At 34.5% G+C, this 68,749-nt stretch overlaps 5 protein-coding genes across 6 annotated transcripts; 2 read left to right on the forward strand and 3 right to left on the reverse strand.

The window, feature by feature from the left end:
- Nucleotides 1-2,211: 2,211 nt before the first annotated feature.
- Nucleotides 2,212-4,166, reverse strand: LOC132554757 (uncharacterized). The gene is made up of 2 exons (XM_060219066.1): nucleotides 4,133-4,166; nucleotides 2,212-2,684 (listed from the first exon to the last, which is right to left on the reverse strand). The coding sequence occupies exons 1-2, from the start codon at nucleotides 4,164-4,166 to the stop codon at nucleotides 2,212-2,214; spliced, it is 507 nt and encodes a 168-aa protein (XP_060075049.1).
- A 335-nt stretch (nucleotides 4,167-4,501) lies between these two features.
- LOC132554758 (mucin-5AC-like) lies at nucleotides 4,502-25,208 on the reverse strand. Its single transcript, XM_060219067.1, has 14 exons — nucleotides 25,203-25,208; nucleotides 23,783-23,862; nucleotides 22,549-22,610; nucleotides 22,311-22,334; nucleotides 15,101-15,121; nucleotides 14,423-14,878; nucleotides 14,222-14,272; nucleotides 13,310-13,360; nucleotides 12,068-12,172; nucleotides 11,036-11,104; nucleotides 9,143-10,758; nucleotides 7,357-9,112; nucleotides 6,645-7,019; nucleotides 4,502-6,258 (listed from the first exon to the last, which is right to left on the reverse strand). The coding sequence occupies exons 1-14, from the start codon at nucleotides 25,206-25,208 to the stop codon at nucleotides 4,502-4,504; spliced, it is 6,429 nt and encodes a 2,142-aa protein (XP_060075050.1).
- Nucleotides 25,209-29,485: 4,277 nt separating this feature from the next.
- Nucleotides 29,486-39,590, forward strand: LOC132554753 (inactive hydroxysteroid dehydrogenase-like protein 1). Its single transcript, XM_060219062.1, has 9 exons — nucleotides 29,486-29,696; nucleotides 30,981-31,103; nucleotides 31,406-31,516; nucleotides 33,352-33,410; nucleotides 33,738-33,782; nucleotides 34,442-34,476; nucleotides 35,804-35,885; nucleotides 36,302-36,529; nucleotides 37,318-39,590. The coding sequence occupies exons 1-9, from the start codon at nucleotides 29,486-29,488 to the stop codon at nucleotides 37,465-37,467; spliced, it is 1,044 nt and encodes a 347-aa protein (XP_060075045.1). The 3' UTR covers nucleotides 37,468-39,590.
- A 1,160-nt stretch (nucleotides 39,591-40,750) lies between these two features.
- Nucleotides 40,751-51,078, reverse strand: LOC132554761 (very-long-chain 3-oxoacyl-CoA reductase-like). Its single transcript, XM_060219070.1, has 10 exons — nucleotides 50,803-51,078; nucleotides 49,432-49,478; nucleotides 48,425-48,500; nucleotides 47,873-47,983; nucleotides 47,288-47,352; nucleotides 47,017-47,061; nucleotides 46,076-46,192; nucleotides 45,293-45,358; nucleotides 44,060-44,209; nucleotides 40,751-43,684 (listed from the first exon to the last, which is right to left on the reverse strand). Exons 1-10 carry the CDS (start codon nucleotides 50,987-50,989, stop codon nucleotides 43,571-43,573), a joined length of 978 nt encoding a protein of 325 aa, XP_060075053.1. The 5' UTR covers nucleotides 50,990-51,078; the 3' UTR covers nucleotides 40,751-43,570.
- A 396-nt stretch (nucleotides 51,079-51,474) lies between these two features.
- On the forward strand, nucleotides 51,475-59,593 carry LOC132554765 (succinate dehydrogenase assembly factor 2, mitochondrial-like). Of its 2 annotated transcripts, none has more exons than XM_060219073.1 (6): nucleotides 51,475-51,523; nucleotides 52,118-52,252; nucleotides 55,076-55,221; nucleotides 57,511-57,692; nucleotides 58,011-58,120; nucleotides 59,393-59,593. In XM_060219073.1, the coding sequence occupies exons 3-6, from the start codon at nucleotides 55,156-55,158 to the stop codon at nucleotides 59,509-59,511; spliced, it is 477 nt and encodes a 158-aa protein (XP_060075056.1). In that variant the 5' UTR covers nucleotides 51,475-51,523; nucleotides 52,118-52,252; nucleotides 55,076-55,155; the 3' UTR covers nucleotides 59,512-59,593. The 2 variants fall into 2 exon arrangements, with proteins under 2 accessions (XP_060075056.1, XP_060075057.1); XM_060219074.1 differs by lacking the exon at nucleotides 51,475-51,523 and adding an exon at nucleotides 51,586-51,600.
- Nucleotides 59,594-68,749: the final 9,156 nt, after the last annotated feature.

The raw sequence follows: 68,749 nt of genomic DNA on the forward strand, positions 1-68,749 counted from the left end.
GAACACATGGTTAATAACTTAAAATACAAGCTGTAATAGTTTGGCTCGGGACAGAAAGACAAAATTGGCCCGCCACTTTTGTCTTTCTTCATCCTCGCCAAAAAAGCTTTTGAATTTTAGACACAGGCCATGTATTCGCTATTTACGTCTGTCAGTTATATCTTACAGATTTATATAAAGCTTTATTATACCATGAAAACATCCTATTTCCTTTAATAGTAAGAAAATGCAGTCTTATTCATGTAATAAACTATAGACTAATTTTGGAAATAGCCCTATTGTTTTTATGTTTAACCTGTTTTCAAGTTTTTTTTTACCAAGTGGTATGTTGATATGTCTCAATTATTATCATCAATTTATTACTGTAAATACATATCATCTCTTTATGAATTTAAGTAGCTTTGAGTATACTATCTCACAGCGATGTATTTTACCATTTCATACAATATATCGCTGTTATATACAAATGTACATTCACATTCGATATCTCTCAGCTATATATATAAATCTTCACAATTAATACATCTAAGTTATATATGAATTTAATAACTTTCAGCTTTATATGAATTTGCCTTCATGTACATATATATATATCTTAACCACTATCAAATAAACATGGTATGAATATATTTCCATTTTTTATAAAACTTACAAATATGCACGCAAAGCTGAAGCATTTATAAACACACCAGTCTCAATACATATATTTCAACTATGTCGATACATTATTGTGTGAAAATTCCCCCAAACACAAATCAATGCTACTTCATACGTTTATTTGTAAAACTTGGGAGATTATGAGTTTATGAGGCCACTAAGTGCATGTGATACGAATAACTGTATAACAATTAACGTTTCAGAATTAAAATTATCGAGTTATGATATGCGTTAAGTATAACGTATCTTATGAGATGATTATAACTCGATTGATGAATTGTGGTATAAGATAAATACCAAAAATTAAACTATCTACTCGAACTCATCCTAGTACTCGCGCTTTTATATATCTTGGATATGTACCCGAACTATGTAGAGTACTCGTAATGATATAAATATATACTGGGATTTATACATGATCTATGTCGAGTACTCTTCCTGATATCTATGGTGGGATATTTACCCGAACTATGTATAGTACTCGTAATGATATATATACATATATACTTGAACCGATTTATGACGAGTACTCATAATGATATAAATATACTTGGATATTTACCCGACTTTTGTCGGGTACTCGTTATGATATGTATATTGGGATGTTTACCCGAATTATGTCTAGTACTTGTACTGATATCTATCTTGAGGTTTTCAACCTGAACTATGTCTTATACTCGTAACTATACTAAGTCTCATGTTCAGAATGTTACTCATACTCAGACTGATACACAACCCCAAATAGGTATTTACACTTAAACAGGTGTATTCACATGAATATTAACACTAAAGGTTCTGTTGAAACTTAAACCTTTCCTCGGAGAGATAACTGTACTCAAACATTATTTCGAGCTATGATCAGTATCCATACTCGAACTGATACAGATACGGAAACCAATACTTCGATTATGTCCATGACCAGAGTGGTATTTGTCTGATAGTTTACCCGTACTTAAGCTTTTTTCTGTGTATTCTATGTGTCTCTCGATTTTTAGAACATAGTATACACGGTACATAAGATAATGATCTATTTACACATTTGAGTTACAAAGAAAATATTACGTAGACTATAATCGTATTACTAAGACTGTCAGTTATCAAATGAAATAAAAGTAGCATTTTTTTTCAAATTTTCTGATATAACTGCTTATTAGATACATAGATTTAATTTCATTCTATGATTTCTAGGATATTTCTTTGATCTCGATTTTGAAAACTGAGATAAGAAATCGAGTGAATAAAATGTTATTTCTCTGTTGATCTCAGTTTCTTTCATTTACGTCAAGAGCACACATCGTATGTTCTGCCTGGTATCAAGTCGACAAGTGTACCGTGAATACGATTAACATAGAAGTTTTGTCTCTCTGAAGCACTAGGCAAATAATGTTGTTACACACATGGAATGGAATTCCTCCTTTATCTCAAGCCCATCAGGGTATCTTCACTAAGTAGTAGGATACACCCTCGTCAATAAGAAGTATTCCTGGCACTGATGGCGTTCTTGAAATAGCCAATATTTTTTCAGGTATTTTAAAACGATTGTTTAAATCGTTATTATAGTGGTGTTTGTGAGTCAGGAACTGTAGGTAAAAACACTGGAACACCACCAGCAGGATTACGGAAAACGCCCAAACTATTTCGAGGACTATTCAATGAACTGCTAAAAAATGGCGAAGGAATTTGCTGATCACGAATAGGAGGACTAACAGTTGTTGCTGACTCAGCGAATGGATTTATAGCGTCAATGTCAACCGTGAATGGACTGAGTCCATTAGGGTCGACGACATCCCTCTGTCTGTCGACGGTAGAATCGGCCGCATTATTAGCTTGTGCATTATTGCTTAGCTTTGAAGGATTAGTCTGTGTTTCGTTTCGTATTCTGGCGCTGATCGCTTTGATTAGATTTGCGTTAAACCGTCTTCGCGATTCTCGCACCATTTTCTTTAGGTCGTTTTGCAACTTCCGTCGTCTCTGCGAATCAGCAATGATGCCATCTATAGAGCCAACATTATTAAAGGGTGCTCTGCCTTCAATAAGAAATAAAACAAAAATAGTTAACAACTACTGATTGTATTAAGCATGACTTGTTGATCATTGATAATGAAATAAAATTACTTTTTATAAATCAGGCTTTTCGGAATTCGAATCGTATACGTAGATAATTATACTAGTTTGATTAAAGTTAAGAAAAAAAAGTAGCAAGATATAAACATCGATTATAGTGTAGAGAGAGGATACATCTATTTCTAATTGTAAATATGTATTAAAGGTACTTGTGTGTACAATCATTGAAAAACGAGTGAAGAGAAAATATATAAATAAATCTACATCAGGACGCAATCAGTTTGTAATTTCTTCAGAACAAAAAAGTATGATTCCTTTATGTAATATCTAATACTAGTTAAAGATTAACAAGTGATTAATAAAATTTTTCACTACGTTAATGATAGTAATAACAGTTAAAATATTATATTTGTGCGTTACATGCGACTAGTTCTATAACGTACAGATTGTACATAATTTTTTAATTCAGGTAAGGATGTGAATGTTGAGTAATACTGAAAATATAAACATGAAAATATTAAAGATTATATCTACAAAATCAGCTAGAAGCAAGTTCATTAACCGTAATGACCATCATTTCGAATCGCATTTAAAGTGAAAATGATGATAACTACAGAAGCCACATTACAATTAACTGATATTAAGCTTTGTAAAGCTTCTAATGTTAGTACCGCCTAACATGAAGCATTCATAAGTGCTATCTTTCGAAAATTTCCTTGGATGATTCTATTGTTATGTTTGTGGTAATTAAAAAAGCAAAAACAAAAGGAGGGGGGGAAGCCAAAAAGGAGGGATGGAAAGCCAAGTTCTAATCCTAGTTTTTGTGGTGCCATAGCCCAATGCCAAAACTACGAATGGCTTATTTGCATAACGAATGCTTATTGTTAAGCGGTATATATTTTTGAAGTCTCACCTTGTTATAGCAGCTCGTGTTAAGTTCCGGGTCGTCAATTTCTGATTACCTCATGCATAACATGGCTGAACAGTGATTACATAGATAGCGGCTCTGAGTACTAATGTTGAATACACATCTGTTATGATTATCTAACATTAATCATACGCATGCGTTGTCTACAGCAGGGACCATGGATACAACTTGGATGATATTCTGATGGCGCCATCCAAATGTTCTCCACTTTTTGATTTTATCAGTTTTACTACTTTTTTGAATTCCACCTCCTTTTCTTTGTGTACAGGAAATAATGTATTTGCTGTTGAATGCAATACTGACTGGTGATAAACAACAAATATGAAGCAGTAACTTTACTTTGGTAACTTTTATCTATAACTTTTATTTATAACAGATATAAAACACGATCATTTATATTCAGATTTATCAACTGAATGTCTTCGCTAACTCGTTACAGTTGAACAGTTACACTGGCATCTTGATCAGTTTTATCTATTGTACAAGCAATGGTACATTTCCTTTCTGCATCTGTCATCGATTAATTGTGGAATTTAACATCAACATCTTTGTTATTTGCATTATAAGAAATAAGCAAAGCAGAGACAGTAAATTATCATTCGGATTAAGTAGGCAGAATGATTTGCAAGCAGCGATGAATAATTTACAGCAAAAACTTGAGACATGAAATTATTTACAAAGTAATTTAATATTATTTACACACCAAGTAGCACGGACAAGACTTTTACACATGAACAATTCCTGCATCAAGATAATATACATATACACACTCACATACATACACACAATAGGCAGCTTATGAATACATGTAAATCACATTTCCATTATAACAGAAAATTACGATACTGCATGTTACACCAGTGGCGTGTTTAAGTTGACCGAGGACGTTACGGCCGGAGACGAGTGGTGGATGGTACTAGAACGAACCAGCGGGTCTACAGTTACACTCGGTGGAACTGTTGATAGCAGAGGACGATTTGTACGGATACTAGTTGAGGAACCTAAACTCATGAGAGATAACTGTGAACTAGATATGGCAGTGTCAGCTATTAAAGCTGACGTAGCGTTCATTTCCATCAGGTTTGATGGTGGTGGAGGCGGCAGACCAAGTAACCCAAAACTTTTGGAAGGATCAAAACCAAATGAGGGCGCACTTTGTGTGGATGTGCTACGTTGTGTTACCGTGTTGGTCGACAGAGGTTTGGATGAAACACTAGCTGTTCGAACATTCCTTGTAACCCCAGTCATGCTGTCTAGCATTCTCGGAGTTGTACCTGAACTCAGCAGTTGTGATCTTGTTCTCGTAGTCGAAAATAATGGTTTTCGTGTAAAAGTGGTACCAGAAAACGTGGATCGGAACAAAGGCATATTCTGAGTGGAAGGAGCTACGCTGACACCTCCCGCCTCAATAAGTGGGGATGTAGATGTTCTCTGTCCTCTAAAAGCGCCAGGTTTCTCAGCAGGAAGGTCATTGGATGTTGTCATTAACGGTCTGCGTGTACTACTACCGCTAAATGGTGTTGTCATTTTAGATCCTTCGAACAGGTTTGTAGTTCCCTGGAAATCTGACTGTGTTGATAAACTCCTCACTTTCGAGGTCACAGACTGAGTGTTAATACCGGAATCACGACCATTGAACGGTATCGTCGGTGTTGATTTAGTAACACCTAGTAACGGCGACAGGCTTGTGAAGTCATTATTGAACGTAGACAGGAGACTGTCTGGTATATTTGCAAGGAAATTTGAATCACTTGGCAAAACTTTAGCTGCTGCATTTATTTCACTTCTGACAAACTCATTTCGCATTGCATCGAATTCAGCACTTCTCAAAGATGGCGTTGTTACTTGGAAGTCTGCAGAGGAGGTTAGTCCACCAATGTCTATTTGCGGATTATTCTGATTCGGCGTTCCATCTGATGCGGTTAAAAGATTCTTCTGGTTGTTTAAGGTTGTTAAACTCGGTATTGGTTCCTCCCTATTAATCGTGACACCGGAACGTCTCATGTTGATATCTGAGAGCCCACCACCACCAGCCACAGTATTAACACCAATGCTTCTTACAGGTGGTTGGCGTATTATACCACTTTGTTGGAATCCCTGACTAGGGTTCTGGTTAAAAGCAACATTGCTCTCTGTTATTACTCGTAGAGAATCTATATTCGGTGTTTTGATGATTGTTGAACTAAAAATATTTTGGTCGTTGACAATACCATTAGATTTTTCACTTAATTTATTTGAACCTGGACCGCTTTTTATTTTTTCGATATTCGAAGTCCGTGTATTAATAGGAAGTATAGGGGATGCCGCGTTTTGTGAAATTTTCATACTTGAAACATTTTTAATGTTAGAATCCCTGGATGAGTTTGAGCTCTTTAAATTTGGTTCTCCTATCAAAATTGGATTTATTGGGCCAGTATTTGCAGATCGTGACAAAAATGCGTTTTCCATAGCATTACTTGGCCGTATATCTACAACTTCAGTTTTAGGAATGTTTATGCTCTCTGTCATACCAGCAAACGGCGGGGGAGGGGGAAAGTCGATTTTAGAATCTTTCGGATAAGCTGGGACTTGCGGTGACGTGGTGAAAATTGCTTGTACTGGCTCCTGACCTGAAATAATGTGTATGATAAATGAACAATAGCCATAACGAAAGCTTGTTACAAAACAAAAAGATTTTACTTACAACGGTACAATAATATGACAGAATATGATCAACATTGCAATAAGAAGTATTGAAAGCAAACAGAGATAAGCATATATATGATTGGTAATGAATAGAATATTCATACTAGATATAATGAATGCAGGATACAAATTTGCTAGCTGAGCATACTATATGTATTATGATTTGTGATATAGTTCATACAAATAAAGCAAAATATACCAATCACGTTGCAAACATTTAACCTCTTATCAAGAAAAAAGCATGACTCTGCACCTTTAAGGCATGATTTAGTGGTGCGATCAGCGATAAGTGCATGCGTATTGTACCTACCTGCACCTGAAGCTGAATTTGAAGCTGTAGGCGAAGCATACTTTTGTGCATCAACAACTGCTTGTGCTACTGTGTTTATGACTGCTGTGGGAGTTAAAGCTGTTTTAGCAGGGTTAAATTGGTGCGAAAAAAATTCACTCAAAACCTCAGATATAAGTGTCTTCAGTGTAGAAATATCCATCACAACATTCTGTGGCCTATTTGGTGCTGTGTTCGTCTTACCTAGAGTCGCATCAGAGCGAGATAGAGCACCTTCGACTAGTCCACTTGCAGCCGACAAAACTTCCGTGTTAGAAGAACTATTATCAATTTGGTTCAGGTTTCGGATGATTCCTGAAGTGTTAAGGCTTGTTTGTATTAAAGCCTTGATAGTTGCTGAAAATATATATATATATTCTTTATCCCAATAAACATTTGAAACATATATTCACAAAATAATCACAACTAAAGCAAGGTATCTATAAATTTATATCAATAGATGCCTTGAACATGATTTCTAACATTTCAAAACCACTCGTATGGAATTAAAGAAGTTTAAATGGAACACAATTGATTGATGTAATAACACTGAAATTCAGGAAGGTATGCCCCACATGAAATTGAAGTTTCCATTCAGGAAGGTAGTATTTCAGTAATATATCAAAAAGAAGTGCAAAATTCCTCTATAATTTTATCTTTGTTAAAGAATTTCTGTATATATATATATACATACCTGTAGGCATTGCGACATCTGTAATGTTTGAAGCTGTTTTGAATGCCGTCGCTGCTTGTTCTATACCTAGTTTTGCAGTTTCTGTGTTGGTAGCTTTTTGGCGGACTTGAATATCTGAAGCTTTCCCGGATGCAACCATGATATCTGGTAATGAAGATGTCACAGGCAGACCAGTAACTTGTTCAGGTGATTTCACGCCATTAGCTTGAGACTGAGAGGGTTTTACTGGAGGTTCAGCATTAATAGTGTTAGTAAACAACGATCCCTTACCAGAAGTAGTGGAATTAACTACAGATACTGCGTTTAGGTTAAGAACGTCTGATGTTGTTTTAAGATTTGGTAAGTCCATAGGGATATTAGGCGCCTGTGGTACAGCGGGAACGTTATTCTGTATAGAGGAGGCATTGTTTGCTGATGTATCTAATTTATTTTGTGTCTCTACAGTGACTACATTTGGTGTTTGTACTTGCGAAGGAATGTTGTTAGTTCTGTTGGCCAAATTGATTTCTCCTGCTATATTAGAATTTTTGATTATGTTTATAGATTGCGTGCCTGTATTCTGCGGCACAATTAGAGGAGGAGGAGGGTTAATCGAGGACGGATTGATAAGCTCTATCCGTTTGGGGTCGTTGGCGGCAATGTTAACACCGCCTTCAGCAAAAAGTGAATTAGAAGAAGTATTAGCTGTTACTAGATTCATGCCTACATTGACGTTTCGAGTATATGTTGGTGAGGAAGTGCCATTAATTTGTGAATTTAAATCTTGCAAGTTATTTTGTGTTGTTGAAGCACTTGCTAAAAGTGCTTGATTAAGGCTGGAAGTAAGATCCTCTATTGCCTTTTGAGTACTTTTGTCAGTCGTTAATTGTTCGGAAAGAATATTTGAAGTGATACTGTCCTGAACGGTATTTGCTGTCATTACGTCACCTGCGAAATTGTTGCTGCTATTCAGTACTGTGTTTGTTTGTCTTCCCATGCCAACAGCTGATAAAGAATTATCTATATTCGAACTTACACCGCTTACGACATTGCTTTGAATTATTGGTTTAACCTGAATTTGGTTCGAAGCACTATTTGATTGTATATTTCTGCTTTCGCCTGATGCTGACATAAACGTTTGAGACACTTGTGTGCCAGTTTGCAAATTATTGTTTTGAAGCGTGTTATATTCAATATTTTGCGTATTTGCTAGGTTTGGACTTTGCTGACCAGTTATTCCGGTTACGTCTCCTTGTTGTTTACTTTGTCCTGTGATTTCAATTGTAATTAAGTTTGGATTTCTCACATTAGACTGACCTTGTATTATACTCTGTTGCTTTATTTGCCCTATTTCATTTTGGACTACTCCTGTATCTAAAAGGTTACGTTGATCGATGTTTTGATTGATATTAGACGTGACAGGCGCACCTTGAGTGTTCATTAACATTGTGTTTGTACCTTCAATGGCATTCTGATTTACTGTTCCGAACTGTATATCATTTGTTAAAGGTACCATACTCGGTCCTTGTATAAGATTCTGATCCAAACCTGGATTTTGTATGTTAACTTGTTTAATGTTTCCATTCTGACCAACAGCTGTGTCTACAGGAGTATCAGCCGGAATGTTAACAAACTGTCGTCTTTGCATTCTATCCATGGCCATATTCTTCACTGCAGATGTGAACTGACCTAGGTTTGCATTGTTTTGAATCAGAGTCAGTGTATCTGTTTGCGTTTGAGCACCACCCCTATTCACTGTTGATGTTAACGGATTTAACTGTGTTTTTGATTCTGCAAATGTATTCACTGGACCAGCATTGGAAGGTTGACTTTGAATATCAGCTTGTCTGTCAAGTGCTAGCTGACTATTCCTGGCGTTGGCAAACTGGTTCTGATTAAACTGGCTGCTAGCTATATTATTAGTTTGTTGTACTGTTGATAAATTTAACGTGTTATTGTTCGTAATGCTGGCATCACTGACCTTTGAAAGCGAGTTGAACATCGTCGACTGATCAACCTGTCCTGTCGTGCTTAGTCCGACCTGTGAATTAAGATTGGTTGATACTGAAGACACAGGTAGTATAGGGGGTGGAAGAGACATTGTACTATCTACCATGTTACCAGTATCCTGTGTGAGCATTACGTTGTTTTGTAGTTGCACGGGCTGTGGACTAGCATCTATGGTAGTGCCTTGAGCTTGATTTGGAAATAAGCCTGTACTTGTCTCGCCACTTAATTGGCTTGGTTGAGTTTGGGACATGCCTATCTGGGTGCTGGTGGTTGAATCAACGATTGGTCTCATTGCATTATCTGTCGGCAAGATATTATTGGTTTGCAAGCCTACTGAGTTATCAACTGCTATTTGTCCTGGAGAAGGTGTTTGGGCTAGTGTCGTTGCAGTCTGCATACTAGATGGTAAGTCAAAAACGGACGTTGAAGTCCTTGTCATTCCCGATTGCATCATATTATCATTATTGCTAATTGTTGAAGGATCGAACATTGATTCTTGGACAGATGATGTCTGCGACTGGGTTTGTGTAATGTCTGTCTGCGTTCTAGTAGGTGTATTGAAAATAGGTTCTGGAGTAAAAGCGGGTTCCATAATTGTTTGCCTATTTGCTTGTATATCAAATCCTGTTTGAACAGAAGTCGATGACTGTGGTTGGATCGGTGGCATGTCAGTTTGTAAATTCGTTTGCATGTTTGTTGATGTACCCGTAACAGAAGGTTCGAATCGAGCGTTTGCATTCTGTGAATCTGTTAGAATACTATCTACAGTCTGAATATTAGCATTACTGTCGAGGGTTTGCGGTAGTGGTTGGGTACCAGAGGCAGCTTGAAAGACAGTGCTTGTAATCCCCGCCGTATTTTGTGTGGGGGACTGCGGTGCTTGTATCTCTCCATTTATTGATGGCGGGAAGACTTTTTCAAAAGGGTCAGTGTTAATAGTTAGAGGTGGTTGTGTTACTGGTTGATCCAATCCATTATTGTTATTTACGCTACTTGGGAGGAAGAGAGTTCTATCCTGGAGTGGTGGAGTGGCTGTTTCTGCAAAAGCATTGTTAGGTATAGGTTCTGGAGAGTTGTTAGGCAAAAACTGGTTAGGGTCAGGACCAGGGTTAGTAAATCGATCAACACCTGAAGATAACGGAGCTCTTTCACGCGCCACTGCAATGGTCCTCCTGCTAGGTCGCGATTGGTCAACACCTATCCTTCTATTCGTTTGATCTCTTGTTGATTGGCTTCCAATATTCTGACGAGATCTTGTCCCAGTTGTACGGTCCAGTGGACGGGTGGTTGTAAATCTGTCTACTCTGTCTACAAGGTTTCGGTTATCGACTCTAAACGCGTTTCGCCTTTCCTCAAGAATCTGGTTTCTGACACTATTGCTCCTGAGGTTATCCGGTGCTTGTAATAAACCGCCTATCAACAGATACCAGCTAATATTTCAACAAGGAACCAACCGGCATATACAATCATTGTTTTTCAACTAGTGGGTTTAAAAGCAGTTCAGGAATGAAATTTTATCTGTGCAATATATCTAATAGATAGGTCCAAAGCATTTGCTCCTCTAGATAGAAATAATACAAGTCAGTAACACTGAGTATACTATAACATAACATTGTAGCATTTCATTAAGTATCAGTTGACGTGCTATCGAATATTCATTATAGCTAGTTTAAATCCGTGTGCATCTTACCTGCTTCACCATCACGGGGGCGTAACACTACAATAGATTGTTCTCTTCCAACGGCCGGGTTCCTTGGACCTGAAAAATGAAACCAGTCAAAATAAAGCAATGTAATACGTTTACCTGATACATGTATGGGTGTAAATGTAGAAAAAAAATTTCCAAATGTTTCAAAAACATTGGTTAAAAGCCGAGTATTTCACAAGTGCAACATGGGAACGCCGATATAAAATGTAAAATGCTTTTTACTGCTTATTTGTAATGACGTCAAGAGGATTTGATGTACAAAATTAGAAATATTTTATGGGTATAAATCTATGTTAAAAACCATCGATGAACATGTCGACATATATATAAAAAAAGTCTTACAAAAAGTTACACAATTGGATAGTACCTTTTATTAGTTAGAGAAGAGGCAAATAATGGATTGAAACAAATCACAAAGTTGATTCGTCTTTCAAACACTCGTCAGTGATTCTAAGGTTCTAAATTTTGAAAAAGTGAACATTCAAAGTAACCGAAAGAAATGTCTAGATGGAGAAGTGCTCTGATCCTTATTTTCAGTAAATTTTGTTATTCTTGTGTGTCTGATAATGTTGCCAAAACGTCTGAGTGGGATTATGGAAAATCGGATTGTAAATACTGAAATCATAGTTCCGTACATATATTCTGCAATTAATTATGGAACACCTGATTGTACTGTCACACATATATTTGTACTGGTGACACAGAGGAAGACAGTATATTAGCGACTGTACACTCATAATGCACCATCGCAAATTTCATAATTGCAGAAGGTGATCTTTCGTGGTCACGCTTTTGTTCTTAGCGTCGCTTTTTTGACGTGTCGGGGTCATTTATTTAATCAATAATCATTGTTCGGGCTAAATATGTCAATTACAAATCTATGTACAGTACATCGCGCTTACATTGTCGCAAATTATGTCATTGACCAAACAAATGTCGAGTTACTTCTCGAATGAAGGAAAATATGTTGATTTATTTTCTTCTTAATGTGATATCGTATAACTTAGTACATACCTCTAGTAGTCTGTGATCCAGGAAGAAGATTAGCCCGCCGGGCCGCGTTGATGATTGTCCTCAAATTCAGGGGCAACGTGCTATTTCTTTGCATCTGGGCTCTCACTGTGGCAAAGTAAGTACGTAGGATTTGCCTTTACAAGGATATTCATTGAGACTTTTACTTATTTCCCTGATATTTTGTGTGCATTTCAGCATGAACGATTAAAAAATTAATCATATTCTAGAACTTAAGGAGTTTCAAAACATGAAAATAATTTGAACAGAAGATGATCTTGAAACACAAGTATTATTCAAATAAGCAATAAAATAGATGTTATGCAACAGTGTTAATATTCGTTAAGATTATTTTTCCGATTTTTCTCCAACCTCTCTGCTCAGGAAGGTAGCCTTCTACCAGATGTGTTGCTGCTTGAAGAAGAAAATACGAACCTGGACGCGTGCTTATCTTAAGACGTAGCTAGGGAAAGCATTCCACATTTGCATAAATTATGAACTCTAATGTCGAAACATCCTACGATATGTGCAGGTGACCTACGAAAGTATACGGACATTGTCTTTCGACAAGTATAAGAAATATGCGATGACGTGTATTTCTGTATGTGAGGGAAATTCAAATAAATAATATATAGGATATTAAGTAGAAATCCAATAACGATATATATGGTAGCCGTTTGACTTTAACTACGACACGGTGCTTCTGTTGTGGTATATATGGGACACTAAACGAAAATCATAAGTACATTTGATGGCAGGGACTACTTAAGCACGGTTTCTGTTACATTTATATCATCGTAATGTTACATACATGGGATCTAGCATTAACGTACTGTTAGATGACAGTTAACATTCGATACAATAAACCCCATGCAATGCACCACATCTTATTGACAACTAAGTGCTACACAGCAATATTTTGTGACATGAATTGTTATAATATTATAATGCGAACGTTTATGCACACGCAAGCGCATTGTTAATAATATATATATATATGTGAAAGTGATACCATTAAAGAAAATGCCGATTTGTCAACAGAATCATACAAGCTCAAATACGATGAAACTATGACAATATATGAACAAAGGAAAAAAAATTGGAGGCCCCTGAAAAATAACAGCAAGACCAGGCGTTCCGTCAGAGTTAGCGTCTCCTGACATCTGCCAGTTTAATTCAATTCAATAAGGTATGCAATCAAAATTCAAACTCAAAATATAATGGAAAGTATTATGGCTATTTTACCTCTTCCGTTGAATCGCCTGCTGCCGCTCCCGCCGAGAAAGCGCCGTGCGTCTGCAAAATTGTTTAACGCCAGATAGTCAAGCAAGCGGCTTGATTGTGCAACAAGACAATCATATAGAAAGCAGAGAACAATGAGAGCCGAAAGCTTGTTACATGTAATGCTTTGAGCGCAATGTATTATGACTATTAGTATATGATTAACATTAGTAGAATATATATCTTATGTAGATTAGATACAGTGTAAAAGGAATCTGCATAAATTCAGGTGAAATTGGAGGAAAATTACTTTAAAATAGAGTTGTTAACAGCCTGTGATTAGGAATTACAAAGACGGAGGCACTTGTCGACGCATAATTCATCTAATTTACATGATGATATCGAGATAATTGCATATTTATAATGTAATAAAACTGAAGATAACGAGAAAGACAGTGACGCAAGATGCATTACAACAAAAGTGGAGACAACAACAGCTACTTTGGATAGTGAACAAATAGAAGTAATATACCTACAGATATCTGATATCTTAACCAAAAACAAGCATAACAAATAAAAGGAAATCCATCATATTTTAAGACAACGTCAAACACGCAGTAGGACAAATACCAAATGGAACTCTAGACGCATTACATAATGACAATGCTTATAAAAACATTGAATATTTCAATTAAAAGTTAAAAACACGCAAACAACCTCGGATCCATCACGATTTATGTAAATCAAAGCAGGAGCATATAGTATTAAGGACGTCTGGTACATTAAAAATTAAGAATACACATCCTTATATTTGTTAAGAACGTGTTGAAAATAATCAAAACACTAAACCTTTAAGAGGAATTAGAGCTACTTTATTAGTATTTGTTTAGCTAAGCTATTGCGGAGTTAGTACACAAATAAATATAGAAGTCTTACCTGGCATTAGCTGTAGCTGTGTTCTTCCGTCAGGTCGAGGAATCAGAAACCCTGATATTGGAAATTATTTTTATATCAATAAAAGACCAATGAATTAAAATATAAAAAATTATCATGTCATTTTTTATCAAAGTTCCTGATCACGTAGAAGTATTTGAAAATCTAATTTTTAACATATTTTAATATATCCTCCCCACGTACCAATGAGTCTAGGATTAGCACCTCGTCCAGTCGTTGACCTGCCGTTCTGAAGTAAGTTTCGCATGGACCTTACCGCTCCTTGTTGTACAGGAGTAAGAATGACCCTGGCATTGTCCATACCATTTGCGGACGTACCAGACCTCCCTCGCCCACGAGCATTAGCAATTCCAACACGTGTGTTAGCTTGTCCAGCACGTGTGTTAGCAGTTCCAACTCGTGTGTTGGCTATTCCGATACGCGTGTTGGCTCCGCCACGTGCGCTAGTAATGCCAAAACGTGTGTTGGCAGGGCCCACGCGTGTATTGGTAGATCCAACAGTTCTTCGAGAGGCTGGCACCCGACCGGAGGCAGTTCTCCTCAATGATTCGACGCCGACTGTTCTCCGGGACGTGCCTAGCCTGTCCCTTCTTCTCGCTGTCCCTAATCGTCCACCTGTTCCTGATCTTGATAATGTGCCTACCTCCCACAAAGCAGATATGACATGAACAATAATGAGTTAACGACAAAACGCTTTATAGAAGAATTAAATATAAAATATATGATTTAAGCGCACATTGTTATAGAAAGCACATATTTGTAATGAGTGCCGTATTTATTTTTAAAGTGATCTAGTATTCTTAAACCTCTGTCACCACTTTATATATATGGTGTAAACATGTGATTAAAACATATACTTACGGTTACTGTTTCCACTTAAATCTACAAGAAAACAAAGGCATTTAAACTATGAATATATAGCATACATTTTGTATAATACAAACGTAATTTCTGATTTAATTATAAATAAATGTTTAAGTAGATATCTGATCTAATGATAATGTACTTCTAAAATATCTTATATGATATACAGTGGCATCGCCAACGTCCCAACAACATATTTATCAACAAAGACGAAATTACTTCAATAAACATTTACTTTTAGGACACGTGGACAAACGGTAAATCACTGGGTAAGAAGATTGTTGAGCATGCATACGCATAGGTTGATGATGAAATAGTGATAGAGACATCGTTTGAAATGTAAACACCCACTCCAACATGATGTGTGATGCTACATCGTTTCAATGTTTCACGTTGGTAAAGGTTAATTATTTGCCCTATTTATTGTTAACCGTTACAAATTCGTTATGTTGGATTGAGATATCAAACTTTCTGTTCACACAGTTAACCGATAAAGGTTCATACTTATGATAAGTCAACATATAACACATAACTGGTTCATACATATGCTTAGAATGATTCATACTGATGATAGTGCAACCTACAGCATATAACAGGGTCACTGATAATGATTAATACTCATTGTAGTGTATACTACAAAATATAACTGGTTCATGATTAATACTCATTGTATTGTATACTACAAAGTATAACTGGTTCACAGAGTCACTAATAATGGTTCATACTGACAGTTTATCTCATTACAACATAGTAATAGTTCAAAGGTCACCTTATAAGATATTTCTGTTTCAAACAATCACTGTAAGACTATCATTTTGATGACAGTTCACCCTAAGAAATATCACTGGCTCACGCCATTACTGATAATGTTCCATATAGTTCGACAATACGTATAACACAATACTGGTTTATATTGATAATAGGTCACACATTAAACTATTACTACTTTCCACTGTAATTTTATGATAGTCCTGAATACTCTAATATAGACAAAATTTTAGTTCAAGAAAGGTAGAGTAGGTAAGCAAATAATTGTATATCCAGTATTTAACTAGCGATTGTTAAAGGGACTAAATGGTTAGATATTCATTTCATAACCGATAAAAACATTATCACACTTAAATATCTGTTAAACGGAGAGTATTTTCTGTTACTTCAGTGTTTGAAAGTTTGTCAAAAATGAAATAGGAGCGACCCGACACTAATTCATATCATTATCGTTCGGAGAGTATAAACAATGTCTTTTTGTGCATGCTATTTTAGATTCATGTCAATTCAACTTCGTTTAATTCGCTTTGTCATGCGTATAGCGTGAAACAAGATGTCATTTGACAAAGTGAGAATTAAAACATGGCTGGGAAATTAAGTTTTGTCTAATTACATAAGTATACATAATAAGAAACCATATCAAAACGGCGGATAAAAACGAGGCTCCGAGTCATGTGATGAACTCGGCTCTAATTAGTTAGAAGCTGGTGATCTTTTATCAATTTCTCTCAGAGAGTGTTATGATTTTGTGAAGAGTCTAATTTTAAATATTACAATGCCTGCCCGAAAGCGAACACTTTGGAAATCTAACCATTTATTCCCTTTAAAAATCATAGCGAGACGTGTTACATTAAATAAAAACGCCAGACCGTTCACCAATAGGTTATTAAATATCTGTTCCTGCTTACATTAATCAGATGTTGCCCAGCAAATAAAATAAGAGTTCACATAATATGAATTAATTAGATCAATATTATAGTATCTTAATTATGTTTACATGTACAATCATAACAGCCTATTGTCATTCAATATTCATTGACCACATACATCACAATAAAATGACAAAAAATGGACTATTATGTGGCATGTCCTGGGTTTTTTTAAATACGTTAGAGTAAGTAGTGTATCAGTAATATTGTTATTTATTATCTGGGTTGTATAAACAGATATATTAGGCTCGTCAAATATCATAATACAATGGCAAAGTTTAGTCATATGTTGTTACTACTACTTTAAACAGGGGATAATTAAAGGGGAAATCCAATGTTATGAAGAATTCATGATCTGAAGTAATGTAACAAACTTGGGATGAGATATTTCATATAAATATTAACATTGACATTAAAATGTTACCAAACCAAAAAAAGGTCGGTACAGAGTAGTTATCTGTACAATGACCTATCTTACCAGGTAACAACTAGTTGGACATCATTCCTGGATAATAACCAGTGGTACAGATAGCAGCAGGATCTCATATAACGCGGGTAACATTCAGAAGGATTTCAATCCATGACCATAAAAAGCTTGATAAATCGCCATATTTACCAGTGGTAGAATATCTTTATTCTGGATAATCTTAAGCATCAATTAAAGTCATTATCAGGAGGAACAATCATCTTCATTGCCGTTGGCATTTAACAAAGAGAGCATGTTGTATGGCATAATTGCATGGCAGTATCCAATAGGACATACAACCATAGCACAACTTGAAGTAAGATATATTTAACCCTGGTAGAATAGAATATAAATGAAATCTAGCCCGACATATAGATGAGCACTATCATTCATTAAAACATATAACCATGGTAACTCTAATCTCACATGTTATTGTGACAGTCTTTTATAACGAAACCATTGACACATTTTATCGGACATACCATCGGTAACACCATGCTAATGATTAATAACATATATAGCATTGTTATACGAAAGACAAGTCTGAACTTAGCAATATACAAGTACCATATATTCGACAATGCGATGTTATTGAGAAGCGTTTATTCCCTATCTGAATTTTGCTTTTTGTTAGCTAAAAATATACATGTATGGACACATTACCCATAAGAATTTGAAGCCTTAAACGTTGTACAATGATTAAAACCAATCAAATGTCGACCTGTTAACAACATCTAAATTCAAACTTAATATCAATTAAACGAAGATGAGCAAAACCTTTAAACGGCGACCTTTAAACGAATGACAATGAGAATAATACCAGAGTTCTGGAAGGGTAACAAGATCTGCTACATCGATACATGCGCCATGTAAATCTTGGTAAATCAAAATAAGTAATGTCACGTTCTAAAATCAGAACTAGTTTTATATAAAGGGACCCAACAAGTATACTCACGACAAAATAACAAATCAAACTTCCGAGGTGAAGCTAAATCATACAGAAGTGATGTTATATTTAGAAAGGCTATTGATACCACAAGCCAAATATGGCAATTCATTAGAAAATAAGGAAAATACATATTGGCCTTAGTATTGGCAAATACTAGTGTAAAGTATGGCAGGTGCATCACAGCATGCCGACAAATCACCGGCTACTGTTTGTGAGACGACCCAAAGAGCAATAGTAGATTTTAAAAAACATCTAACCAATTACCCAAACATTCCTGAATTTATTCAGCAGCGTTATTTTTATAAGGTTTAATATAGATTTATTCATTATCAAACATTGAAATTGTTTGTAACGATGAGAACGTTACAAATACGAAGTGGAGAATTCATGGAGTTTAACAATGTCCTTTGGCTAAGCTTACCTGCAAACTATGTGTAAATATCATTACACACACATCTGTGAATAGGAATGCTAAATTACATAATATGTCATAAAATTAACAACATTACATTGCACACACGTCCGGGTTTTAATATTTAATGGGGAAACTCTGAGTTCATAATGGATAACGGTATCTATCTATGTTATATCGGAAATGGGCTTGATAGGAGAGACGTTTTGTCCATGTCCAAATCACTAACTAGAACAACGATCGCCTATCAAATAGTTATAAACGTCACTATAGTGAAAGGTATGTGTAGGTCACTTACGGAATGCTCGCACAAACAGCTATTTCACTCAAGTACATGTACACATAGCGTTGGGTTTTTTCGTGTTAAGGTTTTAGCTAGTTATAGCTAAATGTTTGAGATACCTTTTTTTAATTGGTCACACTTTAGCCAAAAAAATCAGTCTCGTGTCGTTATATATGTTTAAGTAAGAAAATGTGTCATACTTGTTGGAGACTCAAATCTATATCTTTTGTCATTTATGATGTATCATAATGAATTACATTTTCATTTTTCTAATTTTCAAACTTTATAAAATCTATTTTTTCATTTCGATTATCATCTCACTAAGTCAAACAACGCGATTTTTAAAAACAATCGTCACTTTACCAACACTTGTAAAAAATGATACCGTCACAAACAACATGTGGAAGAACCGGGAAAACATACAGTCTTGTCGAGTGTTCCCCAATGTGAACCCAAACCTCGATAATTTACCAGCTTTATTAACTGAGCTAAATAACAGATGTGAGACAGAGACTATAATTAACCCTGTATAAGCCAAACCCACCCGTTAATTTTACAGGAAGCAAAAGATATACAAAATGACTCTTTAGTTTTAGATTCCACTGGGAGTATCAACATAACGTGTATATTTTATAAATTAGCGTGTTTCATATTGCAATAACTAATTTAATAAATACAGAGAAAACCTACATTGCTTCAAAATTATACACAACATTCACCTACCTTATTTATCAAGATTTAGTTTGCTTTTCTTTCAAAAAACTGTAAGATAATCTGTTGAATGATTTTTGCAACTGAGTATTCTGTTATTCTTTATTACAAAAAAGGGTAGGATATGTCTTTTGTTTAATGGCCTGTGAAACATAATAAAAACAGAAAATCAATAAATTCTGCCATTAACACGACAGGAAGTATTGTAATACGGCCATATTAATATCAGTCGGTGATTGGTTGGAGCCATGGTTATTGTCATTAAGTATATTTCTGCATTATACCTATCGGTTTGGTATACCAAGCGACGCCCACAATAATACTAATGTATGCGGCCGAATAAAAGAGCGGTGTGTGAAAGAAAACATTTATCAAAACATCTTACATTATCGTTTTATATGTCATTATTATTGATCTATGTATTCTCCTTATGCAATTGTCAACAAGATGTGTGTGATGCCGTTGTTATAATGCGATGTCAGTATTTAAGATAACACGTTGGCCTCACAGTAACTACGTTCTTTAGTATTGAGCAGGAAACGTGGTTAGATGTTAATAGGCGGCTGTCAATCACCTAATCACCATTATCGAGACATACATCTATAACATGAATGTTGAACCGATCACAACAACAAGGCTTACCGCGTGTGTAGCGCGACATGAAAGTGACGTGTAGTTGACATGTGATTGACAAGTAGAGTCATTATGCGTGTATGCTGTACATGGATATACGCACCACATAAATTAATTATGTCAATTTATACTGGAAACGATATAAAGATTGTAACTCGTATGAAGTTGCATGTGTTTTAACACAAGACGTGAGAAACCGCTTCCTTTGGTATGATTTTATAGCTGGTAGGCATATAGAGACACTTCTATATTCAGCTTGATAGCATTGATTTTGACGCGCCGTTCAGAATTGAAACGTTTCGTTTTATAATTATGAAAGAAATCACGATCTGTTACCTTTAATTTACATTAAATTTAAGAAATAAAGTCATGAAAAATATGCTTTAGTTTTTACATTTGCAGAACACTGTTTACAAAACGAAGACAATATAAAATACAATATGATTAAAATTAGATTCCTCATATTACTCGTTGTCGTACCTCGCCTCATGGAGCATTTTGTAATTTCCAATTGTTTTTGCATAAATGTGAAAAAATAGTAAAGTATAATTATATAAACCAAAGAAAGGCCGGCGTGTATCAGATTAAAAAAGAAAATATTTACTTTGACGGATATTCAAAATGGCAAAAAATGCATCTAAGAAAATAGAAAGTCTGTTATCAAATTCAACAAAAGATTTCGAAAATAAATACTGGTCCTTCACTCTAATTTCATTTTATGGTTGTCATCGAAGAAGAAACGACAATCACGATGTAAGGTAGTATGTAGATATCTGGTCACCTTTACTTATCTTAATTTCCTGTGTTTATGTTGCATACAGAATGCATTTAATAATATTAACTCGGGAATTCTTCCAAACAACTTCCTGCTGTTTAACGTTACAGGTAAAGCAACACTTAAAAAACAGTTCAACTCGAATTATCAGCTTTAATTTTGCATAAGTATGAATATGATTAGTCTTGCTTGGAGATTAACGTGACAGTAACATGTTGAATAGCGTAATTACAAAAAGCCACAATAACAAATTGGACCTATTTGCGTATATTTCGAATGTAGGCTGTCCTTGACAATTTGAAAAGTATGAGAAAACTTAACTTTGTTATTGTAACTTCCAGACTATGAACAGCAGAGTATAGATGTTTCAATGAATTAGACAAAAAGACACAAAAGTGAATAGCACCTTTCAATACAAATTAAGAGTTAAAAGCAGAAGAACCAAGTAACGAATAAATAGATAGTTCTTCCTTCTAGGACGCATGGTACAAATGGCCTAGACTAGAGAAAATCAAAACTGGTCAAATACTTATCGATATAAGTCTACTACTGTAGAATCCTATATTTGCGTTGGATTCAATTTTCGTGGTTTAACAAAATAACTATTTCGTGGACACTATTTTACGGATATGTATAGCTCAATAAAACTGATGATACCACGTTTTACCAGTTCGTGAATCCTGGATTCAGAGTATCCACGAAATCTACAAAAATAAATCCCCCACGAAAATTAATGACTTTACAGTAGTCTACATACGCTACAAAGGCTAATATGTTATAAGTGTATGCTGCTATCGTTCAATCGCTGTGTCTCAAACAGCTTCGGGTAAAAGTATTTCTGTGGAGGTGTTACGAGATCTACGCTTGTCACCAATCCCAGACACATTTATCATGAAGAATCGTGTTGATGTTGTGTAGCTTATAAGTGTGATATTTCATAATAACTCTGTGACAGCATCAGAAAGGTTGTCAGGTTATCGCACATGTGCCGTTTCGAAGGGAGGAGAAGGATGAACAAGAAGTATATTTATATAATGGAAGTATGGGTAGAGATGAGAGGATTGTTAAAATGGGGAGGTGAGACCCGATATCAAAAGACAATATTTAAGCTCTAAGTATATGACTTGACATCAATATTTTTCTCAGAACATCCTGAAACTGATTCCTTTATTGCAAGCTCAATAAACAGGTACTTCTATGTTAGGCATAAAATTCGACAAATGATTGGTTATTAAACATACATATGTAATGATAAATTCATAATAAATTGAGTTTACTCACGATTAGCATTCACTCCGCATAAATCTGGAACAAAAAAATTACTTTAATGAAATTCTACAAATCCATCTGGAAGCAATATTAACATCACATATCAATCTTATTGCAATTCTAATTGTATCATTAAGTTACTTTGATTGGCAGATTTGTCAAAGTAATTACAGGTTAATAGATACATATAGATATATGTCTACATCTCATGAAAGCGGTATTGAACGGTACGCCTCGGCAGTTTCATTGCCTTCTGCCGAGGCACGACAACCAGTACTTGATCCTCCCATCAGCTCCTGGGACGATACAGTACTGTCGCACGAAGGAAGACAAAACTTATACAGTGCAGTACATCTCGTGCAAGTTGATACGGATTTTAATTCACAAGCTTGGTGTCTTTGTAACAATCAGAGTGCGCCTAACCTATGCACAGTAATTTGTGTTGAACATAGCCCCTGTAAAGCCAACAACAGGTGGAGCTCTGAATAATTAGAGATTAGATGTATTATAATATGTCTGATGTTTTATTAAAAATGCTTCATAAATATGCATGTAAAACAATACTTCTTCTGAGCGAATAAATAGTCTCTATGAACCTTATAAGGGGTTGCTGTGTCCACTATAGGCTGGTACATGTACGTATGAAACTGTTTCCGCCTCCATCAGGTATTGCAAACATCGCTCAGTGGCATTTTCGGATGAAGTATGGTAATTTCATATAGCATACATGCCACAGATAAGCGACTTTTATATGATATGAAAGAGTAAACTTGATAATGTAAGAGGAAAGCCGTCAAGATATACCAGCTAATTCGTCAACTCACAATAATTAAAGCACCAACAAACACGAGCAGATTTGTCAACATAATCGCAAACGTTTGTTTCACACCCCGTACATCAAGAGTAACAAGTAAAAACAGAGAGCATGACGGCAGATTTTTTTTAATGTTTCCAACCAAACAAACAATGGAGACACGTTTGCTGGATACAGCAGAAAGTTTGTTTGAACAATGCACAGAATCTTTCACTTTCTTTTCTAATTCAATCGGTACTCAGATGGGTTGTGACTGTTGGGTTTATTCATTGTAAAGCCTAGATGTCCGCGTAAAATGTTTGGGCGACACGACACAACTATCTGGATAATAATGACACTAAATGTGCTTGTAGTTTGACATATACTCAACAAATCTGACTTAAGATATTAGTTATATTCTATATAAATTTCAAGTAGCGGCTACAAATGCCAAAAACAACAATGAAAATAACGACATGTCAAGAGATTCCTAATTCAAACTCAAATTCGATGAAACCAGCGCAAGAACAAAAAAAGAGTTGAGATTCCAGCAAAAAAAGAAGAAGCGTGAGTCCAGATTTTCCGAAAGGATAAGCGTCTTCTGCTTTATCCAAATGTGTATTGTATTTGGTTTTCGGTCACATAGAAACAACTTAGATATGCTGTACTAAAGTTTTTTAATCGATCTTACGATTTTGCCAGGTGCTGACCAAAGATCGGTGCTTTTCCTCCTCCACCAACCAAACCTGACATGGCCTTAAATGGCCCTGGCTGTTAACAGGACGTAAAACAACTACAACATTTAACATATTAAACGGCTGACCACTTTGAGTGAATATCCAGTGCCTGTAAATGTTGAAAATTAATGAGTAGCTAATTATGTTGAAAATTGTGCAAAAATACACGAGTGAATGCAAACTTTTATTACAAATTTAGAGGTAGATAAAGTAGAATCAAACAATGAGTAAAACTGCATCATATAGATCTCTCGTCCTTTTAGGAATCGTCAGTGACGCTAGGGGCATAAAATTAGACAAATGTTGCTTATGATTAAGGGAAAATGATCTGGAGAGAAAGATATCAAAAATCATTCGCATGCCTGCATTAGTCGTCCAAGACAGACGCCGGAGCACATCAAAGGATTCCACGATAAGAGAATCACTGGGATTAATGGGGATGTTAAGGGGATGGGGGTTTGTTCGGGTACAGACTTAGTATGGATCTATAATGAGGAATAAAATATTATAACGTACAATCAACGTCCCGGATGAAAACAGGAAAATCATCCTTTTCATATGCAAGTGTTGAATTAACTGGTGATAGTGAAAAAAATGTCGGATTAATATAACTGTATCTAACTCAGATATACATTATACAGGCTGGACTAGAACAACCACGAACTTCAATGTCCATAACATAAAAAGCAATGGGTAGAAAATAAGACAGATCAAGAGTGCCTAATATGTAATCAATGTGTTCCAGAACTGCATCTTAAAGAGCCAATATCCGCAAACAGAAAGGAACTTTGTTCTACATAATCACAAAAGACAACAGTCATATCTGCAAGACATGCAATAGTATACAATAAGAAACTATTTTTTATAAAGTCAGATAGATGAACTATGGACACGGGACAGTTCAAGACGCAGAAAGTGAAAAGGCAGACCGAAAAAGAGTTGATATTGACGACATCTGAAAGAAAAATCACTATCATGTCCGGGTTTAGAAACGTTAAAGAGGTCAGTTTTGACCATTATTTGATGTTAATTTGGGATAAAACATTTTCGCAAAACAGCTTTATATTGCTTCACAAGACCGCAAAATATTACTGCCCACAAATCAGCGTACATGTCTTGGATTCTTACAATGCATCCGTGATGATATAAGATTAACGTCACTAAAACATGGAGAGCATCTGTAGTTAGCATTACCAACACCAGTAAACAATAGCATTGCGTTCCGTTTATAAAATAAAATTACTTATACTCGTGTATATACTTACATTTGCATATGCAGGTTAATGCAATTATGTAAATTATGACAGCTATCTATATTTTTTATAAACATGAGGTATTATTCAAAATTACAGAATGTAATAAAACAATTCTTACCTTCATACGTTAAAAATATCATTAAAAATCCAAGAAAAAGGTTGTAAAGGTTCATAGTGACAAAGAGGATTTCAAATTACGAAACGAAAATTTTCACCACAATTAAAACTCCATCAAGGTAAATGGTCCAGATGACATGCAGTCCTACTCGGAGAGACGTTACAAATATTCCAAATGATGCTAAACATAGAATCACACCTAAGCGATGTCCAGGATAGGTATTCTGTCTTGTGACGTCAGCTTTGACAGACAGACCGGTGCCCGTAGCTATACAAGACAAGCTACACGTGTTTGGTCATGTATTATCCTGGCGGAGAATAGCATTTTATCGACACACGGCGAAGTTTAGTCCCCTGGGCTGACAGCCTCTGACAGCCTTCATAACATATACCTTTCTCTTCACCTGGAAGATTATTCATAAATATGGACATTTATTCGAGGAGTGATTTACATAATTTACCAGAATAATCTCTTCATTGTGTTCGATATAATGAAACCATAAAATAGATTAATTTATCCAGAAAAAGTAATTTCAACAATCATGTGATCAAATGATGAAGCAATATTTTACCTTACTTGATGTATTGTTTTCTTGATTTCTTAAAGCAAGTTCTATCAGGTAAGTAAAGACATTAAGAAAAAAGGGGATATCATAGAATTGAAAGCGATAAAAGAGCTGTAAACACATGGTGATTGAAGACAGTAAAACGAGATGTGATTATAAGGATGAGGAAGCAGAAAATATAACATGATCACCACAGAAAATTGCAGCATGTATTGGAATGTGCATGGTAACGATTAATGGCTTCTGACCAAATCTTGACCTAGTTTTATGACTGTTTTGGAGATAAACCATCTATATGACAGGAAGCTTTCATTTTGGGTTCAGCTAACCGATGTTTAGCCTCGTATACACAAGTAGCTGGCATTAGGGAACCGCTTTACTGCACTATGGTGTTCCGAACATAACTCTGATAATGATTGAGTGGTCAGATACTGACAGGATTCGAAACACCAATCAATAAGTCTTAGTTGTTATTTCTTCAAAAAAATTATACACAAGGGGTTTAAATAGAAATAAACAGACATACATGATAACTGACAAGTACAGGAATAATTGTCAAACTCACCAGCATCAGACATTACAAACTGTTTAGTCATTGCACCAAATAGGAGGGCTTTGGGATATGTACAAATGGATTAAGAAGACTTTATATAGAACTTACCATAAAAACCTTTATGGGTGCAGTTTTTAGCAGGAAGATACTTATAGGTCAGCTACATATAGTATACTCGTAGGACATATGTATTTCAAATTAGGGAGGTGGGAAAATGGCTATTGACTCATTTAACGGTAGTTTGACTATTAAGATTAAAGAAACTGTGAAAAATACACCAAAGAAAAAACCTTACCTAACCATTTAAGGACTTCTGCATCATTCATACAACGAGGCAGGCAACGTATGGAATATTGATTTTATTCTCGCCTGTATGTATGTATGTATGTATGTATGTATGTATGTATGTATGTATGTATGTAATATATATGTACATAATTCCCGTTTACCATTCATCCGTTTCATCCTTTAAATCGAAAGGGTGTGTAAAAGTTTGAAGTTGAAACTGAAAAAAATTATGCGAGAGTGAATTCAAGATTTCAATATCTTAAGTTACACTTACGCCACATCGTGTCTGTAACAAACTGTGAATTGACAGTGTAACCAAAACGTAATACAGCATATATTTGTATAGTACAACACATTTCAATAGTTCTGATGGTTACCGGTTGATGGCCCTAATGACCTTTTGAGTGTTTGCGGGCCGTTAAGAATGTCATAATAATAATAATAATCTTCAATACTGGATAGCTCTATCTATGTATCAGTCGATCAAATTTACGTAACAAGACAGCATTATTTATGGTGAATAATCCTTTCATTTTTATATAACTTAGATTAACAGGATAATCATTTGGTAAGTAGAATTTTCACAAAGTTAACACGTTATAATACACAGAATATATAATATTTCCTCGCATGGGAATTTATTCCTGAAAAAATAGGCTTACCACTGAGTGCTCACAGAATCAACACACAGAATGGCCCAAATTGATACGTTATATGATACCATGTGTCGAAATTCAAAGTGGTTCAAACATAACACAATAAATTGTATACATGTATGTGATCAGCCTTAGACAGCAGGGTAGGGTTGAAAAATAACATCACCTACAAAACACACTTTTCAAATAATGACGTGGAAAAAAAATTAACACATAACAAGTAAATATGATTTGAAATGTATGCAATACAGTTCCCAAAAAAAAAAAAATATTACTGTGATCAAAATTCTAGCCAATCTTATTGGCCTATGAATATACCTCGTGATAACAAGGAGACTTGCTTAGAATTAACACATCGTCTCTTAATGATATTTCTGTTACATATTGTTACATCGACGTATGTAACCTTAGGTGCTGCACGGATAGGACGAAGAAAGTCAGCTCAGTATACTGTACACCACCTGTTGCTTTTAACAACAACTTATATATTGGATAATCACATGTATTAAGTTGTACATCTACAAAGGTGTATTGCCCTTCGTTGCTATGATTGATAAAACAGCAAATTCTGAATCATTTCTCAAGAAGTGCACGTACAAATATAGCTTCTCTAGTAAGTCATTTCTGTCGGGACCCTTTGCCGACCAAAAAGTGATGATGATGATGATGATGATGATGATGATGATGATGATGATGATGATGATGATGATGATGATGATGACGGCGACGACGACGACGACGACGATGATGACGCCGACGATGATGATGATGATGATGATGATGATGATGATGATGATGATGATGATGATGATGATGACGACGACGATGATGATGACGACGACGACGACGATGATGATGATGATGATGATGATGATGATGATGATGATGATGAATCTCCGATGTCAGATATACACGTATACATAGATATGGGGAGAGGCTATTATATATGTCATCAACACATCAGTTAATTAGGATTTATTAGAATATATTAGGAAGATTACTGGACACAGACTGAAAGCCTCTATCTCCATAGATTACTGGACACAGACTGAAAGCCTCTATCTCCATAGATTACTGGACACAGACTGAAAGCCTCTATCTCCATAGATTACTGGACACAGACTGAAAGCCTCTATCTCCATAGATTACTGGACACAGACTGAAAGCCTCTATCTCCATAGATTACTGGACACAGACAGAAAGCCTCTATCTCCATAGATTACTGGACACAGACTGAAAGCCTCTATCTCCATAGATTATTGGACACAGACTGAAAGCCTCTATATCCATATCAATATATATATATATATATATATATATATATATATATATATATATATATATACAATGAGTAAATTTACATCCTCAGGTACAATAGCTATATAGAGTCCAAAAATAAGAATCGTGCAAACATTGAAATTAAATATTTAAAAAAAATTACAGTGTTCATCAAGCAATATTTCGAAGTGGTAAACATTATCTGCATCGATGATATGTTGCGGTAAATGATTCCATGTATCTTCTATTCTATGACCAGGGACATATTATACGTCCCTGCTATGACTAACGAAATTCTTTTTATATATCCTTGTTACAGCGGGTTTTTTAAAAATATTTTCTGAATGACCCCTTGATTTGACGTGTCCATCTCAAAAAAAAAAAGTTTTCTGTCACTTTATAATCATAAACATGTTTAACTATTTTAAAAACATTTATGGTATCTCCTCTGATTCTGCGATGTTGAAGTGTTTGGAGCTTTAATCCTCAAGCGTTCTTCGTATGATAAGTTCTTTAAATGAGAGTCTAACTCTATATTGTAATCTTCCGAGTTAAGTATCAGTTGAAACTGTAAGCCTATAGCTTCAGTGGACGTAAAACCCGTTAAATAAAATAAATATACATGTAGCTATTGTACATTGTTGTATAGAATTTGATCGAACTTTCTGAACACTTGCATCGCTTCATCCTGTTTCTGTGCATTCTTATGAGTCCTGTCAAATCTAAATACCACTTGACTTAGATGTAGATGATTTATGTTCATTTAAATAGGAGACCTGCAAATAATCGATTTTATTTTCCAGCGTACCGTATCAATGTACATGCATCTTTAAGAGATTTTTATTCATTTCGGAGCATTTTGACTTTTATATAACATTCCATATCAACCGCTCTCCTGCTATTTCTTACCTATGCATCCGAGAACCTCGAAGGCAAAAGGAAAATGGCGGCAGTTGACAGTTTCGAATATCTCTTTCGAGAAATATCCTCGGTTTGTCGGTCAACTAGGGATGCTCTTGCTTTAATCGGTGCCTTGTACGCCTCACGGAAAACATTACAGTTAATGTCATGTGTATTAAAGGCGGGACACGACCACTTCCTTAGTAAATTGTCGAGATGGAGTGATCTGAAGAAGCGTTTTGGTCAATGGGCAGGTATGGTGTGTTTAACGGTACGATATTACGTTAGCATCGATTTTATGTTGAATACGAAACATAAAGTGCTGTTCGCTGCATAAATACTTTTCAGTCATGTAATTGATCAAACAATTCAACCGATACTCTGATAGGTCATGCTCAGGATTGGGCTCTGGTGTAGGACATGAAACTGCCTAACAAGAAAGACGGAAGAAAATGCTTGCATTGAATGTTCAATGTAAAATATTTGAGGAAGAATTGACATTTCTCGTCACACTATTGCCAGAGAAGACTTTAAGGGTATATTTAAGGTGTTTTCCTCTCAGTAATCCCTCACTTGTTCATTGGCAGTGTTCAGCACCAAGAAGAGATGAAGGACCTACAATGTACAATATATGTATGTTCTGAGCACCATCATATTGGGAGATCGATCCTAATGATTGTTGCAACAGGAGTTCATATAGTTTCGACATCACTCACTGTTTATCTTGTAACAGTTTTTATTTCTTGGCAAAGTCTAAAGAAGGGATAAGAATTTTTGTTGCAGTGTTCAGTGTCATGCCAAAGGTATGATTGCTTGTTTGGATTTGTTCGAGATATTTTGCATCGTATGAAGGTATATAGTTGAAGCGACTGATCATGAGGGTTGTACCTGTAGGCCTTTCAAATAGATGACATGGCCAGCATAGAACTGCCTTCATTGTAAGAAAAAAGAAGGCATTCTACTAGTGCTAATTGCATTCTTAGTAAAATGGTATGTGTCAAGTTGGTAAGTCATTGTGCAACAGGGCATAACACAACTATACATTATATAGTAGTAGACTATACTTGATCCAACTCATATCCAGATGTGTTTGACACTATCATAGTTATATTGTAGATTACACTTGCTATTGATGGCAAACAAATGTGTGTTATCCTGGCAGTAAGGCCATGACTTGTTTTAGTTATACATTTACATACCATTCCAGTATATAATGATAACTTGGATTTCTTCAATACAACTTGATCAAAGCAACATCACTGTCTTAATCCAGCTCATATGTTGTTATCTATGGTTATCGCTACAGGCCATTTGGATATTTCTGAACTCCCAGGGGAGCATATAAGGCCTAGTACACAACATGTCCAGCCTTAAAGTTTATTCATCTTGAATGAAACAGACTAAAGTAACTTGTTCAAGGATACAACATGGCTCTCATGCTTTAAGTCAAACTAAAGTGTCTTTCCATTCATCAACTCAGCATCTTACTACTGGACCTCTTATACCATCATGAGTAATCTCCCTTTCTGTTGTGGTAGTGGTGACAGGAAGCAGTGAGGGAATAGGACGAGCATATGCAAGAGAATTAGCCAGCCGTGGCCTTAACATTGTCCTGATCAGCAAAAAAGAAAATCGTCTTTACAGGACAGCCAAGGATATAGGTATTGTCAAGATTGTAACATATATATATACCTGTGGATGTAATAGATGTATGTTGCTGATTTGTTTTGGCAGTAAAGTGAAGTTCTATAAATTTCTATTGATGTCACTATTGACCATTTAATGCAAAATGTAGTAATAAAAAACATATGTACATCAGGGAGACAATTCAGTATAATTTTAATTGTGTTGTCCCTTTCAACTTACTTGTATAGTTGTGTGTTGTACTTTTACAAATTCCTGTATCAGACAGATTCGACCAGACAGTACTGTTCATGTTGCATTCTACTTTTCTTTTTTACAGAGGAAAAATATGGTGTAAAAACCTGTAGTATAGGCATCAACTTTAATGAAGGACGAGAAATTTACCACGAAATCTGGGAAGAAATCAAAGATAAAGAAATAGGAATTCTAGGTTTGTTACACTTGTACAGCTTGTTGTTGTCATTTATCATGTGATGTTGAATTAACATCATGTATATCTGAAATATTCAAATGAACTTCATTTCAAGTTAATATGAAAATAAATCTCCCAAGATAACTTCTTCTCATTAACATATAACCAATACGTTGAATGTTCATGATGTAAATTGTTACATGTATAAGTGAAAAGCATTGAACACCAGGTAAGCAATGTAGGCCCATGGGGCCTCTTGTAGTTATTACTAAGTTTTGATTAGCCAATGGTTCCCATTGTTTCATTGTGAGATAGTAATCTCAGGTCTTCACAATGAAAAAATATGTCATCACCAAAGAAAGAGATATAGAATGAAAATATCACCAAATAAAATTTAAATACGCTATCTTGTAATCAGATAAAATCAGAGTTTGTATCAGTCTTAAACAATGCTATTTCTCAAGAATATTTGCAAAAGTTTCTATGTGACATGATAAACAGAATTTCACATTCATTTCCATTTTATGTGAAATCTATAAAGCTCCTCATGAATTCTTCACTTTACCTTGCCAAAACCTTAGTAATCTCGTACGAATGGAAACTAAAGAAACCTTGTTTATCACATGGTTAAGGTTTCTGGTTTTTTCCCCAATCTCTCTTACACCAGTCCATTACTTTATTTTCAGTAAATATGTTAGATTTCAGATACATGTAATGAATCCTTGATACAGGTAAAAAAAATGTTAGATATCATAAACATAGTTATGTAATTATGAGAATAACAAATTGATATGATTATTCTGTGACAGTCCACACATGGAATTTATCATACTGCTAAACAACATGTCTTTGATCATTGTTACTTATATACGAGAACAACTTCCAATAAGTATTTCATTTGTTATTTTATTCTCAACATAACATAAATCCGCAACATGAAAATATCAATATTCCCTAAGAACAAAAGTGTCCATGCAATCCAATTGAGGGACACTTTAAAGTTTCATTTTATATAAACAATATCACATAAATTTGTGATCAATCATTTCATAAGATTTTTCTTCATAATGAAACAAGGAATTACTGATATAACTCTATATATTTCAATTACTACTAAAGTTGGACTTAATGAAACTTCCAAGTTTAGCCTGTTTTATTTGTCCATATATTTGACCAGATTGACATTGATCTGGATGTATGAATACATCCTTTACAGTTTCTGTTAGGGGAGAGAACCCTTACAAATATTTGATACTAAACTTTAAATCAAAGTATTAAAATCTGCTCCAGATTTGCAGAATATAACAAAAAGAAATGATATATATAATTATTAAAAATGTAAAAATTCAAGATGAATTGCAAAGAATTTGTCTCAAGGGCAAGTCAAATCATCACCCCATGAAGTCGATAAAAGCAAGATACAATGCTTAAATGTACTTAATTTGGTGCAAACATTATTAGTTTTGTCAAAAAGACACGATGATAGCTTAGTACATCTATGATGATTGATACAGAAACAGCATGCAGGAACTTTGATTTAGTGCAATAAGTTTATCGCTAAAATGTTTACCTTTTCAGTACATTATTCTGGCTTTCCTGAGATTTAAAAATTTGTTGACCTCAATATTTGGTTAATTTATATATAAAATGTAAATATAAGCATTGGATTGTGAGAGGGATATGATTATATATCTGTCTACCAAATTGTAATCTTATTGTCTGTATGGTACCATTTTGAAACAGTATTTTGCTCAAATATCTTCTTATGTATGTTAACATATTGACAGTTATATATAGATAATTGCACCTCATGCTGTACTTAAATGAAAATGTGATTTTACTTTTGTTTACAGTCAATAATGTTGGAGTGACGTATGATTACCCACAGCCATTTCTGGAGGTTCCAACAGAGGTATTGAAAAACTTTATTATTACATCAACATTCAAATACGGCATAAAAATTAATATGATATAATACTTAGTGTAATAGAATGATAAGAATAATTATGATATTATTAGTTTCAAAATGGCTGATTTTCTGTAGATAGTACAGTACAAAGGTGTAAATCCTGGTCAGTTCATGGCATATGATAACATACTGGTCAAGTCTGAGAATTCCCAAACTCTGTCAACAGTGAAAACAGCTGCTGAAACCAAATCCAATGTTGTGAAGTTAGACACAAAACCAGATTTGATTGACAAATTCTCATATTTTAAAATGACATTTTTGATATTTTAGATGTTGTGGCAGTTAATCAATGTGAATGTAGCAACAGCAACTATGGTAAGTATTGTATTAGTTTTTGGCCCACTTTAATTTATAAATCTATATATTTGATAACTTTTATTGGTGCATTCATTACTGTGTTTAAACACTGAAAGTTAAAAAGACACATGGTAGTTTGTTAGATTGGAAAAATCCTGAGGTACTGAATGTCAAGCAGCCACTTAGTAGAGAATGGTAAATAGTGGGTGTACTGGGGCAGTGAAGGTCACACAAAATCACTCATTAGAGAAGGGGTAGACAAAAGGTGTACTTGGCACTGAAGATCACAAAAGGTCATTCAATATAGAATGGGTAGGTGGAGGGTGTGCTGAGGTATAAGAAATACATTTGTAGGAATTTAGCTAAGGTAGAGACTACATATAACTGTGACCTTGCAATGTGTAAGTAAACATTTGTAGATAAAATGTACAAAACAAAGTTAGAATCTGAGCATTACATGTAGATAATTTTGTTTCTGATTCAAAATTTATGTCCTCTTTTAATGCTGGTGCTACCAAAACTGTATCCTCAGTCATAAAACATGCAAGTCTACTTGAAAGCATAATATGATTGAGAATTAATTCTCAGACAGATTTAATAGTCCGTTGTTTCCAGCTGGTATACAAGGATCATAAAGCTTTTTTACTTCTGACAGTTATCTTTGTATTTTATTACAGATGACCCATATGATTTTGCCACAGATGGTTCAAAGGTAAATTTCTAAAGTGGAATTAAAAAACGCAGTCAAAAGGATTAAGAGAGCTACATCCTGCTATATGCAGTATGAATACATACACCAATGACCGATGTTCAGTAGAAGTGACAATGTAGCTAGTATATGTTTTATTTTTAACTGTTTCTGTGGTTAAAATTAAACCACAAAAAACAAGATACACTATTTCTTGAAAGTAAGATTAATGAATGAAATGAATGAATGAAAGTCAATTTCATAACTGATTTTGTAATATTTTCTTCAGGTTGGTAACGTAAACAGAATAGAAATTCTTATAACAGAACCAGTAGAAGATTGGTCATTTGTCTGATGTTAAGGTGACTGTTTAGTCACGGAAACATCACACTCTAATATTCTGCTGGTTGTGTTAAAAGAACTTCTGTTCTGTTCATGACTTATGTGAAATAGAAATTCTCCTTACTTCAAGTTTTTTTTATAAAACCTCAAAAATTTAAATAGTTACTTAATTATTATAAAAACACAGCTTTTTAACCAACAAACCATAGTTACATAATGATAAATGTAGCAATTTTTTCTGGTGATTTTTTCTGTGAGTAGGACTTTGTCTGTTGAAAAGACCTGGTGATTTTGTCTGTCAGCGGAACCTGGTGATATTGTCTAATTGTAGGTAGAACCTTTGTTCAAATGTTACTTTTGTATACCTGTAAGACCTTGGGATTTTGTCTTACTGTCAGTAAGACCTTAGGATTTTGTCTTACTCTCAGTAAGACCTTCGGATTTTGTCTAACTGTCAGTAAGACCTTGTAATTTTGTCTTACTCTCAGTAAGACCTTGGGATTTTGTTTTAATGTCAGTAAGACCTTGGGTTTATGTCATACTCTCAGTAAGACCTTTGGATTTTGTCTTACTGTCAGTAAGACCTTGTGATTTTGTCTTACTCTCAGTAAGACCTTGGGATTTTGTTTTACTGTCAGTAAGACCTTGGGATTATGTCGTACTCTCAGTAAGACCTTGGAATTCCGTCTTACTCTCAGTAAGACCTTGTAATTTTGTCTTACTCTCAGTAAGACCTTGGAATTCTGTCTTACTCTCAGTACGACCTTTGGATTTTGTCTTGCTCTCAGTAAGACCTTGGGATTTTGTCTGTCCTTTGACCTGGTGATCATATGATATTGTCTAACTGTAGGTAGGACCTATCCATAAAACTTTTGTCTATCAGTAAAACCTGGTTTGATTCCTATACCACTATCTAAAATTCTTGAGTAATTAGTTTTTAAAAAAAAAATGCTAAGGTAATGATTTTTCATACTTGTGTATGTCATATTTATATGAAATCTTGTTTCAGATGTAAAGGTGCTGTGGTGATGGTATCAGCTGGCTCCTGTGATAAAATTACTCCATTGACAACTGTATATTCTGCTACCAAGGTACTTAGGCTGTAATAAATAATTCCATAGACAAAAGTCAAATCCAGCTGCTGCTGAGGTAATCAGGCTCTGATCAAAGTTTCTTCAATGACAAACAATTCATTTGCTGCCAAGGTAACTTGGCAAGACACACCTTCAATAGGTGAATTTACACAATAATTAACTGATTTTGCCACGATTTCTTAGGAAATAATTAGGTGAGAAACGAAGTCTGAAGGAGCAAATTTTTATATAGTATCATTCACAGTGCTATGAACCTTTGTAAATAACAACCTGAAAGATTAGAATTGATGACTAGAAATCCTTTACTACAGAGTTGTGAAGGTTTGATAAAGCTAATAATAGTGACTATTATGATATTAGTTGAAGGCTACACAGAATCAGGATTCTATCATTGTGATTTTTCTGTGCCACAGAGTTTCCTGGACTACTTTGCCCGGGCTATACACTATGAGTATAAGGACCATGGGATCATCGTCCAGTCATTGATGCCTTTCTACGTCGCCACCAGGATGACACGGTTTAGTGAAACCCTGTCTCGACCCAGCGTCATGATCCCATCAGCTACTGATTATGCTCGTCATGCTATTGCCACGCTAGGATACACAAGTCGCACAACTGGATACTTACCTCATACAATACAGGTAATATAGTGACACAAGTCGCACAACTGGATACTTACCTCATACAATACAGGTAATAGAGTGACACAAGTCACATGACTATATACTGGCCCCATACATTACAGGTAATAGAGTGACCTCAGTCACATGACTGGATATTGACCCCATACATTACAGGTAATATAGTGACACAAGTCACATGATTGGTAATGACCCCATACATTACAGGTAATAGAGTGAACCCAGTCACATGACTGGATACTGGCCCCATACATTACAGGTGATATAGTAACACAAGTCACATGACTGGATACTGACCCCATACATTACAGGTGAGATAGTGACCCCAGTCACATGACTGGATACTGTCCCCATATATTACAGGTAAGATAGTGACACCAATCACACTGGCTATCAATGACATTTGTTTTTTTCCATTTGTGTAATGTATTTCAAAGCTAGTATCAGTATGCTGGTCTGTAATATCTCAGTCAGTAGAACATCGGCCTGTGTAACCTTAGCTGAAGGTCAGAGGTGACAATTTGTGTATCTCATGAAAACAGAATAAATCTGTGATGTCATCATTTTTTCCTTTGGAAAGACACTCCATCCTTAATGCTCTGGATGGCATGCAATGGGTCTCCTGTATGTTGTTCACTGAGATAAGGAACCGCTTCTTCAAGGAGTCTCCACCTCAAAATGGCCTTGGTTGTTCAGAACAAACAATAACAGTACTATTCAGCATGTATGTAGTGTGTTTCTGGACTGGTATCAGTACATGTATGTGTAATTAATGTGATGTGTTTCAGAGCTGGATCATCCACTGTATTCCAGACAGTCTGTGGATGTGGGGTGCCACCAGACTTAACTATGCTTTCAAACGACAAACTGATGAACGCATCAAACGTCGTTCTCTACGACTAATGCACAGTGACCAGTCTCAGGAATCTGACTCCTGACAAAGCATCAATGTTATTTAGGACAAGCATTTTTTTCTAAAGATTTAAGATGAAAGTACAAACATGTTGTGTAAGATCTGTAGTACTTGGACAATCTTAAAGTGCTGATGATTTAGATATGAGATAGTTGCTTTTGCAGCACTGATTTTTCAAATTATTCATCATATTAAAGGTTTATTTAGGTCTAGTAACAAAACTTTCCTTGATGAAACCAATCTGTAGGCTTCAAAACACAATAAAATATCTTATATATTTAACTTTTCTTACAAACTTAACTGTATAAAGAAATCTTTGTACTGCACACAAAAACAACTTCAATTAGTGATGCCGTGTTAGTTTTGAGTGATGATTTAATGTAATTGGGACTTCAGCAAATTTTCTGTTGTCTTTTATACATAATATTTATGTGTGCTTCCCTTGTATTCTTGCTATTTTCCATTACTGCCAAACAATGTAAACTTCTACTAACTATCATCCATCAGTTATATAATGCTTTTAGACATATCCATTTAATCTAATGTGGTAACATCTCATCCATTGTACAATCAAACTAAATTATGCATATATTTTACATTTTATCAGAATCTCCAAAGTGATAATTTTGCATGAAACATCCATGGCCATTATTATACCGAGATGGCTAATTCTGTGGTCAGTCCGAGGTCAAACTGGCTTAAAATTGAGCCAAGTTTTCAGACACAGACCAATAAAATCACTTTCTTATTAGAAGGAAAGGTCCTAAAGTGATCACATTTATCAAACTGAATTTAGTTACTCAAGACCTGATTTCTCACTTATATAAATATAAATTCAGAATATAATTATTTTGTTACTTAGTCAGTTCTAAGTTGGAGATAATTCAAGTTACAAAAATAAATCACCATTATCTCATAGTTGCATGGTTCAAGTAATCACATTGACTAATTTCAATCAACTGTAATTACTTATTTTCCTTGTGATAGGGTTTGAATGGTACGATAAATGCTGACGTGTTTTATATATATATATATATAGATCATGTCAACCAACTTATCTTCATTATCAAAATATGATAATTCAATATAAAGTAATACTTTTGTAAATAATGTAATTATATAATTAACCAACATTCCTCCTGCAGAACATAAATGTTTCAACAGCTAATGGCATAGTTTCATTGCAAGATAACATTTTTATCTTATTTATGACCGCTTAGCAAGTTTGTTGTGTTAGTTAAGCCGTAATTTATTTTTTTTTGTGTACTTATCGTTAACAACTCAAAGCTTGTTGACCAGAAGCGGGTCAGTCTAAATGAGATATCAGTAGTTTCATTATAAGATATCTCCATGGGCCATTACTGTACCTGGTGTGACTGTGGTGATATTAACAATACATTTATACCTGTCATGTTTTTAAAACAATTTCATTTAAATTTATGTATATTTTATTTGATTTACTTTTTATTACACCAGGTCTTTCAATCTTCATTTTTAGCCATCTTGTTTTCTGCTCATCTAGAGTCTAAAGTGTCACATGGTTTTGTTTTCGTATTCAACACATCTAAAACATTTAGTCTGGGTGCATGTAATGTACCCATATCATCTTTTAAAGTGAAATATGAAAAATTGTTCTGAGTTTTAGTACCTCATTATTGATTGAAATATTTCTGTGTGATGACTGAATGGTTGTGATGATGAATGAAACAAAATGTACATGTACTGAATATGTTTGTTCGTCCTTGCTAACTTTCTCTATTTAAGAGAGAGTGTTCAAGTTTTGGTCCAAATTTTAGACATAAATGATCTGGTCATCTTCTTAATTAATAATTTCAAAAATCCAATTAGTCTAAATGAACGAATTATATTTGTGTGTTTAATACATTAGTTTGTCAAAACCAGATATAAAATTAATATTTCTGAGGCTTATAACGTTTTATAGTTTCAATCTCCCCATAGGACTAACAAATAGCTAACAAACACCAGATTTTTGATCGTCCTTATCAGACAAGTCGATGACAGAACTGTTGTTTTCAGCTAAACATGCTTCCCCAGAGTCAACAACACTAAATTAACATTGTCAGATTTATGTATCAAATGTATTAAAGTAGAGGCTTGAACATTGATGAATAAACTTTTCAATTGATATTGATGTTTATATTTTTTGTTATCATACAAATAGTATTTATGTAAAGAGGTGTTGTGAGCATATGCCTTGGTGTACTGTCAACATGATTTTTTTTTCTAAATATTTTTTCTGCATAACCAAGGGACCATCGGTCATATTTTGTCCCCGACATTCGAAGGAATGGGGGTATCTCCTTCACCAGTTTTCAAGTTCAGATGTGTTAAAATCTGTAAACCATTTGACTAAAGAGATCAAAGATCGATTTCAGATCAAGATATCAAAGGATACAAAATCTTCTATATGACCATGTTAATTTTCTTCAATCTTCCATGTAGACCCTCTGAATGTTTCCAGTAAGGCCAATAACAGAGCTGAAGGTGTGGCAACTAATTTTGTATGTTTACACTTCTTGTTTTAAGTGTAGTAAATAATGTTAACCTTAATTAAGAGGTCCGGGGTCTTGATATTTGTCTTTGCTAGACTAATTAGGATCTTGACTCCCTTTGAAAGCTGCTAGAACATCATGAGCTCAAATCTGTAGAGGATTTCATTATCTATCATCTTACAGCCTTGGTGTTGATACTGGCCACACACTGAAGGGTTCAGCAATCAGCCCAGGATGTCAGTATAACGTGTAGATAACATGACGAGGACTTAAACATACAGGAAAAGACATTTCCTTCAATAATACACTCACACTTCTAAAACAAATCAAGATTTGACCTTGATTGTCACCTTCTGTCCAATCCTCTAAAATGACTGAAGCTATTATAATAGATATACATGGAGAGTACAAAAATATTAGCAGTATTTTTGTGAGGATGATGGAGAGTCAAATATGCAAGCCAATAAGCCTATGGCTGATCATAAGCCCCACGATCATCACACAAAAGAAACAAGGATGTATCATTGTACACTTCCCTACACAGAATTGGTGTGTTTATTGTTCTCTTGGCTTGCAGGATTAATACATTATTCAATCACTAAGGCATCAATTAACCATCACAAATTAACTGTTGATGAAACAAAACAGTTTCAATCCAATTCCAAAGACGTTTTGAGTGACTGTCACATCAACTTTCACTAGTAAGGGTTCATCATGCATTTGCAGAAAGTAAAACAGGAAAAATGTAGTTAAACAATTTTCTTTTAATTTAATCTTAATTCTTTACATGGATTTCAACTTCTTGCTTTGAAGATAATTAATTAACCTGTTAATTGCTTGTTACAATTTGTAATCAATTCTAATATTTCCAAATATTTCTGAATATTAATATTGTTAGTTTTGCATATCAATATTACATTTCAACTGATAGTGTAAACAAAACAGGACAACAGGTAATTTCATCGTCAAATGATCCCTTGTAAACTCGCTAAAGGTCATGTTATTGTAACTTTAGAAAAATAATTGACAAATTCCGAAGTAAATGTGCTACCAAATACAGCAACCACTCGTTGTGTAACCTCTATATATAAAACAAAAGCTGTACAAATCAAAGCAAGGCATTCTTTCACACTTGATTTATTTCCATAAGCCGATTTGTTATCCTATAGAACACCATTACAAATTTCATTACCTTGATACACGTACAAATGTATATCACAACAAACATACATTAATAAAGAACATGTTAATTTTATAATCAATTATCTCCAATTTGTTTCAGGAATTGCAGGTCAGGATAAATCTACCCTGATGGGAATGTGTTATACATCAGTCGTACTCTGTTTATACCGTGTAACCCTCTAAAGTAACACAGGATTAACCACAACATCTCAATCACCATTTATATTACTTAAACACAATAACACAATCAACAAGAAGGGAAATATTCTCCACAATTTGATGAAATGACCATTCAATGATGTATCTGACTGTAAGTAAAAAATGTACATATTTCACAAATATTACAACAAGGCTTGACATTATTAATTAGATTAATAGGTAACAACACTTTAAAGCATAATTCATAATTTGTTCAGTTGTGTCATGATGTTTGATATGCATTCAATCATTCCTCAGACAGACATTTCAGGCATTCAAAGATCTATAGCCCTAGTGGCAGTTAAGTCTTCAAAACAGCATGTGTAGATAAAAGGATGAGGTCACAACAATTACAAATTAGAAAGAATAATGGAATTTATTTATCATTTTTGTGTTCAGATTTTGAAATTACTAATGATACAAGAATCAATACCTACATGTAACCATTATGATGGTGAAGAAATATTCTGGATTTTGGCTCATTCATATAAACCCTAGTTTATATATGGTTTGTTAACCAGGTGTATTTCAAACATAAATCTGCTTTAACACCGAAATTCCCCCTCAGATTGAATTTTGATTTAGAGAATAAAAAATATTACCAGCCCAACAAATTTACATTTCATATTATCTTGTTTTAAAGACATTACTTTAAAACTACATAAAGTATACTGTCAAAGTGGTAATGTGGGAAAAACTTACAAATCAATGCCAATTATAACCTAGTACTGACAGCATATACAACTGTTGGCTATGTCTGGTTGGAATGTGAAAATACATAGACATTGTTACAGTCTGTTAGGAAACTATACAAAGTAAACATGAAGAGATTTCTGATATCAGTAATACCTAGTAATGAAAAGGCAGATGCTAATAAATTTGAAATTATCTAGCTGTACCCAAACATTTCAACTGATTGTCAATATAATGCTGATGAAGCAAGAGGTCCCACCCCTTCCAACTCAGGTAGCGGAGACCCTGCGTTTATACAAAATTTGTTCTCCAAGGATGCTTCTGACCTAATTGTGTAAAAATGACCAGAAGTGATTTGTAAAAAAAGTTGACTGATGGGCGTGGACGACGCAAGTTCATTGGTTCTTCAGACCAAGTGAGCTAAACACAAGTTGACTGGAATTCTTCAAATTCTTCACAAGATCCTGAGACTTTGTTATCCTGAACAGTGCTTTTTTTATTCTAATCTATGTATTATACAAATTATCATATAAAAGAGAAAATGTGATATAAACACAAATACTTTCTAATATTTCCACAAATTTTTTCAAAACTTGCACAATATTGCATACCCTTTTTGACATGGATAATTTGTAATCTGATTAAGCATTAGGAAGTATTAGTCTGTTCCAACTACCTACAACTCTGTTAATACATAACATTTCTCCACAACATCAATACTGTTCATAATTTTGTAGACTTGAACAATGTCTGCTTGCTTCCTTCTATATTACAGTACTGGTATACTGCCCATTTCTGATATACATTCAGTCAGAGTCTGTACTATGTATGAGGAATGACATCTGTACTGGTTGATTTCCAGTTTTTGATTGACGTTCAGTCTGAGTCTGTACTGTATCAATTACAAATTAATATTTTTATTTCTGCACATCCATTGATTGATAACAAGTCATTTATGATTCATGTCGGAGATTTAAGTCAAAGTATGACTAGTCCTAATTAAAATTTTAAGATTACTGAAGAAAAATTTACAACAGTTTCTGACAGGAAAAATTTACATGTAATACAGTGCAATTAGTTAGTTGACAACAATATTTAGAGACTGCAGTCTACTTCAGAGGCTCGTCAGTGTAAATGTAAATACTGTTACTTAGATCCCTTTCAATCACTTCTGGTATCTAAATCCAGATTTGTGATCTCGTGAGCAGGTTTAACGAGGACAAATTCACGTTGAGTACATAACACTAGGCCTCAATGATTCCAAAACACTGGACAAATAAGAGCAAATAAATGAATGTGTTAATAAGTTGCAGTGCTAGTAAAAAATACTGATTAATAAATAACTAGTTTTTGAACACCAATTACAAAGAACCCAGCAAGTACTGGTCATGGTCCCATGTGAGATATAAAAAAATTACTATAATAATTGATTACATTGTTTCATGCACAAAATGTAAATGATTACAAAAATAAAATATGAAAAAATTCAAGTGTTGCTTAATTAGTTACATAACAATATTGAAGCCTCTTTGCTTTCTTTCTCTATTCTTTCTTTTGCTGAGCAATCTTCTTAAAGGCTTGGACTCTGGCGGTGTTCAAGATCTTGAAGGACATCAATGAAGTAAACCATAATGGTAAGGCATTGGTGATATAGCCCTGTCAACAAACCAACATACAATAGTTCTGACACATATATGATTGTGTTGGGGAGTTCTGTTACTCAAATGATCTAATTTACATGTGTAAGATATTAATTGTTCTAGAAAAGACACTTATTTTAAGAGTAGAATGTTTCTACAACTGGATTCACTGAATGCTGTAAAATCGTGCATCTTTGTGGGCCTTTATTTTTGTGTTAAATAAGAAGAAATGACTTCCACAAAATGATATATCATATTATTTTTTCATGTCATCATGACACAAATAATGGCCATACTGAGTCGCTAAATGCTAGAATTTACAAGAGAGATATCAAATCCAGTAGCAATTCTGATATTCTGATTGGTGTCTTTTACAGATAAACAAGATTACCAGTAGATTATGGCTCCAGAAACCATTGGTACGGTTTGTCACACCGATGAGACTCAGGGCTGATCTAACAAAGGTGTCTGGGTTAGGAACCATCAAACTAGCCTTTCTTATCTTACTCATCTTGGTTGTCACAAAGTTTGGCATCACCGACTGGAAAAAAACATAACAAGAACTGTAAATATGAGAATATTTGAAAACACCTGTCAAGACCTCTATACAAAACTCCAACATGTAAAAGTAAAAAACAATAACTGTTGAAAACTAGAACTTGAAATGCTCAAAAACATGGCAAAAATTTTTAAAATAATAATCATTTGTTCAATTTGGCTTAATAGTGTAACTACATCATATAATATATAATAGTATCTATTTAAAAAATCAGCATTCTAAATCCATTATCAACTACATGACAACACACTAAGGAGAGATACATGCAAAAACTAAACACTGGAAAAATGACCTATTCCCAAATAAACACCAAAAATTAGCCTTTGGTAAAACAAAGAAAAACCTGTATCACACATTTTATGGTACTGGTCAATAAAGGTGTTAACCAAATTTCAAGTCTATTGGATGCTCTGAAAATAGCTATTTCTAAAAAAAACACTTGCTTCACAATAGTGTAATATAAAGTTAAATCTTTATATGGATGTCCCATTCACAGTCCATGTATATATATTATAGTGACACAGGGTGTAACTCCCGAGACGGCAAAACTAAACCAATTTTTTGTTCAATGATGATTTTTGATATTCTAGGGTCTGCAGATCTTAGTAACACAAGCATTGCCTTGAAGAGAAATGTTTTATCTTTCCACGTATGGTTTTATTTCAAGTTTATTATGTGACAGGTTCATAACAGGCAAGATGTGCAAAAGAAAAAAATTTTTCAAGAGTCATGAAAGTTCGTTAAAAAATACTGTCTAATTTGCAAGGCTAGCAGTACTCTAAATGAATTTTCATTGGCTAGAATGTACATACATTCAGCCAATTACAATACAACACTCGATTCATGTGTTGCATCAGCACTGAGTCATGATAATGGGCTAATGAAATGTATTGAAAGTAGGCTATTAATTTAATTTGAAAGTATGAGTATTTATAAAAAAGTGAATTAAATACATCTTAAAAAAATCGAAGTTGAATGCACTTCCAGCATCAATTTCAATCTCTAGACTATTGAAGAGAGTGGCAAGACTTATAGACAGCAGACAGCATATACAATGTATATTACCTGGACAATGATGCCTTTGGAACCATATTCCTTATCCATACACACGGAGAAGTAGTCCACGTATGCCTAAAAATGTAATCAATGGATAATATATTCATACGCCTGCGTATACCTAGAAAAGTAGTCCATGTACGCCTAAAAATGTTATCAATGGATAATATATTCATACGCCTGAGTACACCTAGAAAAGTAGTCCATGTACGCCTAAAAATGTTATCAATGGATAATATATTCATACGCCTGAGTACACATAGAAAAGTAGTCCACATAAGCATGAAAGTGTTATCATTAGACAATAAATTGATCCTGTGAATTCACACGCTGAGGTAATCAAATTATACCAGAAAGTGTTATCATAACACTATTATTTACTTTACTAGCTTCATGTGATCAAATAACTTTTAAAAATTGAGGTTTTTGTTTCTGAAAATGTAAAAGACTTCATTAAATATGGTTCACCTACTATAGGTTTGATATGTTTATTAAATAAATCACATCAAATAAAACAATCAAACATCAGAGGAAAACAGTCCCTTTAGAAATTTCCGTACGACATAAGTGATTATATCAGGCTTAATACAAGGAGTGATATGGCCATAACACCATACACAATACTACATCTAGATTTTAAAAGGAACATATTGGTAAAATTTTATTAGAGACATGTTCTTCAGAATCTATGACCCCTCTGTATATCCATAAGATAAGGACAAGATCCTGATTGTTGATGCACATTGACTTCCTACATGATTGGATTTTGTAAAACAGATTAATTATAAATACCTTAGCAGCAGCATACACTCCCAAGAGGGGCGTGGGTTTCATCCCAGAAGCAGACGACAAATTGACAATAACTCCCTTCTTCTTAGTCACCATCTGTGGCATCACAATACTTGTCATCTATTAAAAAGAAATTCTGTGTTAAGTTCAATTAATACCACAACAATTATAAAAGTACATTCTTCTGTAGATATTTTCTGTTCTTTAATCCTGTTCTGAGATAATAAAACTCTATTTCTCAAGAGGACCTGAAGATTTTCATATCTATATCAATCTAACTCTCAAAAATTTGTTAGCTGTCAATACCTTCAGTCTTCATTAAATGTGTGTTAATTGATAATAAAACTCACTTGTAATATCATTATTCTATGTGTTGAAAGTTTGTCACAAAGTTTTTAACGGGATGTTGACTGAATGAACCATCAAGGTGATGGACTGTATTGTAACACTACCAAAAGATCTTTATCCTTTTAATTTCAACTCTTGAATACCTTTTGGAATATGAAATTTCCCCAGATAAGAGATAACATCTTTCCTCTTTATTCCACTGTCATATTGTCTATTCACTGAGGAATAATGTATCAACTATCTAAATTTCCTTGTTTCAAATTATCCGTTCTATACATCAGAAATAATGCTAACAAAATAAAAAATAACATGTGATTGGCCTGACTAAAAGTAGATGAAAGTTTGGATTTGGATCTAATTCGAAAGGCTGCTGTTAATTTCTAAGACAACTAAATGTATCTAGTTTATGCAACCTAGTAACTAGTCAGAAATATCATAAATTTACAGTTTGTATTGTGTATTGGTCATTATAGCATGCTCTCATGAATAGGATTAAGGGTTTGTTGTTTCTGGAGTTTTATGTTACTGGCTGTTGTTGATCTAGGTTTTATATGTTGATGATTTCTGAAATTTCACAAACAAATCATTTTACTTACCATTGTCACTGAGGTGATATTAACGTTAATTAAGTCAACAAATTTCTGAAATATAAAATTGGAAAAACAAATAAGTCAATTAGTCAGGATACAATATAGACTAAAATTATCAATGATCCAAAGAACTAACGAGAAACAAAGTGAAATCCTAAAGTCAGGTTACTTTACAGCTGGGTCCTATAGGTACAGTTGGATTGTACCTGTGTTTATGGTATCTCGTTGTTTGTAATTAGTGAATACTTTAATGACTTCTGTAAAGATAACATTTTACCTTGTCTCTGTCTGGGACCTCATGCAGAAATGCTGGGAAGTCATAGCCTAGCCCCACATTGTTAACTGGAATAAAATATATCAGAGATAGCAGAGTGGCACAAGTTTTGTCCAGTATTACCAAATAGTGTCTTCACATATTAGTAATGTGTCTGGTTTCAGGGCTCTCACACCCCATTTTGGGACTGGGGCCCGAGGCCACTAGAATTGGGAAAAATAATGGTGTTTTCCTTAGAATTTGGAAAACTTGGGGTCTAAATTGGGAAAAAAGATACTATTTTGCATTGGGAATGGGGCCGAATATCGGCCCCAAATCTGGCAGATCGAGAGCCCTGGGTTTCCACATTTTTTTTAATAAAATAGGAATACTTAACAGACAGATAAAATTCAACACATTACCAAACATAATAGGTATAATACTTACATATGTAAGATTGTATATTGAAAGCTGTAAACTCACGTTTCACATTGAAATATAACCATAGAAATACAAATTCACAATAAAAATGTTCACACTGGACTGACAACCATGTTAACATTATTAATTAAATGTTCAGTCCTTAACAAAAGAGAAATTGTAACTTACTCAGAACTCCTATGTCAAGTCCCTCTAAAGATTTACTTATATCAGGGTAGATCGCAGCTCCCTGGGAAAAGTCTGCTACTATGATCTTTGTCTTCACATGAAACCTGGATTCTAAACGAAATTTTAAAAAATTGATAAACAAATGAAAAAAGCATCAAAGATTTAAGGCAAATACTAGTACTTATGTGCCCTTCCTCTGGATAAATGACAGTTATGTGAAGCTTTCAATAATATTGGTCTGGTAGACACTGTAAAAGGGACATAACTCAATTTACACTAAAATGGTTCTGATCAAACACATTACATATTTATTACTGTCACTCACTCATTCAGAAATGCTTCTCTATTATGGTGTAAATGAAATCCTTTACAACAAACTTACAACATTTTATTCTGATATATCAGTGACAAATAATAATATTTTACTTACCTAGGTATTATATATCACATATTTATATTAAATCATATTATATTTATATTATATCATATTATATTTATATTATATAATAATATTATTTGTCCTTTTAGATTCACATTTGAGAAATAACTTACCGATGTCATTAGCTAAGGCTTGTAGCTTTGATTCAGTACGACTGATTAAAACAAGATCCATCCCTTTCTTAGCTATCTACAAAGATATAAATAATACACATTTGTTTACACAGCTCAAAAAAGACATCAAAAAAACTTATAACCTTAACATTATATTAAATGGAATTCTCAGGACATTTTGAAATCGCTAGCACCTTGATACTGTAAAACATTCATACAAGGATCCTAGAGGAATCTTGGCACCCACCATCAATGGATCTTAATTTTGTCCTTAAAAAATTATATCTTTTCCTTTTTCTACTCTAATTTTACTCTTAATTAAAGGAAATTAAAAAAAATCTTCTTCAGAAAAATTGATGATAATCTTTAACCACCCTTTTGTTTCTCTGATCATTGCAATCCCAAATTAAATATCACAACTAGGGGCTAAGGGGAACCTATATTTTTTTTTAGTCATTTTTTCCCTATGATCTGTTTCCAAATGTACAATGTAAAACAATGGAGTAAAGCAAACCACATATCAAACCAGAGAATGATATTTTCAGTGCTTCTCCAGCGATGAGAAGAATTGTTTAAGGATGGATACAAATGAGGGACAAAGGACAATTTAGTTAATTAGCTCACCTTCGGATGACAATGGGCTGACAAAAAAACACCTCTCAAAATTCCACATTTCAATAAAAGTTTGAGTAAGAAATATAATGAAAAATAAAGAAGATGTACCTGAGCAGATCACTTAAGTCATTAAATTAACTATTCCTTACTGGTCAAGCATCAACCATCAACCAGTTAGTAAACGAAAAAGATTTCTTTTTTGATGGACACACTGAGTGCTACAAGTCAACATGATACATCAGTACTAGGATTTTATAAATTTTTCCATAGGCAAGAAATCCAATATCAGTATGTTTAGTTACATTTTATATCCTTAAAACAGGATAATACACATAAATGTCATATACATGTATTTCGTATGTTATCAGTCTCGTGAGTCTGTCTTGACTTACCTGCTCTGTGTATGACTTCCCTATACCATCTGTGCAGCCAGTTACAACTAAAACAACAATATCATGTTAAACAAAAAATTTGTTGCATACAGATTGAATACAATAATTCAAATTCATTTTAAATTTTAAAGAAATCTAAGGGTTTCAACATAAAGTAACTTGCTTTGTTACATTTCAATCTACAGACAAGTGAGGTTCATTAAATGACTCCATTCAGTTACTGTCATGGATCATGATCAATTGATTAGTGTATCAGTTGAGTGGGAGTGTACAGAACACATTTATCTTCCATGACTCTTTCCTATTACACAAGAAACCTTTTAGTAGTGACTCAAAATGCATATATTCTTGAACAGATCTTTTCTTTCCTTTTCTTTGGCAGGGACAAATAAAATAAATCATATATCCCTGGTTTTGGTCATCTTTCGGGAGACATGGCACAAAGACATTGTGTTAGTTTTGGTAGCTTGATAGAAAGCATCAAAGTGGATCATAGTGACTAACGGAATCCCTTAGAGCAGTGTGATCGGCCCTATACTAATATACATAAATGACTCTTCAGATGTAGTTGAGAATGTTGTCAGATTATTTCTGATGACACAACTGTTCTCAGAAGCCAGCAACAACGACAATAAACAAAGGATGCAATCTGACATCAACAAGCACTTCTCTTTAACTAGATTGGTTGATCCACAAACTAGCAAGCCCACTAAAGGTCTCGAGTTTGAATCCTATTGGAGGCATTAAAATAAATAACTTCTATTACATTGGCACCCATGTAGGGACTCAGTAATGATACTTAGCATTTATTTCACAAACATCGCTGTATCCCCTAGAAACTTGAGGATGAGTTATTTCCTGGAGGTGGAGTATATATGTACATAACCATGGTAAATTACTCCAATGATATACCACTCAGCTAGAGAGAACTTCTCCTAAGCTTCATCAGCTGAGCATCTGACTAATTAATAAGAGGCTCCTGGTTCAAATCCTAGCACAGGCATTGAAATAAATATCGACCTATGTTACAATTACAGTTGTACATATGTCCCTATAATATACTCTCGGTCCCGATCGGCAGCCAAGCTTATCGCTATAATCTGTGCCGGCAGAGTGAAACGAAAGGCAAGTAACTCTGCGATATCAGACTTGATGAGGAAAAAGTCGAGCCCTGTTCCACGGGAAGTGTTGCCACTTGAGATTAAATAGTTCCCCTTACAAATAAACTGCAGCTCTGAGCGGAAATCCGTAACGGATTACCAGCCATGAGCTCTGAAACGCTTCCTTGTAAATTTTGCATTAGGGTAGAAATGTCTATAAAGTACTTTGTACTTCGTGTAATTTCTTCATATGCACAACTTGTTGTCTTACCGGCCCACGCCCCCATCTTCTTCAAGTCAACGCCAAGTCCAAGTGGTCTTGCAAAAACAAAACATTTCAGTCCAGATAAAATAGAACATGCTAACTTAAACGCAACGTATGACACTGCTACGGCTCCAGCTGCAGCATACCACTCCATATTCTTTCCAAGCACACTTTGTACCCAGGAGGACGCCATGTTTGTTTGTTTGCCAGGTGACCGCAATATTCGCGTCAGTGGTACGTTTAGATCAAACGGAGTGCGTTAGGCCAAATTACAGAGCGTGTGCTCGTAGCTGCACTGTACATGTATCATCGTTCAAGTCAAGTCTGCACCGGCCGCTCTCTCAGCTAGAGTCAATCCCATTAATATCAGGAACTCGTATCATCAGGACGGTTATGAAAGCCCGTGTATAACATCCGAGCTTTTACAGTGCATCATGATTTGTTCACCGTAAATAAATATCCATCAACAAGAAAAGTTCTTTTCTTCTTTACTAGTTTGTACGTATACCGACCCTTATTGGTCTTCATAGACATCAGTCTGAACTTTTATAAAGTGTTGGCTTTATGGTGGCTGATTTCTGCCAAAGTCTTTACACAGTCGACTGTGATTCTGATCAACCCCATTTGCAATTAATTGCATTAAGGTAGTGTAGGTAGTCCGGAGGGGAAATACCAAAATGGCGTCGAGAACACAAACCTGCCGACAGTCATCGGTTTGATAGGCCAAGTATTGACAAACTTGTCCAGCTTTTAAAAATTCTTGACTTATTATGCGATTTCATGCAATGGGAGGTATTGTGACTGGTAGTTATTATTCCGATGTTGATGTTAATTAATCGTAAATGAGAATCTGAATCTGTTAGAACTCAAGGAAGTTTTGATGCTCTCAAGTCGGATCTACACGTATCTCGCTGACAAATAAGTCTTAACAGAGTGAACATTTAAGTGTAGTTTGTATGTTATATATTTACAGCAAATATCGAATTTCAACGGAAACTCAAAACATTGATTGTCCAATCCGTCAAAACACGACTTAACATCACCACAAATAATATCAGTATAGTGTATTATTAGTGTTCAAAGTTAGTTTTTGTTAAAGATACGTAACGAAATGCTGATGAGACTCTGTTTCAAATGAACAATAATTCACTGAGTTTAAAAAACTCGTCTATGTATACATGAAAATAGATTGATGTCGATCGAAGCTTCCTTTTAAAGTTTGTGTGACGATCCGGTAAATATATGTGTCAAAATCGCCTGTTGAATACATGAAAATCTGTTAATTGCTCTTCTGTTGTTTAAGCACGACGTTATTTTGTAGGCCCCCTCCGGACCACGTACATCACTGTGGAGTCGGCGTTTTTCGCTCAGCCAAACTACAGTGTCGGCTACCAGTATTGTGTTCCGTATTTATCATGCACATGCACTACGGCAACGGGATTTTAATATTTCTAGTGTAAGTGGATCAGTTGTATCCTGGTGGAAAGTTCTGATAGTTGTCGCTCGCTAAAAATAAAGATTTCTCTATAGGAAGGTTACTATTTTTTCTTTGAACTTCATTATCTATGTGCTTTCAGATTTACTTGTGTTCTTAAAAGAAAGAAACGTTCCATTTCTGCAAGCGTAAATAAGGTAGAATGAAGCCTCGCTACTTCAAAATTAGGACCACCTTGGTACTAAGACCACTTCTTTTGAGCCACATGCACACACCCGCCTCTCAAAAAAAGAGGCCATCACACGCGAGAAATCAAAAGAAAATTTTGATTTGCACATTTTTTATTTCTCTACTATTAATGTAATTGTTATATAGTTTATATATATATATATATACATATGTAAAGATGTATTTTCATAACCAAACTGCTTTACCTGTATTTCTCAAACTGACCGATATAATGTAACATGTATTGTACATTATGTGTATTTCCTTGTTAATATTTGTTCCCCAAGGTTTTACTAATATAATGCGATATCGATATTGTCTGTCACATAACAGCCATGTGATCCAAATTTACAATTTATGTTAACACTACATGTAAATCAATGATATTATTATTAGTTGTTATAATCATATTATATTCTACTGATAGGCGCAGTATATATTACCAACGAGTACGTAATTTAGATGAAAGATTAAAAATTTATTCACGGAATAAAATGTACTGCATCGACCAATCAAATTTCAGTGATCAGTTCAAATCGATTTCTTTGTGATAGATCTGGCAGTTCGGGATCTGACAGCTGACAGTACAGACGGTTAGTATGTTTCCAATCGTCTGAGTCAGCAATTTGATTTTTAAGTAATATGTCTGCTTACGATTTAATATAAGTATTTGCACACTGTAATATGAAAAGTAGGGATTATTACTACAGTACGTGTTGTAGCATCTATCGTGATTTCTGTGTATGGATGGCTATCTCATTCCCGGATTGAATCTGATTACTTCTTAGTGTAAACACGCAATTCAACACCATGTGTTCCATAATATATAACAACTTTTTAATGACTAAACATTAAAGAGGTCAACATATTATTACAGATATGTAAGGACGAGTTATGTCCCTTTACCTTACTGGTATTATTAATAGACAGATACCACACGTGTTAATGTAACTTACTTACATTTGTGATCGCTGCTATTGATAAATATTTACCTGTATCTACATATATATGTAATTATATCGTAAGTTTCAATCAGTGTATCACTTCATTACTGCCGTTTGTCCGTCTCAGGTGTTCATCTCAGCGATTTTTATCGTATAACGAAGAAGGATTATGTGATTATGCCTCGTTTACCAAATAAGGACATCTTATATTGAAAAAGTGATGATTTTTAAGTTATCACTTTTGATGACTCATTTCTAATATGAATTAACAAGCGAATTGTAAAGCGACCGATGAAAAAGTAACTTCATTTAGTTAGTGTTTAAAAAAAAAGAAGTAGAAATATGGTTCCTTTAAGAAAAAAAAATCCCGTCCCCCAAAAAATTCAATCTAACCTTTTTTTTCTAAACGATGCACACATAAACACATATCTATATCCACCATTTCAGGCTTACCATTATTCATTTATTTCTATTTTATTTACTTTTTTTTTGTCATTAGAATGTCATTCCCGTTCAAATGATGATTTTGAGTAATGTGTTTGTACTTCTGGATAGCTGTAAGCTATCTTAAGCATATCTGTGATTTAGTGATGTCATCAGAAACGGAATTGCATTCACATGTCCGATACACATGTCGATCATTTCAGGTGAGCAAAATTGAAGTGGGATCTGCAGATTTTTTTTTTTCAGAAAAAATACTGTTGTTTCACTGGTCAGTTTTTAGATAAACCATATAATATGAAAACATTTGAATTCATTTATGTATTTTTCATGATAATTCGTTTACATAGCATAGCTAGCGACAAATGGTTCTTAGGGGTCTAAAGCTAATGCGCTATGTAGGATGTTACTGGGTAATTAAATGCAATGCCTCAGCGCATAGCATAATGTCTTACTTAGTCGATTCTGAATTAATTAGGCCTATATATTCAGATCCAAATTTTGTCTTGCTAAAGCATTAATGTAGTCACTCCCAGCTGATGTAATGTTTGGTTGGCTGTCCACTACCCTGAACATTGTGTCTTCTGATTCCCAGAACTTGTCCTACCGATTTTCAAATGTATTTAGGGTTGGCGATCTGACCACTTTTTCTGGCAATGAATTACAATTATTGACCACTCTCTGTGAAAATGAGATGTCCAGCATACATCTTGATTTCTCCAGTGATTGTGAGTTCCCTCGAGTACGTTTTTTCTGGTTCACTCTTAATAAGTTTTCTACTGCATTCTTGTCATAAAGTCCAATCAGTATTTTTTACACTTCAGCCATGTCTCCTCTGTCCCTTAGATATTTCAGTGGTGGCAAATCTAAGTCTCTCATTCTATCCTCATATACCATATTTTTCAAACCTGGCAGAAGCTTCGTCATCCTTCTCTGGCCCCTCTCCAATACCTTAATGTCCTGTATTTGGTAGGAATTCCAGATACTAGCCCCATTTTCCAGATGTGACCTGACCAATGCCTTGTACGATCTTTGATCAAGATATGTTCTTCTTACAATTCCTAGGACTCTGTTAAAAAATAAATATCTTATATTGCAAAATGTGTATTACAATAAATAATACTCGAAGTAATTTATCAATCAAAAATATTTTTTTCAATATACATTATGTACGTATTTGATATATATAGAAACTGGCGGTAATAGGTGACTAGTGCACAAATTTTTACAGGAATGGCTCAGTCCGGAAGTTGACTTTCGAAGGGAAATAACTCCTAGTACAAGAACTATTATACAACAGGATCAACAAAGATGTCATTGAATGCTGTTCGTCATCTTGTTCGATCTGCCGCCGCTCAGAATTATCAACTATGTCGGGTAAATTTTACCAGAAAATGTTTTTGAATTGATTTGATAATTACAATATTGCACATACAATGAGTTAACATGAAGCTAGGAATTTATTCGACATCTCCAGTTTTGACGGATCCCACTACCGTTTAAAGTGGTTTACATAACTAAATCCGATATTTTCGTGTGAATTTATGTAAACTGTTCGGAAGAACTCCGTGTTTTAAATTATCCTGCATTCGGGTAGCTGATTTAATTGTCACACAGGACCGTGACGCACTAATTGATAGATTGTAACGGTATTGACCTTTCGTTCATCCTTCTCGCAATTGCAGTTAGAATATAAAACATTTCTACATTTATGTACTGATGGTTCAAAAGATGATGATAAGGTTGCTGCGGCCATGGTTACACAAGATGAAATTTATGGATGCCGGCTACCGAACAACACCTCAATATTTTCGACGGAAGCGCGAGCTATCTACCTCGACCTTGAATATATTCAAATAAACAAAGTAATGAGAGCTGTTATCCATTCAGACTCTCTTTCTGTACTACAAAGTCTTAGCAATAGAAATATCGAGGATATTTTCATCCGTAATTCAGAATCGATATACCAATAATAAATTGCACTCCATAAAACATATTATCGGTGAAGGACAACCACTGAGACAAAGTTGTCTTCAGATGAGCCATACATACCTTACACATTCATATATGCTGAAAGGCGAAAATAATCCACGGTGCATAGGATGTCATTCACCATTTAACATTTTTCATTGGACTGCATTGACCATCTGTCTACTCAAGAATGTTTTTGTTATAACATTACAAGTCTAAAAACCCTTTTTGAAACTGTTGAGATTTGTAAAATTCAAAATTACCTTAAAAATGTTGGTCTAAATAATAGACTATGACATACCATTTTAATCTTTTGTGATAATATACCCATTTAAGTTTGTTTGATGCTATTTCCTTTTGAATCACTGTGTCTTTTACTGGTTGGTGGCTCTAATGACCTTTTCTGTGTTGATGGGCTGTTAAGAATGTCATAATAATAACAAAGTAACTGTATTGACTGATCAGTGTTAATAGATATGATATTGCAGCTAATGCAAAGGCACTTCTATCGATCCTCACAACCATATAGTTTTGAGAATTATACATTAAACATCTTGTGTTTTTGCACATTATATACAATTATGACCCCAGCTTTCTAGATCAAATTAAAGGGCAATACTGCAGGAATCATATAGAAGAAGTCTTCACATGTATAGAGTGTCCAAATATTTCTAATGAATTCTGCTGTTTTAGTAGTACAATTGTTTTATCTCAAATATAATATCAGATTCCTGTGCATTAAGTTAGAACTTGATCCAAAGGGTTCTTAATACTTTCCATGATTTTATTTTGTCTTTGTCACAGACTAATAGTCCCCAAATACCAGTGACCCTTGCAAGGTTCAGCATTCAAGCATTGTTTTAAATAGTTTACAACAGTGTGATAGTTATAAACATTTTTCTACTAACTTGCATGCCAGGAAATGTCAAAGCAATTAAATGTTGTAAACCAAGCATTTCCACTCATTTTCCTTGACATCTTTACTTTCCAGTAATACTACAACGTCAGCCTCTATGTTGAATATCTCTTGACTTGTGGTTATAAATCTACCATTTCCACCACCCTCACAAGAATTTACTGTTTGGTAGGTTTACAACCACAAGTCTTGAACCCTTCAGAATATTTAGAACTTCCACTCTAATCTTAATTTCCTCTCACATGATGACTACTGCCCATTGATGTCATAGTACAGAATGTTTGTTCCTGATAACCTTTATTCAAATAAAAAGCATGGCAGTCACATCATGTAATCTTAACAAAGATTTTTAGTAATTGGTTATCGCAATATCTATTTGAAAGAAAATTATGAGTCTTCTATAAAAAATCAAAAAGAGAAAAAAATTTTGCCAGTTAATACCAAGGATAGCCCATAAAGCCATTGTAGCTTTTTTCCAATGACACTGTGTGTAGGCAGAAGAAAAGAAGAAAAGATAATTGAAGAGATCAAAATCTGATTGTTAACAATTGTTTTGGCATCATAAATAATTACTGGTGCTCTAAAAATCAGATTTTGTAAGGAGGTGTGACAAAATAAACAAAACTGGATATAAATAGTAAATGTATAATTTATTGATTAATCCTTGTCCAGAACTCCATTTGTTACATAAACTTTCAATGTTAATGTACAGTGGTATGTCATTCCTTAAAAAATCTGCAAGAAAAGATCATATTTAATCGAAATTTATGTCTCCTCAGGCAGCAGCAGCTCCACTAGTCCAGAGAGTGAAGTTTTCATCCGAGTACTACACACCACCAGAGGAGTATCCTCCCCCACCCCCATACAAGGAAAGGATGAATGAGGACACAGAGGTCATGAGATCTCGCCTTCTGTACCAAAGTAGGAAACGAGGGATGCTGGAAAATGGACTCCTTCTAAGGTATGAAAATACTGGTACAGATACCAAAATAAAGTCAACAATAAAGAGTTGTGTTGTACAATAATGATTAACTGGGAAGGGAAACAACTCTGTCAAGCCTATTTTATCATGGAAACAAGTTGTTGTCACTGAATACAAGACTAGAATAATACAAATATACAACATGACATTCTGAGAACTCAAAATTACTTGAAAAACAGTAGACAACATGAAATCTCATCAATTGACAGTTTTCATGTTATATGTAAACAGTTGTATTTTGAAAAAGTAAACATGTATTTGTTGCTACATTTTGTAAAACAAATTGTGTATTTTCAGCACATTTGCAGCCAAGTATCTTGATGGTATGAATGAAAAGCAGCTGACATTATATGATCGCCTTATCAACACTCCTAGTAATGACTGGGAGATCTACTATTGGGCTGTTGGTATGTATCCATTCATTTTAGCAAAGATGCACAGGCATTATCACAACAAGGAGACACTTTATATCATTGTTCAGGTGAACATTTGCAATTACACAGAATTAGATAATCAATCTTTTATTAGGGTAAGATAGGATGTTTTTAGCCTTCATCAACTGATGGTTGGTTGTGCAAATTGCCCTGTGTCAATAGTCTATTGGTCTTTCATTATCTGTCCTTGTACTGTTGTTGCTATGGCTACTTCTTGAAAAGCACTGGATAGGTCTTTCTTAAATTCCAAATGTACATTTTCCTTGGTTCTAGTTGAGTAAATATCTGTATCTCTGATATCAAATGTCAGTTCAGAATCTTGGCAAAGCCTGGGTTATGACCATGTTCTGTACCTTTGTGTTTGATATCCACTTCAGTCCTTCTTTACATGTGGGTGACACTATTATTCTCATACTCTTGCATGTAAAACACAGAAATTAACCATGCAGGGATATCTCATCTTACTCTTGAGAAAGCTTGGCTCAGATCAGAAGGAGATGGCTTATATGCGTAAAGGTCATGTCATCATTTGATTTGGTGTATTTAAGTCAGAACTGGACAATGTCATCAATTTCAACATACATTTCAAGGGCCATAAATAATAATGTGATGTATGTGAATCACGGCAACAACATTCAATATGTTACAGTTTGTTATATCTGATACCTGTTCTGTGATAGTGGCAGTGATACAACAATTCATCTCCTACTTAAAATCATTGCAATTTGAAGAATTCAGTTTTCCTTGTGGTCCTGGGCTTTGTTAATGACATGCTTGATAGTAGGTGACAGGTGTGTCCTGAACTGTCAGAAATTGTGATGAGATGCAATACAGCTTTCAAAGGGGCTTAGTATCAGCAAAAAACAGGAAACTGTTTTTGTCTAGTTTTAAAATTGACCATTTTTGCCAATGTCTGTAGTTTGAAAATCTTCTTTAAGTTTGAAATGCATCTAAAACTTTAAGTATATTTCGAATTTGAGTACTTGAGACTGAAATGAATTCCTGATTTTTGAAAATAGAGCAAAGGCCACATTCACACATTCTTTATAAAACTGCTGCTCAGGGTGTTGTGTGAATTAATCGTAAAACAGACATTAGATAATTGGTGTAGAATATATGATTATTTTAATGCTTTCTGATACATGTTTTATGTCAGATCTCTCTTTGGTTTGAACCTGATCTTCTTGTCTGTCAGTGATATAATGTATAGGATATTGTTTGATTGGTAACTTTACTGTATTCCAGGCCAGAGACCTGTCCCGGAGAAATTCCAGAGTGAAATCATGGATATGTTGATGGAACATGCCAGCAACAAAGATCGTCAAAACCGAAGTCGACAACCAGATCTTCCAAATACCCCTTAGATGTGTTCTTTTAATTTATTTGTTTTTTGTGGAGATGACTGTGTAAATAATTTTTCTATATTAAAAATGTTAAACAAATACTATAAGGCTATCATTTTGTCTCTATCCAGCTTGGTTTTAAGCACACATTTATGTATTGACATTCTGTATAACTTTCAACAACATACTACTTTATTGTCTTGTAATAAGTGTACCGCCTCACTTTTTAAGTCAGAAGTAATGCACTGGTTCAAGGGCTTATCTCAGTATAAATAAGGTTCTCATCAAGGACTTCCATTGTGTGACGAATGTGCTGCAACACCTGACATGGATGTTAAATGTATGAGACTACTTGTGTGTGATCTCCCTCATCACAAGTCCCAATAATTATCTATATAAAGCTGGTCCCAATAAGATTACTGCATTTGTAGTAACATTCAGAATGTTTTTCTCTCCTCTGTTATTTGCTATAGCTGTCCTTGGTCTTTATGCTAACTGTCCTGTTATTGAAGGATTTTGGTTGTCTCCCCTTATGAAACATTCCAATAGTAATCGGGTGGAGTGGAATGTCACTGTATGTTATAAAAAGATTATGGAGAACTTTGAGTATCAAACCAAGTCAACCCTATGGTAACATTCATTGTAATTCCTAAATATTCTCTCTCTCAACTTATAGAACCCAGTAAATTAGATAATGTTTATTAATGATAACAGTTTGTTTTCAAATCAGATCATACTAACGGAGATAATGCTTTAGTATAACGTCAGCATTGAATACCAGTGTATTCTTAATGGAATCATGGAAACAAATTCACAAAGTTACTCTTTATGTAAAAGCAAAATGGTATACGAGAAATCTTATCGAAAATCGAAAAGGTTTCGATATGATATATTAAAGGGGATACTAACAGCACTGGTGCAGAAATTTGGTAAATCTTCCAAGATTCTGTACACCAGTGTGTGGAAAATCATATCCCCCACAAAACAGTACAAATGGGGATATAACCTTACATGGATATCACTCATTAAGTTAGACGTCTACTGCACAAACATGAATGAATGTACAAAAACATTTCTTTTATTCCACTTTGTTAATTACTAAAACGACCAGGTTTGAATTGGTGACGTCACCTATTCAGTTGGTATCACTAATTGAGAAAGGGAGATCACCGATTTACTAAAACTGATATCACTAATTAAGAAAGGGATATCACCTACTTATTATGCTAATATCACTGATTAAGAAAGGGATATCACCTACTTATTATGCTAATATCACTGATTAAGAAAGGGATATCACCTACTTATTATGCTAATATCACTGATTAAGAAAGGGATATCACCTACTTATTATGCTAATATCACTGATTAAGAAAGGGATATCACCTACTTATTATGCTAATATCACTGATTAAGAAAGGGATATCACCTACTTATTATGCTAATATCACTGATTAAGAAAGGGATATCACCTACTTATTATGCTAATATCACTGATTAAGAAAGGGATATCACCTACTTATTATGCTAATATCACTGATTAAGAAAGGGATATCACCTACTTATTATGCTAATATCACTGATTAAGAAAGGGATGTCACCTACTTATTATGCTAATATCACTGATTAAGAAAGGGATATCACCTACTTATTATGCTAATATCACTGATTAAGAAAGGGATATCACCTACTTATTATGCTAATATCACTGATTAAGAAAGGGAAAGGCATCTGAATGTCAGCAGGATTTAGGGCACGTGTTAACTTTGCACTTATCCAGTAGATAAGCCCAGCAAACTCCAAAGTGAATTCACGAATTGTGAATTGTTCGGTTCCTAATCCCTAGCTTATATAGGTGCCAGAGGAGCGATGAGAAAGTGGACATATCGTCGTAGTTTTAAAAATCTTGTTCTCAATACCCATATACATTGTACTGTAAAACAAAATGAAAGCTCTTAAAGGATCTTATGGTGGCATGTAACTGCCATCTATTTGACGTGTTCACGTGTTAATTTACCTCGACAAATTGTCATATCAACACGACTTGTCATGATAATATCGTGTTACGTCGTCTGGTCGTGATAATTACCAAGATTAAATCATCTCTAAGTCGCCATCATTTGGTCTTAAGTAAGGTTTTTTTCTCATTTGTGAACATCACACTCCAAGGTTTCAAACTTCACCTGATGCTCAGGGTAAGATTGACTCTGGTTTATATAGGAAAACTACATTTTTGATAATCTAATTTATTATTTAAATTTAAATTATTTGTATTGGATTTCAGGTTGATATCAGGCACATATTAACCCTGTCTCACTCATAGGGTGTGGACAGGGTCATATTGACTGACAGAAAGTCTTTTAATGCACTTGGTGGATAGAAGGACCCTACAGATGCTTTACTAAAATTGTGTTTTATGACCATGGGGTGTCTCACATTGTTCCTTTGGGAGGGGCTAAAGAATCTATAATTTATTTCGTTATCGGAAAATAACATTTTTGAGCATAATTTGTAAAATTTCCATTGGACATGATCCAAAGTTGGTGAGAACAGTTAACATAGGTTGATGCATTATATTTGTTTTACTTTCACAATGTACATGTACATATAGTTCAAATTAACGTACTGACATTTTCTGCTTAAAACTCGGTCAACTGTTACAGGTAATAATATTACACGCCGCGAATAATTTAACCCGTCTAGAAAGATCATCTGGAAAAAGTGGCATCTAAAACTGCAAATTACAAGATAATATGCAAAAAATGTTGATGTCATAACATTATTTCACACTAATTCGTCAACCCCCCAAAATCATGACGTCGCGAGTGGTTACTTCACTATACTTCTGTTGTTCGTGGAAACATCTCTGCACGTTAATGAACTCAGTCCCAGCTGATTCGATTTTACTATCACAGTCTTCGAAATCTGAGATGTTCGCTAAATAGGAGTAAGCCACCGACAGCCTTTAGATCGATAAGGACCGCGATTGATTTCAACAATTCCACTAAAACGATGCAGTTGGACGTCATTCTAGATATGAAAATGGCATCGTTTAGGAAAAAACAGTCCATTTTTTAGGATCGAAAATACATCCCTCGAAATGGGGAAATGACACTTAAAGAAATACACGCTGTGTGCTTGATGCTAGATTGGGGTACCCTGCAAATAAACCATGGCTGTCCGCACATGACCGCATTGCCCGTCAAATTAGAGCAGTCAAACTTTTAACGCATACTTCAACCTTGATAATAAATTAAAGATTATCAGTGTCATATGATTTTGACAGCAAACCAAGGACATGTGTCATCCTCAGATTACAGAGACTGGTCACTTGGTCGAAAGAAAAGCTATGGTCCTACTTCGGATCAGACAAATACCTATCTCTTGATTAGATATAAAGGCAGGGTCCTACTGTATACTTTGTTAGACAGGGACCTATTCCCGGGTTATACAGATACAATACAATACAAATTTGTTTATTAAAGTGTCATATATCACAATTACATCATATGTAAAGTACACAATATAAAACCATAGTGAGACCGTTGGGATCAATCATATTAAACTAAACCAGGTAAATCCAATATCATGAATTAAAACTTACTTATCACAGATCGTAATCCAGAGAACAGGTGATTGGGACAGCCCCTACCTAACAAGCTCTCTGGATTATATACGAAATATATAAATTATAATATATATTGTAATACTAAAATAGGTCTCATCCATACTGTAGCTGCGTGTTATATATGAAATAATAAAACAATACACATGGCAAAAATTATTTATGATACATTCATCAGTAGTGAAATTTGGCATTCCAAGGGTTGGGGAGAACCCTACCATCGAGGTTTGCCAAACTTACGCTACCTACAATAATTAATTATAATTAATAATAGATAATCAATCGATATAAAAAAGTTTCTGATTTACCCAACGAATCAATTAAAGCATATATTCTAAAAATGTAATCATACGTGATATTCAGCCAGAAATGGCTTACAAGACACTGTTAAAACATTGATTACTCACTTAAAGTGCTACGTCTCCGGAACATATTGTATAAATTATTAGCAAGTGGAATTTGTAATTCCCTGCAAGACATTATAAAATCAAATTTTTCTAAATCGTTAAGGCTTAAAAAATCATTTCTTATTTCGATTCCTGCTCTAAATAAGGATGATCTAATATCATTATATACATTACATTCAATTAAAAAGTGTATCTCATCCTCTATCGAATTATTTACATTTGTACATATTTTGCAAACACGGTTCTCCAATGGAATCTCAGGTTTGGTAAATCTGCCGGTTTCGACTGCAAGAGGTAGAGAACCACATCTTAAATTAAAAATTACCCTCCGTTTACTTTTTTGTGTCACGAGTTTGACATAAGAATCTGGCGCTAACTCAGATTTAAAGGTTCTGTATGTTCTCAACTTGTTACCGTTTACACTATTACTATCATTCCACAAGCTGTTGTACCATTCCTCTGTATCTATAGTAATTAACTTTTCTTTAATATTTCTTATCTTGTTTCTAATAGAAAATGTCGAGTTTACAATTTCACTTAATTTTTTCTCTTCTATGACTGTAATAACTCTAGAATCCCAGGATTTTTTCAACCTTACAGACCATAGGTGTACTTTTTTCATAAGACGGCTGTCGTTACAACACTTTATTCTTAAAAACAGGCGTACCGTTTCTAAAACCTGATTAACATTACAAGAATGCCATCCCATATCACCTCGGAGGGCTAAGTTACTTGATCGACGGGAGGCGCCTAAAAAGTATCTACACGCTTTGTGGAGTACAGTGGACACCTCACGGTATTTATTTATACCCCATATTCCACAGCCATAAAAAAGAACCGGTTGAACTAAAGTTTGATATAACTTGTTAAACACATCATATGTCATTTCACCGGCATGAGAATATTTTACATACAACGATGTTAGTGCTCTGCTCGCAGATTTACAGAGTTCTTTTACAGTGAAATGCAAATCCATGTGCTCCTCAAACCATAGCCCCAAGTACTTGTACTTAGTATTTAAGGCGATAACTATATCACCACATGAAAACGTGTGATCAGTAACAGGCATGGAATTATTTCTAAAGTGTACTACATTAGTTTTATCTTGATTTATTTCGATTTTCCACTTTTTACACCACATATTTAATACATTCAACATCTTTTTCATTGACTTTTCGTCGGGTCCAATGAGAGCAATATCATCAGCATAGAGAAGAATGGAGATGACACATGATTCTATATCTACTCCACATTTTAAATCATTAATGTCTTTAGCTAAGTCATTTATGTACATGGAAAAAAGTGTCGGTGATGCGTTACAGCCTTGTTTTAAACCTTGCTTCATAGTTACAGGTTGAGTAAGAACACGGTTTATTCTAATTCTACATTCATAATTAAAATATAAAGATTTAATAGCATCCAAGAAATATCCATTTAAACCATAATGTTCTAGCTTAGCCCACAAAAGATCTCTGTTTACACAATCAAATGCTTTCTTCATGTCAACAAAACATACAAAAGTAGATTTTTTCTGGATTTTTCGGTTATTTATGATAGAGTACAATAAATACTGGTGATCTAAACAACTTCTATTCTTTCTAAAACCGTTTTGTTCATCTACAAGTAATTCATTCGTTTCTAACCATTTTGACAACCGATTATTTAAAACATCGGCGTAAATTTTACATGGGATAGATATAAGTGCGATTCCTCTGTAGCTTTGAGGATTCAATGGATCCTTTCCTGCTTTTAAAATGGGGTTAATAATACTCTGTGTCCATTTGTCTGGTACTATGCCATTATTAAAACAATGAACAATAATTGTATATAAAAGATCAACACAAACTGGGTTTCTGAGGACATTGCTCTGAATATTGTCGATACCGGCCGCTTTATTTAACTTAGCGCGATAAACAGAATCTTCAACTTCTTGACGGGTTATAGGTAGGTTCAATATAGTACTGTCGGTGTCGAGCTTAGGCCCCAATATACTTTCTATGTCTTCTGTTACAACTGTAGCGTCTGACGTGTCAGCGCCTTGAAGATTCTGGAAAGAATCGTACCAAACTTTTAAAGATTCATCACAGTTTTTCGTAATGTTACCACTTGCATCTCTCATTGTATTTGGTATGGTATATGATCTCTCTCTTTGCATACCAAGCTGACCTATTTTCTTCCAGAAATCGGTAGGGGAATTATTACACATGTCGAGCAATTCATCTTGTTTAAGTTTTTGGTATCGGTGCTTTTCTTGTCTAAGTGTTTTATTAAAAAGTTTACGGTCATTTATATATTGAATTTTTAGTAATCGCTTTAAATTTGCATGACCCTTACACTTAAGCCATTTTCTTTCACTTTCATTACTTTCATTTCAGTTCTGTAACTCTTCCGTCCAATAAGGTTTCCGTCGCAGAGTAGAGTTTATTCTCCCCATACTATCTCTAACCTTTAGTGTTGGTAACTTTGCCTCCATTTCGCTTTCTATTAACTTAGTAAAGTCGCTGTACGCTTGGTTAACATCGGAGGAAACCTCTAAATCATGCTCTATTTCGTCAATTGCCGTTAAAATTTTCCTCATTGCATCATCATCATAGATATATGGTCCTACTGTATACTGGGTTAGACAGAGACCTATTCCCGTGTTATATAGATGTATGGTCCTACTGTATACTGGATTAGACAGAGACCAGTTCATGGATTATGTATACGTATGATCATTTACCATACAGAAAAAGATGACATAAAATAAAAATCATTTACGATGTTCTGCTGTAATTTCAGTTCGTTATCGCTGTATATTTCTGATGTTTTATTGGCGAAGCTTGACGTAAGCACAAGAATTTTCTCTTGTTCAATGAAACTTTAAGTTAGATATTTTATATACAGTTTCCCATTATCAGATGGTGTTCATACGGAGTGAGTTACTGACAGCACAAATTTTTATGCTTGTGTTATGGATTCAAGTTCAAGGTTAAATGTCATTAATTGTTCATGTAGTGGTTTTAATGTTGGAGAAGACAATGATTAATCAGAAGATTTTGTTAATATAAAACCACAATGAAAGCCGAGAACACCTTTCTAACAAGATTATAGATATCATTATAAGATGGCCTGACAGATCTATCCACACGTGACACTCCTCGTGGATCACGTGGTCCTCCTACAATCTGATAAATCGTGTCACACGACAACATAAGGTCTACATGCCTATATATGATAACCCAAAACGTATCATCTTGTATTTCGATAAAGTCACCTTTCTATCGCCAAGATAACAAGAGACCCAATGTCCTGTATCGCTGATACAGTTCCCACAAAATGAATTAATTCAAATCTAGCAGAACGAACTGCAAGTGTATAATACTCAAGGTTTAACTTGAATCTTCAATCTTATGCATCCTTTTCAAATGGACTATGACCCTTATGGCCTTGGTTATGGGCCAAGTTTATTGTGTCTGCAATGTTTGTCAAGATTCCAACAAGTCTGCCCATGTGACATTGAATATAGATCAAGGTCATTCATATCCACAAATGTTATCGGGCTTCATCCCAAGAACAAACATTTGGTTAATCACTAGAGGTCATTTGAGTGCTCTGGAAAGCTGATTTTAGTTTCTTTGTGGGGCTTTATCCGAATACCTACCACGGTTTATTTGTAAATTTTGCACATTATCTTCTTGACCATATGTAAGACGAGCTTGCTGCTTAATATGTTATCAAGAATAATTAAAGCCAATTATTATCATAATTGAAGGTTTCCACAAATCAATTTCTATTTATCAAGTTTTATACCACTTCCTCCCAGAGACCAACTAGATGAATATATGTATCGAGATTAATCGCATTGTGCACAAATTTAGCCACTGTGACCTTGAATATAGGACAATGTTATACTTATCTACACCGCACCGTTTATTGGGTTTTATTCTAAGACTAGTTGAATATCAGGATTCTAGATTAATGAGTTAATTCAATTAAAATCTTTGAATGTTTTCAAAATCATTGACTGACCCCTGGTACTTTTTTCACAATGTCTTTCGTTGCAAATTATTTTATCGGGCATCTCACGACTCTATACATGTATTTTGATTACTCAATGTTTTAACAAACGTTGCTGTGACTTTGAATTTCGGTTAATAGTTTCTGATAGTTAACTTTCCCCCGGGAACCTAGGAAATGAATATCATTACTCAAAACATTTTAAGTAATAAAAAAAAGGAAAAAGCAAAACAAAAAATGTGTGTATGATAGATAACAAGTCTGGCTCTTTTGACCACGAACATGGTTCAAGGTATTTTTTTCGCAAACTACGTTGGGCTTTCTGCAAGAAAACTATCTGTCGAATACCAAAATTTTCAGTTTGTTTGATAATCAATTATTTAAAGTCGTTAAATGTTTAGAGAAAGTGTTACCTCTGTGATATACATTACGATAAACGTCATTTCTTTTCGCACAGGTACCGACCAGCTTCATGAATATCAAGATTAATCAGAAAGTGGTTTACTGTCTGAACAAGTTTGACCTCACCTGCCAAGGGTAAATTCTGTCATATTTGATCAAAGTCAGACAAGACACGTTCCAAGGAAAAGTTTACTCAAATTCCAAAGACAAGGCCGAATACTGTGTCCAGTACGGTTAGCAATTGCCGGGTATATATTGTGATTCTCTTGTGGTGTGAACTTTTTCAATTGTTTGACAGTTAAAAAACATTATGTGAAAATGGACTAGTTAAAAAAAATCATGATATTGTGACCAATTATACCAGATTTTGACATTTTCCAGCTTAGTGAACACGGGATACGTGGTTAGCAGATAACACGAAAACTATCACTCGGATATAAAGTTTGACGGACGTTAACAACGACCACCTTCGCTTTGATCTAGCCGACTGAAAATCTGGTCTTCGGCTATCTTACTATATATGCAGTGCTTTTCTGTTTATCATATAGTACCTTTAGAATGGCACAGATATTGGATCTCTCCTTTTTCCACTGCCAGAAGAGCTGGTGTATTGGGGACAAATGTTATCATTGTGTAGCGGTCATACACGTGCTGCTTATTAATTTCATGCAGAACTAATTTAAATTTAACTGAATTATTAAATGATACAGAACTATATCTGCGCACATTTCTTCAAGCATTTGAAAAAATTCCCGTTCTTTTTCTCTTTATTGACGTCCGGCACCATTGTTGGGTCTGTATTTATTCGGTAAAAGCTTGGTCTTAC

This window comes from Ylistrum balloti, unplaced genomic scaffold (assembly GCF_031769215.1).
Source record: "Ylistrum balloti isolate Yb309-2 unplaced genomic scaffold, AGI_CSIRO_Ybal_v1 Utg370442, whole genome shotgun sequence".
Taxonomy (NCBI): domain Eukaryota; kingdom Metazoa; phylum Mollusca; class Bivalvia; order Pectinida; family Pectinidae; genus Ylistrum; species Ylistrum balloti.

Coding starts and splice junctions, on each gene's coding strand:
- LOC132554758 (XM_060219067.1), bottom strand. Junction 13,361..14,221: donor ACAGCTACAGCTAATGCCAG/GTAAGACTTCTA, acceptor ACAATTTTGCAG/ACGCACGGCGCTTTCTCGGC. Junction 7,020..7,356: donor AGATGTCGCAATGCCTACAG/GTATGTATATAT, acceptor ATATATTTTCAG/CAACTATCAAGGCTTTAATA.
- LOC132554757 (XM_060219066.1), bottom strand. CDS start 4,166: ATGACAGATGCAGAAAGGAAATGTACCATTGCTT. Junction 2,685..4,132: donor AAGGAAATGTACCATTGCTT/GTACAATAGATA, acceptor TTCTTATTGAAG/GCAGAGCACCCTTTAATAAT.
- LOC132554761 (XM_060219070.1), bottom strand. CDS start 50,989: ATGGCGTCCTCCTGGGTACAAAGTGTGCTTGGAAAGAATATGGAGTGG. Junction 48,501..49,431: donor GGAAGTCATACACAGAGCAG/GTAAGTCAAGAC, acceptor ATATCTTTGTAG/ATAGCTAAGAAAGGGATGGA. Junction 43,685..44,059: donor TCTGGAGCCATAATCTACTG/GTAATCTTGTTT, acceptor GTTTGTTGACAG/GGCTATATCACCAATGCCTT.
- LOC132554753 (XM_060219062.1), top strand. CDS start 29,486: ATGGCGGCAGTTGACAGTTTCGAATATCTCTTTCGAGAAATATCCTCG. Junction 29,697..30,980: donor GCGTTTTGGTCAATGGGCAG/GTATGGTGTGTT, acceptor CTGTTGTGGTAG/TGGTGACAGGAAGCAGTGAG. Junction 31,517..33,351: donor TAAAGAAATAGGAATTCTAG/GTTTGTTACACT, acceptor TTTTGTTTACAG/TCAATAATGTTGGAGTGACG.
- LOC132554765 (XM_060219073.1), top strand. CDS start 55,156: ATGTCATTGAATGCTGTTCGTCATCTTGTTCGATCTGCCGCCGCTCAG. Junction 55,222..57,510: donor AGAATTATCAACTATGTCGG/GTAAATTTTACC, acceptor ATGTCTCCTCAG/GCAGCAGCAGCTCCACTAGT. Junction 58,121..59,392: donor GATCTACTATTGGGCTGTTG/GTATGTATCCAT, acceptor ACTGTATTCCAG/GCCAGAGACCTGTCCCGGAG.